Raw genomic sequence first — 72,089 nt, forward strand, 5'->3', positions numbered from 1 at the left:
TACACTTTAAAAATACAAAATACATATGATGATCAATCAGTGTTTAAGTATATGAGTATTGAATTGTACATGCTGGATCTGCTTTCTGTAGAAATTGGATCATTGCAGACATGCATAAGTAAGATAAGATAAGATATTCCTTTATTAATCCCCTTAATGACGTGATGGGGCTTTCCCAGCACAAAGAAATCTATTACTCTCTCTCAGTTGCAGTAACGACTAGAAAGGGAGGAGTTCATCTTTATGTGTTATGCGTTGATTGGCTGGTGGAGTAGACAGGAGCCAGGAATGTGGCAAACATGACGTAATAGGGGCTTTCCACAGCCACAAGTAATCTGTTACTTCTCCAGTACAAGTAACGACTAGAAAGGGAGGAGTTCATCTTTACTGAGTGTGTTTATGTGTTGTGTGTTGATTGGATGGTAGAAATGACATCACTGTATTGACCAATAATAAAGAGGTATTGATATGACGCTACGGACCTGTGTATAAAAAGGTCAGCTCGCTGGATCCCAGTGGGATTTTCAGCTTGTCAGATTTTCCATTTTTTACTTCAGACACCATTCTTAGAGGCTATGCTATGCTAGAGAAGAGATGTTTTTTGTTTTATACTCACTTTTACTGAATTGGACATTTCCAATGCAGTTTCTTTTGTAACTTGCTTTTTCTAATTAAAACAACCTTTTTATATAATACCTATTGAATTCGTGGACTGTTTTCTATCGCAATGTATCACGACGCTGGCCTCGCCCTGCTCTCGTCTGAAGGTAACGGTATATCTATAACTGGGAGCCATGCAGATTGAATCAATTGCTGGTTACTGCTTTTCAGCTAAAGTTATATAAAGGATATATATATATATATATATATATGGCACTGTTTGTTGTTTGCGGGTTCCAGTATCTCTGTGTTCGACGGGCTCCATCGGGTTTGTGGGAAACTGAGAATCTAGTCACTGCAGGACCGGACGATCGGTACCACGGACTGATGGGCCTGTCAAATTGATAAGGGGTACTGGGGCTTGCAAATAATGAGCAAGTGTTAGTACGCTAATATTACACTATTGGCAGTAGTAAAACTTATTAAAAGAGAAGTAATATCGGGCGGCTACGTGGCGTAGTGGGCAAGGCGCTCGCCACAAAATCTGGAGACGCTGGGCTCGGCTGTTCGAGCCCAGCCCTCCACATTTGCTTTCAGTTTAGCTGGTCGTCCGTACTAATACACATTGGCCGTATTAGGGGGTGGGAAACTGATCGGTGGGGATCGGACGTTGTGGACAGCGACTCCTACAGGTCGGTTGGTGCGCCTGCGCAGTGGAATCAGGAAGTGTCGGGGGCAGCGTGAGCCTCCCACGCGTTACTCCTCGCCACTGAGAGATCGAGCTGCACAGGTGAAAAGATGCGACTGCTGTTACCTCAAGTACCGGAGGGGACTTGTGCTATGTATGACTTAGTCCACATTGCAGCCGGCTTGTGGGAGGCAAGAAACAGCGTTCGTGACAGGGGAGGGTTGAATTGGATGATACGAAATTGGGATGGGAGAAAAATATAGAAAATGGGAGAAAAAGTGGATAAAAAAAAAAGAGAAGTAATATCATCAGACTTTGTTAGATTTGTCATTGGGGCAGAAACACGGCAGAAACGCTGCAGGGATCAGAAACACGGCAGAAACGCTGCATGGATCAGAAACACGGCAGAAACGCTGCGTGGATCCATTTCATTTATTATGTATAGATCTTAGGTGTAATGGGTACAGATGTCAGTTTTTTAGCATTACAGACCATTCCTCACAAATGAGGATAGTGGTGACGGTGAAGTAATATCATCAGACTTTCAAATGAGTAGCATTACAGACCATTCCTCACAAATGAGGATAGTGGTGACGGTGATAGTGGTGACGGTGAAGTAATATCATCAGACTTTCAAATGAGTAGCATTACAGGCCCTTTCGTAAAATGATGATAACAATGATGATAATGATAATAATAATATTATTGTTATTATAGGCAATAAGAGTTCTCCCAGACATACATTTGGTTTATTACAAACAAAGAAGGCTTAACAACTCTTCTATGCTTATATTTCATATCAACTGGATATAACTAACTAGTGACTATGAAGTAAGCTTGATAGAAATAGTAATTGACCTCGCTGGGGGATATCGGGCGGCCACAGGGGTTTATCTCGAGTAGGTGATCTGAGAAGAGACATCCCATCGGCATTCAACAGTTATCTACTGCTCCGCTTCGCGGTAGGGGAGAACCAGGTAAAGAGTAAAGGAGTTCAATGGGAATTTTATAAACAACCACACATTATTATTACACTCAAAAGAAATTAACAGTGGGCCCACATTTAGCACATAAACTCCTATATAAAGCCGTCTGTAATAGTTGGGGCGCCCCTTTTACACTGCTCTCCAGTGTGCATTCAAAGCACTGTTTATCTTCACTCTTATAGAGCTCGCTCTCCACAGTGTACTGTCTACCGAACACGTTTCAACACTCCGAGCACTGCTACTTATCCAAGATAGTGGGCCCAAACCCACCATCGCTAGTCCGGGTGCTAAGATGGCCGACGGAGATCCCACGATAACAGCCAGCGGGGCGGAGTGAATGCTGGGGCAGGTGCTGTGGGCAACGGCTTGAAGAGGCTGGAGCAGCGTGCAGTGTAGGGGCGTCCTCTGCTGGGCTGAAGAGGGGAGCCGTCGCGCGTGCTAAACTGTGGGGCTCGCCTAAACACAGCTAAACTGTGGGTCGTATTGAACCCTCCTACTATGCCGCCTATATACACAGTTAACGCAAGGTAGCCAATGCCTATCACCTGGTCTTCGGCTCCGCTCGCCGGGTGAAGCCTTCACAGTGTCTCTGGCACACGAACCAAACGCTAAGCTACCGCAGATATTTATGGAATAACACGTTTGGTAGCAGAGTATATTCCTCGCACGCTCGCTTCTCTGGTGCTCCGCGTTGTTGACGTCCTTCCTAGTCTGTGTCCAACGCTGAACAGTCTTCCTCTGTGTTGCGCTCCACGTTGAACTCCCTTCTTCCTCGTCTGATCTCCTTCCTGCCCAGCCTTCCACCACCGCCCCCTGCCGCCACCTGTAGTCCTGTCCCGTTATGAAACGCCCAAGTTTAGAAGCGGAGGATCAAAGGGCAGCAAGTTAATAGTCAATATTCAGGGAGGGGTGATCAAAGAGAACCGCACGTTATTTGTCCATGTCCGGGCAGGTATGATCAAGAGCGGACAACTGGTTACAACATCCTTGTGAACACAGGGAATGCAACAGATTACGTTAGCCAATCTGAATAATAGCCAGACATATTCAGGCTGCTACATAGGTCCATTTATTTTCACAAGCTTTGATGCACTTGACACTATGGAGAATGAACTTGGGGGAGGGGCTTCGATTAGGCTGCTTTGCATTAGATCCATGAGAAAACCTGCCATGGTTCACTAAGTCTTAGGCTGATGGCCCACAAATAATGTGTTTGTGATGTTGAGAATGATGTGTGTGTACTGTGTATCATGCAATGATGGTTAATACTAGTTTGTGGAAAGCAAGATTGGCTGCCCAGTTGTGTTTATTTGAATAAGGTCATAATAGGCTTAGTTTTGAAAATAAAAATTTAAAGTTAAGTTTATGACAAGTTTATGATTTTGTCCATCATTGTCTGCCATGTCTGCCATGTTAGAGTTCATTAGACACCATGAAGTCCCCCCGGGGAAAGTAGGTTTACACGCAGTTGCATATAAAGTGTTCCTCTTCATGACAATCATTAAAACGCGTTTGATATGAGTCTTTAATTTGGTCCTCCTGATTAGAAAAACAGCCCCGGCGCTGCAGTGGCTGCTGTTGAGCTGGTGTTTTATGGAGAGAGAGAGAGAGCTAGGCTTCACAGCAGCGAGTCTCTGTGTAAAGTCTGACTTAAAGTCTGATTTAAACTCCTCGTTGCTATACACTTCACACACACACACACACACACACACACACACACACACACACACACACACACACACAAATACTTCAAACTGGGCACCAGAGCAGCGGGATCCGTCCGAATGGTTCCTGTGCAGCTCTTTACCCCTCAAGCGCGCCCGGCGTAACTAACCAGAGGATGGGATCAGCTTCAGTCGGCGTGGGTCCAGTGTATTGGTGAGCGTTTCAATCTATCTTCTACACCTAATGAAGAAGAGTGCATGTGTTTATTTATATACATGTTTCATGTTGGCAATGTGTCTCTCTGTCAGTGCTCTCTGTACTTATTTGTATTTACTTTATACTTATTTGTACAGTTTATTGATACCTGCTTTTATATTCTGTTGATTATTGCTTTTTTATTCCTTTACGCAAACGTATAAGAATCCCATTGTACTTGTAAAAAAAACTATCTGAATCTGAATCTAACGAGAAGATCGACCACAGGGGTGATTTGTCGACATGGCACTTATGTTCGATTTGTTGTATCCTATACCGACTGGTAGAATTGGTGAAAGTCTGTGATTCACTTGTTGTCACTGGGAAGTGGGAAGCTGTTCCTTCCTTCGCTCTCAGATCAGCCACAGAGCATGACAGGACGCTATGGGAGTTATACGGGTACGTACAGGGTGCGTTCCTCTGCCGCCTGTAACCCAGCAACTGATCCAGTGAATGGATGGCTTAACATCCTATTATTTGAAGAAGTGACACTGCGTTTTCTTTTTTATTGAATCAGACATACCCCGCGGAGTTGACTGTTTCCAATATCAGGCTGACTCTGAGCCTTTTAACTACTTAATCAAACTGGGTGAGGACTTCAGAATGAGCTGCTGAAATCGGTAAGTGTGAAGACAATCTGACGAGTTAATGACTGGGGAATGAGTCGAGTTCATATGCACAATTATTTGTTTATTTCTTCATGTATTTATTATTTCGCAGTCTGTGTGGTACTAAACATGCTGGTGGGCTTAGTCTATTGTCCGGGTTCGTATCCTGCCCCCCCCCCTTCTCACACACACACGCACGCACACACACACGCACACACACTCTCTCGTACACTCATAGCATCGATGTTTGGCGAGGGGATTGGGTTTCTTCATTGAGCGCTTATCCCTAGGCTATAATATCTAGCTCTAGGCACAATTATCTCGTGTTTTTATTATTTAAAACTCTTATACTGTTGTCATCTATGTTGTCATCTTTACAGGCATGGCTCATGATACGCAGAGGTCCGGTCTGCGCAGGCGCGCCAGCAGGTCTCCTCCCTCTACCTGAAGGGAGCGCACCTGGAGCAGCCTCTCAGTCCAACGAGACGGAAGTTTCACGGACGGACGGTGCTGCTGCTGCTGTTTTTGGACACGTTTTCTGGACGAGCGGTCGCTCTGGAATTCCAGAAAGAAAATCCCGGAGTTTCCTCCGAAAAAATCAAAGCAGGATGTAATTCGTTTGGACATTAACAAACAATATCCAGTGTGTTCTGCAGCCCTGGGGCTATCATGTTCCTGTGCGACTCATGGTACTGTAGGTGATCATTTTCCTCGAATAGAATGTAGCTCTAGGCTTCGAGTAAAAAAAGTTGCTTGACATGTGGAGTGGTATATAGCCTCTCTCAAAATGTGTAGCCTGGAGAGTCAGTCTCTAAACCCTGTGTTTGTATCTCCATTTGGAAAGGGAGAGTGGTGAGAATTAGCTAATTATTTGAGTGTTTGTGTGTTCAAATTCATTATAAAAAAAAATATTTAAACTGAAAAAGTGAGGTTGAGTGATGAGATGTTTGTGTGGTGACCTGCCAAGTCCTCTCTTGGCACTACTTCCTATCTACTCTGCAATCTTTTGACACTCAAAACCTCTGATCTGCAGGTTACTTCACGTGGGAAAGATTTGACTGTATATTATTCCAGGTGAAGATCAGTCTCGAAGCGGCCGCCTCCTCCTCCCCCAGAATGACGACCCTCCGCAGGGTCCTCCGGAGGCGCTTACACCCGCTGAAGCTGGCCATCGTGGCCCTCGTCTTCATCACCTTCGTGTTCTTCATCCAGCGGGAGGTGGTCAGCCAGAGCCCCCAGGAGGAGCCCTGGCTGATGGACATGGTGGTCAAGCGGGACGCCGTCCTGGGCATGGTGATGGGCGCTGTCAACAACTTCCGGGATGCCATGCCCAAGATGCAGATCCGGGCCCCCGTCCGTCAGCGGGAGAACGCAGAGGGCCTCTCCTGTTTCCCGGGTCACTACACAACCGCAGAGCGCGGGCCCGCCCTGGAGCGGCCGCGCCAGAACCTGCACGCCCCCGGCGCTTCTGGGAAGCCCTTCCACACGGACTCCCTGACCCCCGCGGAGCAGCAAGAGAAGGAGCGGGGCGAGGAGAAGCACTGCTTCAACCTGTATGCCAGCGACCGCGTCTCCCTCAGCAGAGATCTGGGTCCTGATACCAGACCTCCAGAGTATGTCCTTCCTTGACAAGTGCTTTTTTTTACCCTTTTACCCCGCAAGCTGCAGAGTTTTCTGCTCACGTTTTCAGAAATGCTTTTGTCTGTAACCGAGTTCTTTGATCAAACTCGACAAGCTTGAACAAGTGAGTGGCAGCGCCGGTGAGCGCGGTGGGGCTGATGCGGCCGTGACAGCGTCTATAGATATACGCTCGGAGCAGGCAGGGACTCTGCTGCGGCTTGGGCTGATAATGGCAAACACCTTTTAAAGCTGCTGTGAGTGGTATATTTCTGTTTGAATACTTGTTGTTAGCTCTACAATCCGACAGTCATCACTGATATAGAGTGTCTGGTCAGTAACATGGGTCTCCCAGTTCCTCCACTCTGCAGTAAACACTAATAAATATATTTTCTGGTATCCCTTCCCACTTTATCCAATGAGAGAGAACCCTAGATACATTTTTTTTCTTTCTTTTTATACTTATTTCAAGACATCTTGGGTTTACTGCAGAATGGAGGGACTGGGAGACTCATGTTACTGACCAGACACACTGTATCAGTGATGACTGTTGGAATGTAGACCAATTATTTAAACAAAAGAAAATACCACTCATAGCACCTTTTTAAGTTTCAAGATCATCTCAAACGATAGAAACGTTGATGAAGCCTGATGAGTCAGAGATTTGCTCCACCTGGTGGTGCTGAGTGTAGCTCCTCTGACTGGATGGGATCAGTTTCCGCGGATTGGCTGTGGATTGTCTTATTGGCTCAATATGCAACCAGTTGCATTGAAAAACTCCCGAAAGAGAGGGATAGAAGGAGAGAGAGACTCTATCGTTCTTTCTTTCCAGCAGACTTGCCTGACTAACCCAAACAAGTTTGCAACGTTTGCTTTGAGTTATTGGAGGAAAAAATCCACTCCAACCAGACAGAGCATTTTTCTGACTGAAACATTGTTTAAGCACGCCTGCCCAGTTAGTGGTCAGTTGGGGAAAAAAGAGAAGCCAAGTTGTGTTTGGCTAATTAAACATGTCTATCCCGTGTTGCGACTATTTTAACAGGGTAATTGACGAGACCCCCTGTCTGATGTGGTTGGTCTCTCAGAGGCCACCTGCCATACACCCGCTGTCACGACCCAAACGGACGCCCTCTGCGAAGCCCCTATGTAATAACCCACAGACTATTGTGCCACTCAGGAGGACAGTAAAGGACACTCCATCTTTGTGTCTCTTGCCTTTCCCTCTCCCCCTGTGTCTGCAGATGTATTGAGCAAAAATTCAAGCGCTGTCCCCCCTTGCCGACCACCAGCGTGATCATTGTCTTCCACAACGAGGCGTGGAGCACTCTGCTGAGGACGGTGTACAGCGTCCTGCACACCTCCCCCGCCATCCTCCTCAAGGAGATCATCCTGGTGGACGACGCCAGCGTGGACGGTAAGAAAATACTCTGGGAGGGCCAGGGGCCGATGGCGGGACCACCCTGCTTTCTGTTGGGATTCTGTGTCAGGCGGACGGGCGGGCAGCCCTTCTGCTGTGCCACGAAATGTGCCGAGCAGAGCTCCAGCTCTGTGCGCCTCGTGAAGAGTGTTATGGCAGGAAACAGCGGGCTGCTAGTGAATACTTTCCTCTTAGACCAGGAGCTAGCAGCGGGTTGTGAATACTTTCCTCTTAGACCAGGAGCTAGCAGCGGGTTGTTCATACTTTCCTCTTAGACCAGGAGCAGCGGGTTGTGCTTAGACCAGGAGCTAGCAGCGTGTTGTGCGCAGATGAGGAGCAGCGGGTTGTGCTTAGACCAGGAGCTAGCAGCGGGTTGTGCGCAGAGAATTAACCCGGCGAGTTGTAAACAGATTCCCAGGCTCAGAGGAAACCCGGCGTAAGGGAAGGGGAGAGGGGGGATTTTCATGGAATGCAATCCGTCTGACACCCTAAACTCTTGTCATTTGCTGGGAATAAGCACCCCTATTAAGACCCCCAGCGGAACAACGGCTCCCTGGGTCTGGAGCCCAGTAACCGGTCAGGCAGAGCTGGCAGCCGGCCACGCTGGGGATGAAAGCCAGACACATCCTCGCTCCTCTAGCTCGGTTCCAAGTGTTACCTTCCATGCTTTAGGGCCCCGGCTCGCTCACAGTACCAGACATACTGTCGAGGATCTTTGTGTACGACTGGGGCAGTTTGTTCAGTGTTTTGCTTTTCATGCCGTACTATTTGATCTTGAGTTCTCATAACATCTTGAGTTACCCTTTTACGAATCTTTGTATACTGTTTAAAAAACTGGTGATTTGTTCAGTGTTCGCTTATATATCGTTAGATTAGAGTTATTCCTTTCGCATGTCCTTGAGCCGTACCACAGTAAAATAATACTAAAGAATCCACCTACTCCCCTAACTTCACTACACTTAAGATGAGATATTCCTTTATTGATCCCCTTTGGAAATTCAGGCATCATACTGTAGCAGCATTGGGGAGGGGGGGAGTGGAGGGACAGGTATGGGCACGGTAATGGTAGAAAGACAAAATTACACCTGAATATAAATATAATGAGAAAAATATACGGTGTAAACAATATAATTAACTCTGAATATCTTCACAAGAGCTATCCCCTGTACCGTTCATCCTAGTACCAACCCCTAACGTCACACATCAGTCATTAAGACAAACGCCCCTCTTAACGAGTACAGCTGCACATCCTGTCTTTCCAGATGCCCTGAAGGACGAGCTGGACGAGTATCTGAAGCGCTTGCCCAACGTCCAGGTGGTGCGTCAGCGCGAGAGGAAAGGACTCATCACCGCCAGGCTTCTGGGGGCCTTGGCGGCGACTGGAGACACGCTCACTTTCCTGGACGCACACTGTAAGCCACGTTATTCACACACACTCACCTTCTTGGACGTGCACTATAAAGCCACGTTATTCACACACACTCACCTTCTTAGACGCGCACTGTAAGCGACATTATTCACACACACTCACCTTCCTGGACGCGCACTGTAAAGCCACGTTATTCACACACACTCACCTTCTTGGACGCGCACTGTAAAGCCACGTTATTCACACACACTCACCTTTCTGGACGCCCACTGTAAAGCCACGGTATTCACACACACTCACCTTCTTGGACGCGCACTGTAAAGCCACATTATTCACACACACTCACCGTCTTGGACGTGCACTGTAAAGCCACATTATTCACACACACTCACCTTCTTGGACGCGCACTGTAAAGCCACGGTATTCACACACTCACCTTCTTGGACGCGCACTGTAAAGCCACGGTATTCACACACACTCACCTTCTTGGACGCGCACTGTAAAGCCACGTTATTCACACACACACTCACCTTCTTGGACGCGCACTGTAAGCGACATTATTCACACACACTCACCTTCTTGGACGCGCACTGTAAAGCCACGGTATTCACACACACTCACCTTCTCGGACGAGCACTGTAAGCGACATTATTCACACACACTCACCTTCCTGGACGCGCAATGTAAGCCACATTATTCACACACACTCACCGTCTTGGACGTGCACTGTAAGCCACGTTATTCACACACACTTGAATACAGCCCAACCTTTCAGACACGCCTGTTAAAATACACCGTCCTCCCCAACAAACACAGTGTGGGCCTTGTTTGGGCCCGGGCAAGGCGGCCTTTGTTTTGTGACGCACTGCTGCTTATTGGAGGCAGGTCAGCTTTCTAGGCTGGGAAAAAATGTTGAGTTTAAAGGGACACTTCACCAAAAACATCACGCTGGTTTGTTTTTTGCATATAATCTCGCACACATCCCAAAACTAACGGTTTTGCACACATTCATTTCATTTGACAGTTATTGATTGACAGTTAACAGTGATGTCATCGGGGTCATTGAATCTTTGTGTTGTGTTAATTACATCTCCATGAAATGATGTAGAGTAAAAAACAGCAATACCTTGTCTTATAGGGACTGATACCTTATCATTTCATGGAGCTGTAATTAACACAACACATTGTCTTATAGGGACTGTTACCTTATCATTTCACTGAGCTGTAATTAACACAACACCTTGTCTTATAGGGACTGATGGTGTATAATTTCATTGAGCTGTAATTAATACAACACCTTGTCTTATAGGGACTGATACCATATAATTTCACTGAGCTGTAATTAATACAACACCTTGTCTTATAGGGACTGATACCATATCATTTCATTGAGCTGTAATTAACACAACACCTTGTCTTATAGGGACTGATACCTTATCATTTCACTGATCATTTCACTGAGCTGTAATTAACACAACACCTTGTCTTATAGGGACTGTTACCTTATCATTTCATTGACTGACACTATTTGTAGTCCAATATGAGTAAATGTTTCATGTATACATTCACATGTTATCCCGTGGAGAATATTGTATAGTTTCAGAGTGATCCGGGCTAATTCCTGGAAGCTGAGTTATGGAGCGCTATGCATTTTGCGAAAGTCGTTCGCGTTGCTCGCCTAGACACGATATTAGTTCCAAATCAAAGGTATATAATAGGTATTATGTTTCATCATGAAGGCATCAAAGGGGGGGGGGGGTCGTTTTGTGATGCTCTGATCGTCAGCAACAGCATACGTTTTGAATACGACATACGTTGATCGTTGCGATCGATGTGAAATCATTGTAGGATCAAAGTAGGATTGATGTCATATAGTCCTTACCTTTCCTAGGAGTTATTCCAAAATGAATATTCCAATTGTCTGATCGCGATTTTCAGTATTGATGTCCATCGGGTCCCTGACATGAAATGGCACAAAATATGCATCAAGTGTGCTGGACACGTTCCAAGGTGCTCGAATGAAGCGTTTCACTTGCCTGGGTCCAAATTCTCCGCCCGGACCATATAAAATGTCACGCACAGTGTGAAATAAGGTTTCAAAGGGTAGGCGATACTGCCACCTAGCAGGATTCGGCCGGCATTGCACTCTCTGGGTCTCAGAATGTGTTCCAATGATAACAGAGGTCCGTGAGAGTGTATAGAATATTAAAATCGAAAAAAAGAAAAACGGACCTCAAATAACGAGTATACTCGTTATTGGCGGTTAACCGCTGGTGGCCAATAACGAGTATACTCGTGATTGGCGCAGAAAGTGTTAACACTAATTCATCCCACTGTAACACTAACTCATCCATTCTACATTCACTGTAACACTAACTCATCCCACTGTAACACTAACTCATCCCACTGTAACACTAACTCATCCCACTGTAACACTAACGCATCCCACTATAACACTAACTCATCCCACTGTAACTGTGATCAACGCGAGATTTCTCCCGGGGGTAGACCTCGGTGGGGGGCACGATTTCCCAATGCACTTCCATCAACGAAAACGTCGGGAAAAGGTCAGGGCGCAATGTCGCCGATTTTGCGCGAGCTCCCGTATTCCGATCCGTGGCAAAAATATTCACGGGGTAGATGTCCTCGTGGGACACAATTTCCCAATGCATTGTCCCATGGGATTATGCCCCCCGCTGCGATATTAATTGAGGGGTGGATTCGTGGTGATGGGGAAATGAAAAAAGGTCACCAGCCAAAGTGGCTGGTAAGAGTGACGGAGTTATACACCACTGCCGAATTCTACCCGCATTTGGCGGGTGTTAATGTCAAGCCCCGACTGTAACACTAACTCATCCATTCTACATTCACTGTAACACTAACTCATCCATTCTACATTCACTGTAACACTAACTCATCCATTCTACATTCACTGTAACACTAACTCATCCATTCTACATTCACCGTAACACTAACTCATCCATTCTACATTCACCGTAACACTAACTCATCCATTCTACACTCACTCAGCACCCTCATGCACACTCACTTTAAACATTAACTCACTTTAGACACTTTTTAAACATTACACCATATTTGTATCTATTTATTCTTACAAATTTGCACTACCTCTTCTACCTCATTATTGCATTTATTTATTTTTCATTTTGTACATTTTAGTTTTGTATATTGTATATTTTTTTATAGTGTTTGGTCTTTACGCTTTAACTTTTTTTTTTATTGTATGAAGCACAATCTCAGGAGGCTCATACAGAACCAAGCATTTCACTATAATGTACATGTACCTTATGTGACAAATAAAACAAAACTTGAACTTGATTATGTGCAAAATAAATCAGCGTTGGGGCGCCCCAGTGGCGAACCACATAACGCGCTGAGTCACGGCACGGCCGACCTGGGTTCAATTCCCGAACCCGTCGTTATTTGCCGAATGTCTTCCCCCCACTCTGTCTCCCGTTCCTTCTCTCTCTCTCTCTCTACTGGACTGCCCAGTAGAAAAAAGCGATAAACGCTAAAAAATAAATCGGCGTTGTTTTTTGGTGAAGTGCCCCTGTTCCACCCCAGGTGAAAATCTGCATAAAATGTATACCTAGGTAAATGGAATATTGCTCCACTTCTACAAGGGCTATTTGCATATTCTTGGTATCTAGGAACATCTATGGACCTCAATGAATGTATTCTCAGTGTCAGAAATATTGTGTCTATTACTAGGCTTGCTTAAATTGTGATTAAACAAAGGAAAATATGAATTATGATTTTTCTTTTCATCTTTGACAGTGAAAAAAAACCATAATAATAATGACCAAACTTAAAAAAAACTGCCACTGAGCTCATTCAGTACCCTCTTGAGATCATGTGTACAAAAGATCTAAGGGAATTAATAAAGGGAAGATGATCAAAATGAAGGTTCTGTATATACAGTACTGAATTCTCCCATCCGGACCAATGCAATTTGAAATATTATTATAGAATATATGCTTATACATTACCTTTATTATAGCCAATTCGCACATTTATATATATATACATATAGTATCTTTCAAATGGCCGAGTTCAATTTGGATATAGTATCACCAGGCTTGCATAATAATAGATACTGATATTTACTGTAATCGACTGTATTATTTTATTTCCCCCACAGTGTAACCATATTGAAACTAATTTCAGATCTAATTCTTCCTACATGTTAACAATAGTGTGGAGATACTGACTGCGTTTCAATATTTGTCAAAAACGTTACCTTTTGTAGCTTATTATCGCGAATCATAACAATTATTGATATGATTCATTCAGAACGCTGAACTTTGAACCACCATAGTGGACCACAGGAAGTGTAGATTGGAGAAATTCCAACGCTGGCAGATAGCTAGCGATGTCCTCTACAAGATGGCCGCAAAAAGATTCCAATTCCCATGGTTCAACATTTCCATATCCGGTTCCGGGTCAAAAAAACGATTGCAATAAAAAACTTAAAATGATATAAATACACTTTTAACCTATTGCTAAACTATTGCCAACCTAACGTTTTACATTCTACATGTATTTGTGACATAGTAGTGATAATAATACTTGAAAACGGTTGATTTTAAAATCACAAATTATTTTGCATCTCCATAAAAATATAATAATAATTTAATAAGGTCAAAAGGGGTCGGTACCGACCCTGTCGAGTGGAACAGGTTAAAGAATTACCTTGTTTATTAAGGCTCTTGATGGGTATACTGTGGTACCGTATCATGCACTCTAAAATGCCATAGAGTGGTTGTTATTCAAAGAATGTCAATTAAGTAATAGATACATACTCATCAGGCTTCAGGGGCTGCTGTTACTGGCAGCAGGATTTACATTGGAGAGAATACTGTAGTCTTTAATAGATAATATAATATATATAATATACATCTTCTCTTTTACTGATGTTTCAACAGCAAAGCTTTCTTCATCAGCCTTGTTATTTCATTATCAAAGACTATTAAATGCCTTGACATTTAGAATTTTTATAAAATCCATCCTTAACTCATTGACTGCCATGCTGCTTCCCCATCTTTACTCAATGGCGCCAGCGTTATTGACCATTTTCGCAATGTTTGCGGACCCATCGTGTGTTCTGTATTATAGCTATGGAGACAATAGTATGGCTCATTTGACAGGCATTGTTTATAGTCCAACATTGACAAACCAGTTCATTTCTACATACTTTAGTTTGTGCGCTATTACACGCTAAACATCGCCCCTTTCCAAAATAATCCAGTCTTTTTTCATAGATCGTGAGATATGACGTGTTATATGCATTATGCCCAAACCGTTCGGGTTGCTCGCCCTGAAACCCCAAAAAAATCATGTGGTCGTCTTACCCCGAAACTGCAATCGTTACCAAAAGCATGTTTTAGGTCCGGTAAAATACGACACTGTGATCGGTACAAAAACATGTTTTAGGTTAGGTAAAATAGACATAGAATAGACCTTACCTAAGTAAATATAGTAGCACCACAGAGACTGCAGGACATTTGGTGAGTATACACCAAAGTATCAATTAAGCAATGCGAACTGAAATTTGGCCCCATAATTACTCATGCGATCCGGATATGGCGTGAAACACAAACAAAATATTCTAACCCACATAAATGGCATAATCATACTCCCTTATTCAATAACAATGCACTCCTGATTGGAAAACGACCTATAAGATTCCCTAGATGGGAAAAGCAAGGCATACATACATTAGGAGATGTTTTCAACAAACAGGGTATTTGTAGTTATGATGAAATAGAAAAAAAAAATTATCTCACCGGTTCCACATATTATTTTTACGCACAATTATTGTTATGTTTGAAGGCTCACGGTGTTCCATTAAGGATACCAATTGCACACCACAGATACCACACATTTTTCTATGAAAGGGAGACATCGAGAGGTTTTGTATCAGATTTTTATCATCAATTACTAACGGCCTCGTATGAAACCCTCCACCTAGACTCTATTTGGAGGAGGGATATACCAGACCTGGAAAAAGATTTTGATTGGCAAGAAGCATGGGCAAATGTTCGACTTGCATCAACGAACCCGGACCATCAACAAATCAATCTTAACTATATTCATAGGACATACTTGAATCCTATAAGACTGAACAGAATGGGTCTTAAACAAGACTCCAAAATGCTCCTTATGTACAAATGGGGACGAGGGGACATTTATGCACATGTACTGGGACTGCCCACCAGTTAAGATATTCTGGAAAGAAGTGACCCAGCAATTATCAAATCTCTTAATTCTGAATATACCTGTACACCCCTCTGTATTACTGCTGAATGATGTTTTTGAGTATGCAGTACCTATACAGCTAAAGAGATTGGTTTTATCTGGTATTACAGTGGCTAAAAAACTGATAGCATCACGATGGATTCAACCGGAAAAAATTTGCAGAAAGGTCTGGATTCTTACATATCTCGATGTGATTTATCTAGAAATATCTACAGCAAGAATTTTGGGTCTCAATGAATCCAAATTGACAATGTGGTTAGAAGTGGTGGAGAGAATAAAAGCTAGCATATAATGGTAGTGTCTGGTTAGGAGCGAATGATAATGGATGGATTATCCATTGGGGGGTCCAGGGTGGGGGGTGCGAGCAAGAGCATATGTGTGTAGGGGAATAGATAGCAGGTATTAGGGATATATCTTGTATAAGACATTTATCTAAACAGTGATTTAATTTGATGTGCACTGTTAACAATGCTTGTATATCTAATCGTGTGTTGTCATGTTTGTTTATGTGTTTGTTTAAAAAATAAAAAAAATAAAATACAAAAAGAATAGACCTTACCTTAGCGGCTAAGGTAAGGTCTATTCTTTTTGTATTTTTTCTTTTTTTATTATATCGTCTATTGGGCTGTGGAAATGTGTGTGTGGCTGCGAGCCTGTGTGTGCGTGCGCGCGTGTGTGTGTCTGTGTGTGGACTGCGAGCCCTCCAGATCAGCGGAGGCGAGTATTGATGTGGCATTGATCCATTGATCCAATGCCGTGCGCCTCGGTAATAATAATAAGCCGCGTTTTTTCTTCCTTCTTCCCAAGATGCACAGTTAGATAGATAGATAGATAGATAGATGCAGTGTGCTTGTTTTGCAGTGAGTGCTGCGAGCAGTGGTAATAATAATCACTTCCTATATTTGGTTCGCGTTTGGTCCGATGAAGCGAACCGAGACCGACGTTTTCAGGCGGACCAGAGTTCGCCTGTTTGGTCCGGCGGACCGAGTTCGACGCGCATTCACACAAACCCGAAAAACCAGACTATCGAATTCTGGTCCGAAAGTCTGGACCAAACAGCCCCTGTGTGAAAGCGACCTGAGAGTACCAAGTATCTCATGATGCAGCAGTTAAGGTGTTGATACCATTCAGCACCACATACAGTATCTGTGTGAAGCTGGCTTTTCATCCATGACAGCTCTGAAAACAAAATATAGGGCCAATTTGAAAGGTCACGATATTGGTGTTATTTCAATAAATTTAAACATGGCCCATTTCATGACTATTTTGTTGGGGCGAGGGGGGGGGGGGCCCAAAATATTTTGGTCCGCCAAAGGGGGGCCTGACAGAAAAAGTTTGAGAAGCACTGCCTTAGCCAGAAGGTACTCCAAAAAGAATAATCCCAGTGATCCCATCGTGATCGCAATTACTCGTGTATATGTGTAACAATAGGTATGAGGTAGGGATGTCCGATATTATCGGCCTACCGATATTATCGGCCGATATCGGCATTAAAATGTGATATCGGAAAATATCGGTATGTTTAAAAAATTTTTTTTTTTTTTTTTTTTTTACATTTCTATATCCTTTATTTACCCAGGCAAGCAAGTAAGAACAAATTCTGATTTTATTTATTGTCAAAAGTATGCATAATGTTGTGTTAATTCCACAACAAGAGATATGTAATGTTAATTACCTGAAATTATTCCGTTTTTGGGGGGGGGAAACCCTGCATATATCGGTATCGGTTGATATCGTTTGTTATCGGAAATTAAGAGTTGGACAATATCGGTATCGGTAAAAAAGCCAATATCGAGCATCCCTAGTATGAGGCGATAAAATCTCAGAGCGATTGCTCTGTCTTGATTCCCTCTGAGGGGGAGGAGTTCTTGCAGTGGCCCCACACTAAACTATCACAGTTCAAAAGGTAGGCGATACTGCCACCTGGCAGGATCCGATCGCCATTGCAATTTTAACGTAGGCAGCGGTGCAAGGGAGATACAGGGAGGTCCGCACGAGTGTTTAGAATAGGGATCAAAGGAAAAAGATCAAAGGATCTAAACCTGAGAAATCTCGGGTATGGCGCAGAAAGAGTTAAAGGGGCACTTCACCAAAAAACAATGCCGATTTATTCTGCATATAATCTCACACACATCCCAAAACTAAACCGTTTTTCACACATTCATTTAGTTTTACAGTTTATTGAGAGTAAATTTGTTTGAATATGGTCACCAGTGATGTCACCGGGGACATTGAATTCTTGTGTTGTGTTAATTACAGCTCAATTAAATGATAAGGTTCCTATAAGACAAGGTATCGCTATTTTCTCTTCTACGTCATTGTAATTAACACGGCACAAATATTCAATGTCCTCCGATGACTCAAAATAAATCAACATTGGTTTTTGGTGAAGTGCCCCTTTAACAGGCACTTATGACGTTGTGAGGAAAAGTTGCTACATTTCTCCAATCACCCTAAAAAAATTTGTTTTGAGGCTCACTGTATTTGAGGCTCACTGTATTTGAGGCTCACCGTGACTAACGGAAGCGCTGCGGGTTCCAACAGGTGAATGCTTCCACGGCTGGCTGGAGCCTCTGCTGGCCAGGATAGCGGAGAACTACACGGCGGTGGTGAGTCCCGACATCACCACCATCGACCTCAACACCTTCGAGTTCATGAAGCCCTCACCGTACGGACAGAACCACAACCGGGGGAACTTCGACTGGGGCCTCTCGTTCGGCTGGGAGAGCCTGCCTGACCAGGAGAAACGCCGGAGGAAGGACGAGACCTACCCCATCAAGTAAGACCCTGACGTCTCTGTGTGGATATATAATCGTATAATCCTTTTATATACCTGCTTATACACCTGCATATAACCCATATAACTCTGTATGATAGCATGTACAATAATTCTGTATATACCGTATACATATATTACCATGTATTTATATATATATATTTGCACTCTGGTTGGATGCCAAACTTCTTTTAATCAAATCTACTCTTTCTCTACAGAACGCCCACATTTGCTGGTGGGCTCTTCTCAATCTCCAAAGACTATTTCTATCATATTGGAAGCTATGATGAAGAAATGGAAATTTGGGGTGGAGAGAATATTGAAATGTCTTTCAGGGTGAGTCGGCATAATTGGCATAGTCGTCGTAATCGTCATAATCATCATAATCTTCATAATCTCAAAGTCATCATAATCATCATAGTCGTCATAATCATCATAGTCGTTAAGTCGTCAGTTGAGTAACATTGATGTCTTTTGTGTTTGTAAAACCTTCCCAACCTTGTCTTTGTCACATCAAAATACTAGAGCTGACCTGAATGCTTTACGAGGCTTGAATCAATCAAGATTCTAATTCTTTGTTTCGTTTTTTTACCAGTCTGAAATAAATGGCTAATAGAAATAATCATCCAACATTAATTTAGAAAATGAGTTCTCAGACGAGGACATTTAGTCATGAGAATTCTACCCCATAGCTCTCATTTACCCACTGCATTAAGTATTAGCTGATAATAGGGTTGTTAAGTCGTTGTGACGTATCGACCTTCCAATAAACAGTTCCCGTGGCCAGGCTTCCTGCGTTGGCTGAGGCTCTGGTCTTTTCAACATGCCTCAGTGCTGAGTCCCTTGTTGTTCCTGGAGTGTTTGGCCATGGACAAGAATATACGTCGGACTAGGGCTGGGCGATATGGCCACATTTTTTATCACAATAACATTTTTCATATCACTTGATACCGATAATTATCTCGATATACATGAAATAATTATTTCTGTCAAGTTTAAAGGCTATTTTTGCTGCTGAATGAAAGCTGAAGAAACCAGAAGGTTAATTGTGGTTCAGAATATTCTTTATTGTCAGAACATGACAAACTAGGCCTACTTGCCAAACCGCAAAGCTGAGGTAAAACATGAACACAAACTGTATAACAATACAACTTTTATAACTGGCATTAATAATAAAAAAAATGTAATAAAAAAAAATATATATATAATTTTTTTTCTTTTTTTCATATTTACCGGTATATCCACGAAAAATATATCATGATAATTATCGTTATTGTTTTATCGCCCAGCCCTACGTCATACTTAACAACCGAATTCCCACCAAAGCTTCAAATCCCCCCCCAGAAAATAGCATCCAGGACGACCCTACAGTGTGATTAATGGTTTGTCTTTTTGCGCCTTTTGCACACGTGTGTCTCGCCTCCCCTTTCCGTGCAGGTGTGGCAATGTGGGGGTCAGCTGGAGATCATTCCCTGTTCCATCGTGGGTCACGTGTTCCGGACCAAGAGCCCACACACCTTCCCCAAGGGCACACAGGTGATCGCCCGCAACCAGGTCCGCCTCGCCGAGGTCTGGATGGACGACTACAAGGAGATCTTCTACCGACGGAACCAACAGGCCGCCCAGATGTCCAAAGACGTAGGTGCTGCTTCTAATCTGCCCCCAGGCCCCACTGAGGCTTTTGAGAAACTTTTTGGTCAAGAACCATTTCAAGATATAAGATATAAGATATTCCTTTATTGATCTCCTTGGGGAAATCCATGCGCCATAGCAGCATGGGGGAGGGGAGGTACAGGTATGGGCAGGGTAATAGTAGAAAGACATAAATATAGGCAATACAATTTTATCTGAATATAGAAATATGAGAAGAATAAACCCTGAATATAAAAATAAAGAACAGCTTTAGAACAACCAAATCTAACATCCACACTTCTAGGTTACAAAAATGTTTTTTGTTTTTTTAGGATGTGGTTTTTGTAACATTTCAGCTGCGGGTGGGGGCGTGTTCAGTGAGCAGTTCCCAAAGTGTTATCCTTCCTGTCATCGTGTCATGTAGGTCAGTGTTTCTCAAACTCAGGTCCAAGGGGGCCGTGCTGGTGCCAGTCTCTGGGATGTTACTGAGCGGCCCCTGGGCTAGTTAGCTGCTGTTGAAATATACTTTCCCTGCGAACATTAACTTACATTTAGTACTGTACTGTAGCTGATGCTTTTATCCAAAGCAACTTAAAAAATGTGTACATTAAGTCAGCAGGAGGGGTACATCTCTGGCAGTCAGTGCCATTGTTTATCAAACAGTGTTGAACTTGAGTGCTACACTCTGAGTGCATAGTAGGATAGACATATTAGTATGATGGGTACAGTAGTAGTATAGTGATAGTAGCGTATTTGCATAGTAGATAGTAGTATAGACATATTAGCATGATGGGTAGTAGTATAGGGATAGTAGCGTATTACATAGTAGATAGTATAGACATAATTATTAGCATGATGGGTAGTAGTATAATAGCTCATCACATTCCTATGATGAGCATTCTACAGTCACTAAGTTGTGGAAACTACTATAATAAAAACAAAACACAAGGCACAAGGCCATAGAATACCCACCCACCATCCATATACGGAGAGAGAGAGGCTCCATAAAAAAAGAAAGAAAAGATCATTGTTTTTGTTTAACAGTAGCCGTTTTCTCTGGAATGTTTTCCCCCACTTCCACCACACACGGTCCTACGGTGTTTAGACTGTAGACCACTCGTTATCCCTTCCTCAGACAAGTTTGGGCAACCTCACGCAGGGCCGTCTGCCGGGCTACGCACAGTCTGAACTCCCGTCTGAACACGAGTCGAAACAACACCGGTGCAGAGCAGGACAAGCGGAGCGGGTTGGGATTCCCGGCGAGATCCGCGCAAACGAAAAGTAAATCTTTTCTTTTTGGGAGACGACCTGGGAGAAATAACATTATGGACTTGAAAAGCCCTCAGCTTGAGGCTATTAGAGGTTGAAAGCCAGTCGACTGACAGGAGGAGAACCCCCCCCCCCCCCCCCCCCCCCCCCCAGGGATGTGTACTCTAGTAAATGACACAGGCTGCCTGCACTTCCACAACGCAGGCTCTCATCTAAGGGGGTCATAAACAGTCCCCCTGGGGCCATACCTTAGAGAGCGCTCGGCCAGCAGGCCTCTCCTTCCGCCTTCAAACGGACTCTCCTGTCTCAGAGCGCTTCAAGGAATCCGCTATAGTAGTTATCGGTGTGCGCCGGTGTTAACAGCATCCTCCTCATTATAGTAAGTGCTCTCATTACTGCCGAGACTTGGTTGTGCTTCAGCCCCCAGAATGTGCTTCGCCGAGAGCTGTAAAAAGGTGGTTGAAAAAACCATTGGCTGTTCTTAATTTGTGTCAAAAGGGGAAAAAGAAACGTTGTAATTTACGGATTCGGGGTGTAGTAATTGCGCTCGGGACAATGAAGTAATTATATTAATAACTGCAAGTGTGGAAAGTGAGACGTTTTCCAAAATGGAATATTACTTCCCCCCCCCCCCCCCACAAGCTATTTCTGGTCTCTTGTCTTTGTTTTAAGAGGTGGACGGAGATGTGTTTTTGTACGTGCAAATAGCCGCTTAAATCCCGAGGAGAGTGGAAAGGCGTCGTTTAGACGGCACGGCGCAGAAGCCCATCGCCACCCGTCGCCATGCGGCCGCATGGTGTGTGGTGGCTCCACAGGAAGTGGTAACGGAGTCCCCTCTGCTCGCGGCTCAAAGACCGGCCGGTGTTCCTAGTGACGGGGGTGGGTTCCCCCTGTTTTTAAAGGTCCGACCCGTCATCCAAACCTAATCCGACAGGGTAGCCCCACAGAGGAAATAGGGGAAAAAGGCAATAGAGATGTATTTTCATTTTATAGTTGACGCACACTATACAACAGATGTGATTTTCTTTCTTTGTATAATGTTTTAATTGTATTTGCTTTCCATTTGGGCTGTAAATGGTTGGTTCACACCGGTAATGTTTGTACACATTGGAGTAAAATAATGTGTTCAGAAAAGTCCCAAAAAGTAAATTTTCCATCTACTGTACAAATCGACCATCTTCAGAATTAGATTAGATTAGGCGGCTGGGTGGCGTAGCGGAGATTGCGCTCGTCACCAATGGTGAAAAGATGCGACAGGCTGCCTCCTTGTGTACCGGAGGGGACACGTGATGCAAGGCTTCTATCCTCACTACAACCGACCAGTGGGGGGCATAGTCTAGCAACATTCAAGACGGGAGGGGAGAATTGGCAATACGAAATTGGGATGGGAGAAAAATAGAAAATGAGGAGAAAAAATGGATAAAAAAAAAAGAATAAGATTAAAATGTATTGGCGTCATACAGCACAAGTACAATACAACGTAAATAAGTTTGGCATCCAACCAGAGAGCAAATGTAACGGTAAAGTGCAACAGTAATATACAATGTAAAGGTGATTAAACTGGATATAACATAAATTAGTACTACTGCGTAATAGTGCTCATTACTCATTAGGTGTATGTACAGAGTTGTAGTATTAATATGTACAGTGTGAATACAGGTATAAAGACACTGATAGTAAGTCATACTGGCCAGCAGCGTAACTAGTAAGGGATATGTACAGATATAGATATAGTATCTACAGATATGTAAAAAGCATTATATGCAGATATGTACAGACAGATGTGGATAGATATTTATATGGTAAGAATATATACGGTATACACAGCATTATTGTACATGCATATGCATACACCATACAGAGTTACTATGATTACAGTGTAGGACAGTTGTATACAGTGAAAGCAGTAGGTACTGTAGGTGTACATTGAGTATAGGCTACAGAGTTCAGATTTTGTACAGTATGGGTAACAGAGGCTGAGCCTAGGGTGTAGGCAATGGAGTTCAGAGTTCAGTGTTTATATGGTACATGAATATAACCCTCCATTTATTCAGATATAGATGGATTACTTTATTGCTATTTCAACACATGGTTGATTGGGATTTGTCTCGGTGCAATGCTCATTTCAGCATAAAACAGTGGGGGAAACATACAGTAGAAAAAATATACAAGAATATAGGGCTGGGCGATATAACGATAACGATAAATATCGCGATATATTTTAATAATCGATATCGAATATCGAAATTAAAAAAAAAACGTTTTTTTTTTTTTTTTTTTTTTTTTTTTTTTTTTAAATTTTTTTTTTTTTTACCTGCAACAGGGCAGTTTTAAAACCAGAGACAGTGGACAGACTTGTCTTTCTTGCCTGCAACTTAAAGTAATGGCTTTGCTTGTCCAAATGACAATACTGACCAAATTCAGATTTCTTTTTCTCTTGTCCATTTATTTTGTTTGCTTTCTAATTTAAAATACATTTTGAAACCGTCTGTACACAGTAGGCTATGTGTGCTAGCAGAACTAGACTCCAGTCACGAGTCACAGTGCACATGTTTGTCCACCAAAAAAGCGCCAAAAGATAGAAAATAAACTAGCAGAGCCAGAACTGTTCAACTCCTCTGGAGCCACAGCCAGCAGAGAAGCCGGTTTACTTTAGCTTTTAAACCAGCTGCAGCCTGAGAACTGGAGTGTGAGGGGATGTAACACTAAAGATGGCAGCAATGACAAAGAATTGCTGCAAAATAAACATACATCTGTTGTTAAAAAAAAAAAAAAAAAAAAAAAAATTACATTTTTTTTTATACTTATAACAATTCGATAATTATCGATATCGAGAAATAAAATAAAATTATCATATCGTTATCGCGATATGATTTTTTTCCATATCGCCCAGCCCTACAAGAATACATACAATGCAATCCCTGAAGTAGAAGAAATATTTCACAAACATTTCATATGACCCATGAGTTCCTAAAAATGCAACAGTGCTGCTACAGTGCATAAAAGAGCTCAGTAGATAGTTTATTGATCCCCTTGGCGAAATGCAGTAGCTCTCATCAGTCAACAATGCCGTTAACAAACATTAAAATAGACAAACGTAAAATGGACACACAAGAAAAGAGTCAAATGAGTTAAAAGGTTAAGAAAGGAGCAAAGCAACGAGGTGGACAAACAATAAAGTCAGAACTTTAGTAAAAAAAAATAAAAAATTGCAACAGTAAAAACAGATCAACAAATGAAGATAAACGAGCACCATCGCACAGTGTAAAAAAAATAATATTTGCAACGATTTCAGTGAAAGAACTCCCGGACGGTGGCTTTTCTAACCCGGCTGCCTGCGCTCCTCTCCACACAGAGGGCCTTCGGAGACGTCTCGCGACGCGTGGACCTCCGGGAGAGGCTGCAGTGCCAGAGCTTCTCCTGGTATTTGAAGAACGTCTACCCAGAGGTCTTCATGCCTGATCTAAACCCGCTCCAGTTTGGCTCGGTGAGACCCCCGCATACCCCACCCTCCTCCTCCTCCTCCTACCACTACCACCACCAAGCCCCTCCTTTCTCTCCTCGGGCCCAAACCGCAGCGTGTACCGTCTGGGCCGCTGTGGGTTTCCACTTAGTGTCTCCCTGAGGGTTCTGAGGAGAGTCTCAGACCTCTGGAAGCATGAGGCGAGACTGGAGGATGTTTGAACAGCTTGTTCTTCGTGTTGCTGAAATGCTGCCCCTTTTTCCTCTACCCGCCCCCCCCCCCCCCCCCCCCCCTTCCCTGCAGGTGAAAAACGTTGGTAAAGACGCATGCCTGGATGCCGGAGAGAACAACGAGGGCGGGAAGCCGCTCATCATGTACCCCTGTCACGGCCTGGGGGGAAACCAGGTCAGCTCAGCTGGGAGGCTCCTCAGGGTTTACTGTCATAGTTTCTGACGTTTTAAAGGTCCCCTCCATTCAAGAAGATTACAGTTAACTGCTCTTGGAGCCATGACTTTGACTATACAGTATGTTATTAACTCCTCTTGGAGCCATGACTTTGACTATACAGTATGTTATTAACTCCTCTTGGAGCCATGACTTTGACTATACAGTATGTTATTAACTCCTCTTGGAGCCATGACTTTGACAATACAGTATGTTATTAACTCCTCTTAGAGGCATGCCTTTGACTATACAGATTGTTATTAACTCCTCTTGGAGAAATGGCTTTGACAATACAGATTATTAACTCTAGGAGACATGACTTTGACTATACAGATTGTTATTAACTCCTCTTGGAGGCATGACTTTGACTATAGAGATTGTTATTAACTCCTTTTGGAGACATGGCTTTGAAAATACAGATTATTAACTCTAGGAGACATGACTTTGACTATACAGATTGTTATTAACTCCTCTTGGAGGCATGACTTGGACTATAGAGATTGTTATTAACTCCTTTTGGAGACATGGCTTTGAAAATACAGATTATTAACTCTTGGAGGCATGACTTTGACAGATTGTATACAGATTGTTATTTGTCACCAGAGCACCATTTTCACATTCCTCCACTGGAGGGGAGGAGCTTCTCTGTACTTCCTCAAAATCTGAGCTGACTGTGTGACGCAACTAATCCTGCAAACTCATCATGGTCGCTGTTTGGTTAAGTCTGACACCACGTGTGACGTGTATTCATGTCCTGAACCAAGCGCTAGGCTTCAGAAAGCAGGAGATACTAGGAGCATACACCTCTTCAGACAGCAGGAGATACTAGGAGCTCATACCTCTTCAGACAGCAGGAGATACTAGCAGCTCATACCTCTTCAGACAGCAGCGCAGGAGATACTAGGAGCTCATACCTCTTCAGACAGCAGGAGATACTAGGAGCTCATACCTCTTCAGACAGCAGGAGATACTAGGAGCACATACCTCTTCCGACAGCAGGAGATACTAGGAGCTCATACCTCTTCAGACAGCAGGAGATACTAGGAGCACATACCTCTTCAGACAGCAGGAGATACTAGGAGCTAGTGGTGTAACGGTACGTGTATTCGTCCCGCGAATTTACGGAACGGCCGTCACGGTGCGGTACGTGCAGCCATATGAAGGATACGCCTCGGAGCCGTCCCTCGTGCGGCACAGAGGAGCCTTCCCTCGCGCGGCTCAGAGGAGCCTTCCCTCGCGCGGCTCAGAGGAGCCTTCCCTCTTTACAGCGCAAACGCACCAGTCGCACATGCAGGCACTCGCGAGGTCCGTGCGAGAACAGCGCGCGTGGCCGGGCACACCAAGGCACATTTACATTGGAACAGCTGCAGGGTCATTACAATTTTACAGTTTTCTTTCGTTTTCCTGTTCGCCCAATAATGTTAACCAAATGAAACCAATGGAAAGAAACGCACCAACAAACACACCAACATTCTCCCCCGCCGGACTCGAGTAGGGTAAATCTGCAGTGCCGCAGCCCCATACATTGCCGGACTCACAGGCACAGCTGATCAAATAAAAAAAATAAACATACGTTTCCTATAGAAAATTATTCTATTTAATAATTATCATAAATATAAAATAATAAAAAAAAAATTATTATAATTATAAATATTTTCTTTTCTGTTTTACCGAACTCATACCGAACCGTGACCCCAATACCGAGGTACGTACCGAACCGTGGCTTCTGTGTACCGTTACACCCCTACTAGGAGCACATACCTCTCAGACAGCAGGAGATACTAGGAGCACATACCTCTTCAGACAGCAGGAGATACTAGGAGCACATACCCCAAACAGTTTGTTATGAATCGGATCTATTAAAGCGACAAGGGACTCAGCCCTGAGGCAGGTTGAAAAGACCAGAGCCTCAGCCAACGCAGGAAGCTTGAAACGGTTTATTGGAAGGTCGATACGTCACGGCTTAACAACCGAATAGCCCAGCTGGCCGCACTGTCATCCAGGAAATGCTAATGCTAACCGCTAACATGAGCTGCTGATGTGAAACTGGTATTATGAGTGGATGCAGGCAGGGGCAGGGTTTCCCCTCAGACATGTTAGGCCTGGTGGGGAGCCCAGTCTGGTGGGGAGCCCAGTCTGTAGGTGGGCGCCGCCAAATTCTTCTCGTATTTTTGGTCGGGGGGCCGGTAACCAAGTTGTCTTTTTTTCCGACAGGGCTCGACATTAAGTCTGACTGGAGATTTTAAAATATGTCTTTTTTTCCAACACATTTTTCTTTTTCCAAACTACAGTATAGACCTTTTCAGAAGTACTGTGTTGCCAGGGGAACGGCTCTGGCCGCGGTTTAATTCCTGTTAGCGACCGTATCAATGGAGGACAACTCTTGGAGGCCGGTGGATGTTCTAAAAATAATGTTCTTTATTCATACAATTAAAACCAGCACGTTTTTGCAACACGCCTTGGTTTTAATTGTATTAATGAGACTGTGATGACGGATGACACTGTGATGACTGATGACACTGTGATGACGGATGAGACTGTGATGACGGATGAGACTGTGATGACGGATGACACTGATGACGGATGAGACTGATGACGGATGAGACTGTGATGACGGATGAGACTGTGATGACAGATGAGACTGTGATGACAGATGATACTGTGTTGACCGATGAGACTGTGATGACGGATGAGACTGTGATGACAGATGAGACTGATGACAGATGGGACTGTGATGACAGATGAGACTGTGATGACAGATGAGACTGTGATGACAGACTGTGATGCCAGATGAGACTGGTGATGACAGATGAGACTGTGTTGACAGATGAGACTGTTGACAGATGAGACTGTTGACAGATGAGACTGATGACGGATCAATGAGACTGTGTTGACGGATGAGACTGTGATGACGGATGACACTGTGATGACGGATGAGACTGATGACAGATGAGACTGTGATGACATCACATAGCAGTGCCTGCTCGGTTGCCAATAAAAGCTCAGACAGACCAGTACAGTAACCGGTTATCCAAACTGCTCAGCCTCCTTGAAAGATCCATCATCACCAATAACCACACCTTCACCTACCACCAGGGGCGTAGCTGTAGATTCTGGGCCCCATGAAAGAATGTATTAGTGGGCCCCCAAAGAATGTGAGCGCTCGTAAGTGTAATTTTTTTTTTGCCATTTATTGATGAAAACGCATAATATGGTTTTTACCTATACATTCAGATCAGCAGTTCAGCACCTGCACTGTTGGTGGGTGAGCCTAGTAAAGGATGTCGCATTGTGTTCATCTTCAATGAATGGACCAATGCAATAGTCTACCAAAGAACCTTGAGTCGCACTAGGCTGGGAACATCCCTGGGTCAAGAAATAGTAAACTGGACTGGACGAACAACATCGAGGCCCTACAGGAAGGGACAGAGCAGACTGTTCTTCCTGAGAAGGCTCAGGTCTTTTAATGTCTGCAGCAAACTGCTGCAGATGTTCTACCAGTCTGTGGTTGCTGGTGCCCTCTTCTTCACTGTGGTATGCTGGGGGGCAACACCAACACACACAAAATAAACAAACTGGTCAAAAAAGCAAGCTCTGTGGTGGGAGCGGACCTGGACAGTTTGAATCACATTTTTTTTCGCTTTTTTTTCCTACCTTAAACAGATCTTTTTCAAGTTCCAAGTTTTAATACTCTTATCAACATGCGAGTCAACAAATGCTTGCTTTATGCAGCCATTTAACACAAAAGGATGACCCTCATGCATTGCAAATTTGCATCAAATTCAAAACAGAGTGATGCACAAAATAACTTAAAAGAAAATAATAATTTAAAACAATGAATAAAGTGTGCATGAAATAATAGGGGAAAGAAAACGTTAGGAACTTGTTACATTCACCCACACAAGGGCTGGGTAATCAACCCCCCCCCCTCTCTCTCTCACACACACTCTCCCAGCTCTTTCTCTCTTGCCCCTTCCTCATCTCTCTCACCCCCCCTCTCTCTATATATCTCTCTCACACACACACACACACACACACACACACACACACACACACACACACACACACACACACACACACACACACACACACACTTCAGAAACAAACATAGTATCAATGAGAGCATCAATCATACACCTGAGTGATGTCTAGTAAAAAAATTATTATTTTTATTTTTTTTGGGGGCCCCCCCCAATGCTGGGCCCTTGGAATCATCCTAAACTACCCCCCCCCCCCCAGCTACGCCCCTGCCTACCACACCCGTGAAGATGAACAGTTCATATGAAGGAACAAGAACTCATGATACTACTAACCACTGGGTATAACATATTATAAATTAGTACTACTGAGTAATAGTGCTAATCAGATGTATGTACAGAGTTGTAGTATTAATATGTACAGTGATACAGGTATAAAGTCGCTATGGTAGTAAGTCATACTGGCCAACAGCGTAACTAGTAAGAGTAGGTAAGGGATATGTACAGATATAGATATAGAATCTAGTATCTACAGATATGTAAAAAGGATTATATGCAGACTACAGATGGATATATATATATATACAGCATTATTGTACATGCTATCATGCAGAGTTGTATGAATTATGTATGCAGGTGTATGGTATAAGTAGGTATATAGAAGGATTATTTTTTTTATATTTACAACCTGGTTATCTCTACTTTGTAAAAGTTAAGCCATCAGTTCAATGATACATTCCTACTTTTTTTTATTTGATTAACATTACATTTGAGTTAATATAGTTCTGCGTTAGTTCCTAGCTACTTGTTGCCTTCCTTGTGCCCCTAAACTAAAGTGTAACTATCAAGGTTTGCAACTTCCGGTTTGACGACGGTATGTGACAGTCGCATTTGTCACAAGCTCCGCTCAGGTTTTTGTTAATTTCGCTTAAAACCTACTTTATACAACACTAATGTGTTTAAACCTCGACGTATATATTAACTAAGACCTTCAACTAACTATATCAACAGGGAAACGCAGTATGCCAGCAAAGAAAGATAACACAAAAAGCCGCGAAGCAGATACTCCAACGGTAGACGGTGCGGTGACACACTCCACAGTGAAGGGAAAGGCAGACGCTATTGAGAATAAAAAGCCTGACAATCGCATGGATTCCAACATTCCTACGACCTCATCCGAGACAGTCATGGAGAGTACTTCACCCGACTTCAAAACGCTGACAGCTATGATAAAGATCTTAACCGACAAGGTTAATGATATAGCTAGAGCTGTGGAGAGAGCCGAGGCTAATGCTATCGCATTTAAGGTAGCTATAGAGGCTAAACTTGAAGACATCAAGACACAGGTTGTAGTACAATCCGATCGCATAACGGCGGTTGCAAATACTGGGATCGAATACTCACGGAAACAAAAGGAGAAGAATAAGGAACTATTTGAGACTATCGCCGAAGTATCGAAGGAAATGCAAATGGGAAACAAACAGCTTTGGCAGATGATCCATGACAACAAGGAGGAAAACTTGATCAAACTGCTCGAAATAGAATGTCACGCCCGCAGATTTAACCTCCGTATAGTGGGTTTGGATGAATCAGTCAACTGCACAGATGACAAGTTTGCTGCAGTGCTAGTCGAAATCCTAGGTTCTGAAATCCTACCTACAGAACCGATAGTGGACAAACGCTACAGAATTAGCACCGTAAACTACAACAACAACAAAAGAGTGATCATTGCTAGTCTACGGGAAACTGCAACAAGAGACACGATTATCAGGGAATCACGCAAGAAATGGGGAAAACTGATGTACAAAGGGAAAAAAGTGTGGTTCTATGAGGACATGTGCAAAGAAGCCATAACTCTGCAGGCCCGCTACAAGGATGTAGTACACCGGCTATATGAGAAAGGTCTCCACCCCGTCTTACGGTATCCAGCTATTCTTTCCATAGTGGAGGGAGAAGGAAAGAGATTCGTGCTACGTTCGCTTGAGGCGGCAGAAGATTACATGAAGAATATAAAAAGTGGATGACAAGATTCATCTTTCAGGGATAACTCTACAATTGCATGGACATCAAAAACGGCATCATACAAGCTTTTGACAACATTGAGGAATAAGTAATTTGATATAAAACGCTAAACACCATATATATATATAGATTCATGGTAATATGCAGGTCATGATTTGATAGACTATTTTGGAACATTCTAGAATTTTCTATTCTCTTTTTTTACTTGAAGGCTATGAGTCATAATGGAATATTCTGGAATACACTGGACTGTTATTGTTCTATGGCACGAGGAATGTACTGGAACATTATAACAACAATCTGCAAGTCATGAGTGGCTGACAGCACTCTGGAATACAATGCCTTTTTCAATGATGGCCCCGGGAAATAACAACGATATGAGACTTGGTCATGAAATAGATGTGAAGAACAACGACCACCATAGCAGATTAATGATCACTCATGACGGGGGACGATCTGCATACAAGTATTTAAAAATCTCCTTGTCGTTTAGATGTGTAAACATGCAAAGTTATTTAAAAAAAGAAATTTAAGTAGATATTCCCGGATTATATGGGTTTCGATATCTAATTCTAAACATCATTATTTCTTATTCTTTATTTCTTTATTCTGAAATGTTCTAACCAATAAATGTTAGTAGAAGGTTTATAAAAAGAAAAAGAAAAAAAATAGGTTTAAATGAGTATACTAATTGAGGTATATTTTTCATTTTGTTTAATTACATTAACGGGAGAGAGGCTTGGTCACAGGTGACATTCTATTAAATTAGAATTAAAAGTATAGATTCTATGGTATACATAGGAAAGCTTAGGATAAATTGCTCATTCTGGGCTGACCGGAGGTGCAGGAAAGGAAGAAGTTGTACGCGAAGGAGGTATCAAATAGGTACCTTGTACGACTCTGTAAGGGAGGGGGGATCAGGGGTTTATTTGTATATATGTATGTTTTTATGCTCGGCTCTCAACGGGACCTCAACAGTGGGATGTAAATCCATTGTGAATTCGCACTCCAAAAGTATTACCAACAAATACAAATCAATATGTATAGATTATGGCTAGTTTGAATATAATGATCTGGAACACTGGGGGAATAAATAATCAACATAAACGCAAAAGCGTGCTCACATTGATGAAAAACAAACAGGTTGATGTGGCTCTCTTAAGCGAAACGCACATTTTAGTGGGAGACAAAGCTACGTTAGCAGACAACACATACCATAACATTAGTCACTCTTCCTTTGGAACGAGAACCCGTGGAGTTGCTATAGTCGTGAAACGGAAATTGAATATTGAATTGAAGGGAGTATGGTCTGATGCAGATGGTCGGATAACCATAGCTAAGATTATACACAAGAATAGGAAAATAGCGTTGGTAGCGGTATATGCCCCAAATCTATACGAAACTAATTTCTACACTGCACTCACTCGAAAAATTTTAGACCTTCCAAAATACTCATTTATAATTGGTGCGGATTTTAATGCCATTTGGGATCTTGGGTTGGATAAATCTTATCCCAACTTTTCCAACGAACAAAAAAATTCATCTAATGCGTTAAAGGATTGGTCGAAGAATACAGGTGTAAATGATCTATGGCGATCACTCAACCCCACGACCCGGAAGTACTCTTGTCGATCAGCAAGACATAAAACACTTTCCAGAATAGATTATGTTTTCGCAACCCCAAGACTATTTGATAACTATGAAGTGGAGATGGTACCCAATGCATTATCAGATCACTGTTATTTACTCCTAAAAGGATCATTTGGTATACTATCATCCCGAGCCCCAAGATGGCGATTTAACACGACACTGCTGAATAACAAGGAATTCATTACACAACTCAAAGAAGCTCTTTCAGTATTCCTACTAGAGAATGTGAAATCGGTGCCGGACCCTAGAATATTATGGATGTCGGTAAAGTGAATGATCAAGGATTTCACTGATAGCTTTTCCTCCAAAATACGCAAGAATCGATGCTCAAAACTGGCGGAACTAGAAACGCTTTACTCTACGTTATTTACTTCTTTACAATACAACGAGGACACAAAGTTAATTTACTAAAAATAGAGATTAACGCCATTTATAAACAACAATCTGAAGTACAAATACGTAGCACAAGACAACAGCATTACTCTCAAGGTTCCAAACCAAGTCACCTACTAGCTATGCGATTAAGAGTTAACGCAAAATTTGCAGATATAACTACCATTAAAGCACAACAAGGACTTGTAACAGACACCAAAAAAATAAACGCAACATTCAAAGAGTTCTACTCCAACTTGTATAAATCAGAAACTACCTTCGATCAAAACAAAATGGACACATATCTTAATCAAATTAACCTCCCCAAACTTTCAGAGGATGACGCTAAACAGTTAGGTGTTTCTATCACACTAGAGGAACTCAGGAAGGCCATATCCGAAATGCAAAGTGGTAGGGCTCCTGGAAGAGACGGTATCCCACCAGAAATGTACCTCTCATGCTGGGACATAATTGGACCCCTATTACTTAATATGATTTTATACTCAGTCAAGGAGGGGAACTTTCATAAGAACGACAATATTGCACTCATAACAGTCCTCCTTAAAAAAGACAAAGACCCCACAGAGTGCGGTAGTTATAGACCCTTGAGCCTCCTCGGAACCGATATCAAACTGTTCTCTAAGGTATTAGCCATCAGACTTCAAAAGCATATGACGTCTTTAGTTCATCCGGATCAAACTGGCTTCATAAGAAACCGCTTGATCACTGACAACACAAGACGACTACTATACGTACTAGATGCCAGCAAGGACGACACCACACCTAAGGCGATGCTGTCCCTGGATGCAATGAAAGCTTTTGATAGGTTGGAATGGTCGTATCTATGGGCAGTATTAGAAAGGATGGGGTTAGGAAAAGGATTCATTGATATAATTAAAGTATTATACAAAGACCCATCGGCCATGATTACAACAGGTATAATCACCTCCGAAATCTTTCCGGTATCACGCTCTTCTAGACAGGGTTGCCCTCTTAGTCCCGGACTATTCGATTTATCACTAGAACCTTTAGCACAATATATAAGACAATCCCAACTCATAGAACCAATCGTAATTAAGGGCACACAACACAAAATTAGTTTATATGCGGACGACGTAATACTGTTCATGCAAAACCCTAACGCCACAATGCCTCATCTTCTCAAGTTGATTGATGACTTTGGCGACCTATCGGGATTTAAGATAAATTGGCCAAAGTCGGCTTTCCTTCCACTGAACGCCCCTGCAAAAAATACACGTCTTCCAGAAGAAATACCAATGGTTAAACACTTTAGATGTTTGGGAGTTGAAGTATTCCCTACCATAAGCCAAACGGTGAAACACAATTACATAGAAATCCAAAATAAAATCAAATACGACTTTGACAGGTGGTCAAAACTTAAAAACTCAGTACAGGCACGGGTTTCAATAGTTAAGATGGATGTCTTACCTAGAATCAACTTCATCAACTCAATGCTACCGTTACCCCCTCCAGATGGTTACTGGAAAAAATTACACTCTTCCGCATACACATTTATTTGGAATAACAAACCACCACGCATAAAAAGATCCACCGCACAGAGAAACAAAGCCGACGGAGGTATGGCATTTCCAAAAATGTTCCACTATTTTAAGGCGTACACTTTAAGACCACTGACAACCTGGTTTGAACCCCAAGCATCAGTATCCTGGAGAAATTTAGAAGTAAATATAGTAGCACCACATAGACTGCAGGACATAGTATACACCAAAGTATCAATTAAGCAATGCGAACTGAAATTTGGCCCCATAATTACTCATGCGATCCGGATATGGCGTGAAACACACAAAAAATATTCTAACCCACATAAATGGCATAATCATACTCCCTTATTCAATAACAATGCACTCCTGATTGGAAAATGACCTATAAGATTCCCTAGATGGGAAAAGCAAGGCATACATACATTAGGAGATGTTTTCAACAAACAGGGTATTTGTAGTTATGATGAAATACACAAAAAAATGTATCTCACCGGCTCCACATATTATTTTTACGCACAGTTATTGTTATGTTTGAAGGCTCACGGTGTTCCATTAAGGATACCAATTGTACACCACAGATACCACAAATTATTCTATGAAAGAGAGACATCGAGAGGTTTTGTATCAGATTTTTATCATCAATTATTAATGTCCTCGTATGAAACCCTCCACCTAGACTCAGTCTGGAGGAGGGATATACCAGACCTCGAAAAAGATTTTGATTGGCAAGAAGCCTGGGCAAATGTTCGACTTGCATCAAGGAACCCGGACCATCAACAAATCAATCTTAACTATATTCATAGGACATACTTGACTCCTATAAGACTGAACAGAATGGGTCTTAAACAAGACTCCAAATGCTCCTTATGTACAAATGGGGACGAGGGGACATTTATGCACATGTACTGGGACTGCCCACTAGTTAAGATATTCTGGAAAGAAGTGACCCAGCAATTATCAAATCTCTTAACTCTGAATATACCTGTACACCCCTCTGTATTACTGCTGAATGATGTTTTTGAGTGTGCAGTATCTATACAGCTAAAGAGATTGGTTTTATCTGGTATCACTGGCTAAAAAGCTGATAGCATCACGATGGTTTCAACCGGAAAAAATGTGCCGGAAGGTCTGGATTCTTACATATCTCGATGTGATTTATCTAGAAATATCTACAGCAAGAATTTTGGGTCTCAATGAATCCAAAATGACAATGTGGTTAGAAGTGGTGGAGAGAATAAAAGCTAGCATATAATGGTAGTGTCTGGTTAGGAGCGAATGATAATGGATGGATTATCCATTGGGGGGTCCACGGGGGGGAGGGGGCCGTGCGAGCAAGAGCATATGTGTGTAGGGTAATAGATAGCAGGTATTAGGGTTATCTTGTATAAGACATTTAACTAAATGGTGATTTCATTGGATGTGCACTGTTAATTAATGCTTGTATATCTAATCTTGTGTTGTCATGTTTGTTTATGTGTTTGTTTAAAAAATAATAAAAAAATGAAATACAAAAAAAATAATCAAGGTTTGCCAGGTTGGACGTTGTTGATGTCTTGACTTCCTGCCTCTCGCCCCGCAGTATTTTGAGCACTCCACTCATCAGGAGATCAGACACAACATCCAGAAGGAGCTGTGTCTCCACGGGACAGAGGCGTCACTGAAGCTGGAGGACTGCCAGTATAAAGGCATGAACACAGTCGTGGGACCGGAGCAGAAGTGGGAGTTACAAGAAGTGAGTACAGACCTTTCTGGAAGCTTTTCTTTTAATTATTCAGTCTTATTACATGGCGTTTTCACAATCGCAGAAATGCTTGCTTGTGATTGGTCAATAGCGCGCGTCAGAGGTCCGTTATCACACGATAACGGACCTCTGCCAAGCAATAATGACCGCTGTGCGCAGCTGTTCGCAATCAAGCCCACTACAACACTGTATCAGTGCTGCTCAGCATATGCACAGCTGCACTCAGTCATCAGTGCAATCAGACCACAGACCTGCCGACTGCCGATAATAATAATCACTTTATTTGGGCTGACAGAGCCACAGAACAACTGCGTTTGCATTTGATCTCGTCTTGTCGATGGTGTACAATGAATTAGGTATATTTGTTAGTAAGTTAGCCATGTAATAAGCGGGATAATGTATAGCTATACTCGATCATTGTCGCAAAATAATTGACCTTCACTGACGTTTAAAACACCTCGGCGCTGCGCCTCGGTATTTTAAACTCTGTCGGTCAATTATTTTGCGACAATGACCTCGTAGCTATACATTATCCCTTACTTATATGTACCCTTCAATTTGGGCTTGAAAATAGAAAGATATAATCTTCCTTCTCGGGAAGATGAAGACGCTTTAGTAGGGCTTTCTGGCGGCCGAGGTGCTGTGTTTGTTTGTTCTTAATCTCTCTCGATGGAGATCTCGATGGTGCAGGAGCTTCTGGGGGCAGCATGTGCAGTAGGGTTGCCGCGGTGATGTGAAATTTTCCCACAACTAATAAACTCATGACAACACTGGTGTTACCTGCGTGCACGCCATATATTTAACAAAATGACGCTCAATATCTGTACAGCGCTTGCTTTGATCTTTAATGTTATGCGGCTACATTGATCCACTGTCTGTCCGTCTACGTCTGTTTTTAATAAATTTCCAATCACTAGTATCCATTTGTTGGACAGACATAGAAAGGTTCTAATTAAAAAATAAACCAACGGACAGTAATACCTTCCATACATTTTCTATCTGTTCATTGACTGATCAATGTAGCTGCAGCCTTATTTAGCGCATTGCGCAAACTGGTCCTCAGCTCCTCTCCAGTCGAGCTGCTGGTCTGGACTGGTCCTCAGCTCCTCTCCAGTCGAGCTGCTGGTCTGGACTGGCCCTCAGCTCCTCTCCAGTCGAGTTGCTGGTCTGGACTGGTCCTCAGCTCCTCTCCAGTCGAGCTGCTGGTCTGGACTGGTCCTCAGCTCCTCTCCAGTCGAGTTGCTGGTCTGGACTGGTCATCAGCTCCTCTCCAGTCGAGCTGCTGGGGGGTTTAATCTGAAATATTTCCAAATCCTCTGCCATCGTTGCCATCGTTGTGTAACCTGTCGTCTCTAGAGCCTCCTTTCTCTCAAAGTTAAATCTACTCTCAGTGAAAGTGAAACTTAAGCTACTCTGTACTGCGACTCCGCTGCACAGAGACCTATAAAGTAGCTCTGCTGTCCATGCAGACACGTTCAGTTTATAATGTTGTCTGACTTAAGTAAATGGGTTAAAAATTGTAAAAATAATAGTGGGCAAGTACAGTACTCTGTGGAGCCTGAACACAGAGGAACCCCGGTATTACCGACTACCACAGCAGGCCTAGTACATATCTGACAAACGACGTCCTAGCCTAGGTTTTCGGTACAGTGGGGGAAAGTTTGGCTTTCCATGTTCCACTCGGGGGTGATATAGTGTGCAGTTACTGTTAAGTAGGGCTCTCAACGAATATTCTATATTTAAATTAATAATCGACTTCTTAAAAAATAAACGTACATCTGATTGTTGTGAAAAAAAACAGCCCCCCGTGGACCCTGAGAAAGACAATGCATGTGTGTGTGTATTCCTGTGTGTGCCGCCCTATGTTGTTGCATGCCGAATAAAGACGTCTCTAAAGAGGTCCTGCATTATTATTATTATTATTATTATTATTATTATTATTATTATTATTATTATTATTATTATTATTATTATTATTATTATTATTATTATTATTATTATTATTATTATTTATTATGCTAACGCTATTTTGGGAGTTCTAGTGTCAAGAATGGACTAGTAGCCTACTTTTCAGTTTTTAGCACTTTATTGTAAATCATCCCTCAGGGTAAAACTTTATTGAAGCGTCATGCAGATCCCTAATGGTTTCATTACTATTTCCCGTTTCATGCCAAGGAAAAGATATCGCTTCATGTTTATCACACCTTGTTCGGAGGTGTGTTGCTGTGTATGAATGTCTGTTCTATTATGCCATAAACTTTCATTAATTTGATCTCCGAGAGACCCTTCTCACTGAGAGCGAGAGGGTGCGCGCGCATGTGTGGGTGCGTGTGTGTGTGTTAGTGTGTGTGGGGGGGGGGGGGGGGGGGGGCAGTAGGTCTTCTAGCTCTGGCTTGTCATTTGCATTCACCATACTATGAGGCTATGCTAAACTAAACTACTAATCTCTCAGTGGTGTGTGTGGGCTGAACGAACAACATCCGGCCCTTTGCGCAAGTTATATTTTGGGAAGGGGGTGAACTTGGAGTTTTGAATTAAGTTCCACACGCAAAAAAAAACCTCTGCATGTGCGTTCCGATAGTGGTTAAAGTAACGTATTCGTTCGGTACACAGCGTGTACATTTACATTTAGTCATTTATCTGACTCTTTTATCCAAAGCGACTTACAAGTTCTGTACAACAAGTCATCAGGAAGGGCACAACTCTTATCAGCTATCAGAGTAACATTGTTCATCAAAGTGTTGAGTGCTACAGTGTAGGTTAGTTTATTAGGACAAGTGCATGACAGTAAGGTTAGTTAGGGTTTATATTAGTGCTGTCAGGCGATTAAAATTTTTAATCTAATTAATTACAGGTTTTGTAATTAATTAATCTAATTAATCGCATTTTAATCGCATATTTATATTTCATATTCATATAAATATTTAAAATTCAAGGACATTACATTATTGTGGCAGGTGACTGATCAATTAAATACACCAAGAAGAATGCTTTAGAAATCAATTTTATTAAATAAATAAAATAAATAAAATGAAAACATACCTCTCAATAAGGTAACATTTGTTGCTGATACAGCTAACAGTTTACACTAAGCTACAGTATCCTCAAATCAGGGTCTACTGCAGGGTCTACTGCAGGATCTAGTGCAGGGTCTACTACAGGGTCTACTGTATGCATGACATCTATTCCTCAGCTTGTTTACATTGTCTGAGTGTAAGGCTGCCCTCTTCTTTTGGACTATGTGACCTGCAAGTGAAGAATGCTTTAGAAATCAATTCTATTAAATTGAATAAATAAATAAAATGAATGAAAACATACCTCTCAATAAGGTAACATTTGTTGCCGATACAGCCAATAACAGTTTACACTAAGCTACAGTATCCTCAAAAATCAGGGTCTAGTGCAGGGTTTACTACAGGGTCTACTGTATGCATGACATCTATTCCTTGAGCCAATTGCTAAGACAAACAAGCTTCAGCTTGTTTACATTGTCTGTGTGTAAGGCTGCCCTCTTCTTTTGGACTATGTGACCTGCAAGTGAAGAATGCTTTAGAAATCAATTTTATTAAATTGAATAAAATAAAATGAATGAAAACATACCTCTCAATAAGGTAACATTTGTTGCTGATACAGCCAATAACAGTTTACACTAAGCTACAGTATCCTCAAAAATCAAAACAGCCCACAGCAAGCTACAGTGTCTGGGGGCATGACTACAGGGTCTAGTACAGTGTCTACTACAGTGTCTGGGGGCATGACTACAGGGTCTAGTACAGTGTCTACTACAGTGTCTGGGGGCATGACTACAGGGTCTAGTACAGTGTCTACTACAGTGTCTGGGGGCATGACTACAGGGTCTACTACAGTGTCTGGGGGCATGACTACAGGGTCTAGTACAGTGTCTGGGGGCATGACTACAGGGTCTAGTACAGTGTCTGGGGGCATGACTACAGGGTCTAGTACAGTGTCTGGGGGCATGACTACAGGGTCTACTACAGTGTCTGGGGGCATGACTACAGGGTCTAGTACAGTGTCTGGGGGCATGACTACAGGGTCTACTACAGTGTCTGGGGGCATGACTACAGGGTCTACTACAGTGTCTGGGGGCATGACTACAGGGTCTAGTACAGTGTCTGGGGGCATGGTCTACTACAGTGTCTGGGGGCATGACTACAGGGTCTGGGGGCATGACTACAGGGTCTAGTACAGTGTCTGGGGGCATGACTACAGGGTCTAGTACAGTGTCTGGGGGCATGGTCTACTACAGTGTCTGGGGGCATGACTACAGGGTCTACTACAGTGTCTGGGGGCATGACTACAGGGTCTACTACAGTGTCTGGGGGCATGACTACAGGGTCTACTACAGTTTCTGGGGGCATGACTACAGGGTCTACTACAGGGTCTGGGGCATGACTGCAGGGTCTAGTGCAGGGTCTAGTGCAGGGTCTACTGTATGCATGACAAATCTATTCCTTGAGCCAATTGCTAAGACAAACAAGCTTGTTTACATTGTCTGAGAGTAAGGCTGCCCTCTTCTTTTGGACTATGTGACCTGCAAGTGAAAATAGCCTCTCACATGGCACAGATGTGGCAGGAGTAGCCAGATATTTGCGAGCAAGAGGAGACAGCTGTCCATAGGCTTTTGCGTGAGCTGCCCACCACTCCAGTGGACAGTCATTCATTCCGATGCTGGGCTCAGCTTTGTAGAGGTCTAATTGTCCTGACAGTACCCTGACTTCATCTGAATCAGAGTCTGAAGACAGCAGGAGGAGGGTCCTCTTCGCTGGTGGCTCGTCCTCTGTGGCTTGTGGAGCAGCTTTGTCTGCTTCTGGTCCTGGCAGCATCTCTTTAAGCCAGGTCCACACCTAATAAGAGGGACAATTAATTAGTTGCATAGGACTTTTCATGACAGCCTAAGGACTTAACACTGGTCTTCTCATTCACACACACACCTCATCCCTCTCGTCCTTTGGTACGCTCTTCAAGTCCTTGAATCGCGGGTCGAGGGCTGTAGCCAGCTTCAGCCATCTGTTGTTGAGGGTCGCTTTGCGTGCGTCCAGGTCCTTCGTGAAGCTGGCCTTGAACTTTACCATGTAGCCCGGATCCTCCTCGTTGAGGTCCATGATGCGGTTTAGGTGGCAGAGTGCGGGGAGCACCACAGAGCATGAGACGTAGGTTTCCCCTCCAAGGAGCTCAGTCACATACCTGCAGTGAAACAAGAGAGCGAGAGAGAAAGAGGTGAAGGTGTGTGTATGAGAGGGAGATAGGTGTGTGTATGGGGGAGAGAGGGGGGGTGAGGTGTGTGTATGGGAGAGAGATAGGTGTGTGTATGGGGGAGAGAGGGGGGGGGGTGAGGTGTGTGTATGGGAGAGAGAGGGGTGAGGTGTGTGTATGGGGGAGAGAGGGGGGGGGTGAGGTGTGTGTATGGGAGAGAGATATGTGTGTGTATGGGGGAGAGAGGGGGGGGTGAGGTGTGTGTATGGGAGAGATAGGTGTGTGTATGGGGGAGAGAGGGGGGGGTGAGGTGTGTGTATGGGAGAGAGATAGGTGTGTGTATGGGGGAGAGAGGGGGGGTGAGGTGTGTGTATGGGAGAGATAGGTGTGTGTATGGGGGAGAGAGGGGGGGGTGAGGTGTGTGTATGGGAGAGAGATAGGTGTGTGTATGGGGGAGAGAGGGGGGTGAGGTGTGTGTATGGGAGAGAGAGAGTGGGGTGTGAGGTGTGTGTATGGGGGAGAGAGAGAGAGGAGGGGGGTGTATGGGGGGAGAGAGAGAGGGAGAGACACTTACCTGCAGGGCTCAAGTACAAGCTCCAGCTTCTTCAGTTTGTCACACTCTGTGGGGGTCAGCATGGACAGCTTGTGGTTCTGTTGGGCCAAAGTGGCAGTCACAGCCTCCTGGTTCCTCAGGTACCGTGAGATCATGGCCAGTGTCGAATTCCACCTTCCAATTCAATAAAATAACTATTAGTCCCACTGGGGGTTGTTAATGCAGCATGATGCAATTGTACAGAACACAAAGAAATAAACACACACACACACTAAATTTACCCTAAGCATACAACAGGTAGTTAAACAGTCTCACCTTGTGGATACATCTTGTATCATGGGCTCTTTTGCTTGTCCGAGGGCAGTCTGCTGCTGCTGCAGTTCTTCTGTACTGGCAGGGCTGTGCTTGAAGTGGCCTACAATCTTGCGGCACTTTGCCAGGGTGGTGTCAAGGCTTCTGTCCTCAAGGGAGACTGTGATGGTTCTTTGCAGCACGTGTGCAGCACATGGCATGTGCTGGAACGTCATATAGCGCGCTGCTGCTATCATATTACGGGCGGAATCAGTCCCAATAGATGTGACTTTATCTTTTATATTCCACTCCTCTATTACTGTGTTGAACTGTTCAGCACACGCATCGGCGAAATGGCGGCCCACAGTTTTGGTCACCGTTAATGCAAATGATTGCAGTTTCCACTCAGTATCGATCAAGTGCACTGTGACACCCAAATAATTATGATTGCCCACCGACGTCCAGTGATCACCCGTTAGGGCCATTGGGCCAGCCCGTGCCAACACTTCTTCCCTCGCCTCCCTCTCTGTGTCATACATGTTGTGGATCCTTTTCATCACTGTAGCTCTCGAGGGTAGCTTGTAATTTGGGTCAGACGACGCTATTCGAAATGACTCCGCTAAACCCTTATCTTCCACTATAGCTATTGGCCTACAAGATTTTGCTATCCACTTCGCGACGCTGTTGGTTAGTTTGTCTGTGGTGGATTTACTCAACCGTTTGCCTAACGGTAATTCTCCAAGAGTGGTTTGACGAAGCGTGCGAGTTGCTCTGGAGCTAACGTTAGCTACACTGGAGCTGCTCGAACAACTTGCCTGGACATGTTTAGCGTTCATGTGATACGTTAGACTAGAGCAGCTTCGGTGATACGCAAATTCTTTTTGACATAAGCTACATATTACAATGGTCTTGTTTACTGTCCCATCTATATTCTTTTTGAAATTGAACTTGCCGTTCATAGGTCCCAGGAGTATCGCCTCGGGTGATGCTGACATCTTGTTCCAGCTGAGCTAATTCCTTTGTGTGTTTGTTTTGTTTGATAGACGACGCATGTGTGAAGTGACGATCAAGTAGGCTACGGGTCATTCAATGGGCCAAGTTTAATACGCCCAACTCAAGCGTGGATTTCAAAATAAAAGCGCACCGATTTGCCACTTGTCTAAAGTAAATATAGGTCGGCTGTAATTAATTTTGCGTCAATTTTCATAACGCGATAATTTGCTGTGTAATTAATTAATCTAATTAACGCGATAAACTGACAGCCCTAGTTTATATATATATAATTTTCTTTTTCTCCAGATAATGTGTGTACTGAACGAAAGATCCCTTACTGAAATTGTTTGGTACGAATACATGTACCGTTACACCCCTAGTTAATAATTAAATATTCATGAACAAATCATTAGTACCTTTTACAATTAGTTGACAAAACAGTTGACAGTATTATGAATGAGGCCTCTTTCAAATGATGTGTAAATGTGTGGCTGAATAATTTACAAGTAATTTACAAGTGCTTTTACATCCCCTGAATCTAAAGTGTAAACAATTCATCATACATACTTAAGCTTGTCTAACACATCACTTTCAGATGACTCTTATCTGGTACCAAGGCTCTATACAGGAACACAAAGCTTTTACAAGCAGTTTAGTATCCCCCTGATCTAAAGTGTAAACAATTCATCACCAGATAATGTACTACATATAATTTGTAGGTCTTCCTTACCCGTTACAAATAATGATCTATATATGTATATATTTATTTATATATTTTAATGGCTTGAGCCTATATCTGTACTTGTTGTTTGTTTGTTGTTGTTGTTGTTGCATATTTTAAATAAACTTCAATCAAACTTCAATCAATCTATATATGCAAGTAAGTTATTTACAAAAGTTTAGGCAGCCTTCTAATTGTACGTTTTAACTTTTCATGTACCAAGGAGTAGCAAACCATTTGAACTGTTCCTCGCCATGACATGAATTACCTTTCATGTGCGAATCCTCTTGTAGAATATTACTGGAAAACGATCTACAGTCAAATGATCCTCAAAGGAACACACCAACATTTTGGGAAATGTTAGCCTTCAGGGGAGAGGTGTTAGTTGGACAATGCCTAGGCTAACCGGCCTTTTTGCATATCTGTAGATACTACAGTATATCTATATCTGTACATATCCCTTACCTACTAGTTACGCTGCTGGCCAGTATGACTTACTACCATAGTGTCTTTATACCTGTATCACTGTACCTACAACTATGTACATACATCTGATTAGCACTATTACTCAGTAGTACTCATTTATATATTTTATACCCACTTTAATCACCTGTACATTGTATATTACTATTGCACTTTACTGTTACATTTGCACTCTGGTTGGATGCCAAACTTATTTTTTGTTGTGCTGTATGATGACATTACATTTGAATCTAATCTATGAGTGACAAAAGATGTATTGCAACAGTGGAGTAACAAAAACATTAATCTTGCAACATTACATTTAAAAAAAAGCATACAACCTGATATACCCAGACGTGATCAGCATCAGTGTTCTCAAAAAACGATCTCCACAGCTGTTTTTCACGACAACTGTTTAAAAGTTACTTTTCAACAATTAACACTGAATATTCCTGCATTCCTACGCAAACAAGCTGACGGTGCGTCACAATAGACATTGGAACACGGTGCGTCGAGTGCCTGCTGCCCAGCGTAAGGTTTTATTGTACCAAGAAGTCAAATGAAATAAAATAAAATGTATTTGTAAAGTTAATGTCCCCATGGGCTGAACAAGTCTTCTTTAAACAAGTCAAGAAGAAACATCACAATAAATAAATCAAGAACAAAAAACACATAATTAAATCCAAAACAACACTCTCAGACATACCCCAGCGAAGGTAAGGGAAAAACTCACTAAAAACCTAGCAATAGGAAAAAAGCACAGGCAATGTGGAGGAGAGAAACCTTAGAAGGGTCGTTCAAGGGGGGGGGGGGGGGGGATCCCCCTTCTTTGATGTCGGTGATAGCTATGGATGATGGGAGGAGAATTTATGGAGAATAAAACAGGCGAAATAGTTGGTATGTATGTACATAGTTACGTGTAATAAAACACATATGTACATGCAATAGCAACTGGGGTACATAAGGACATTTTTTAAAGATTGAAATAGAATAGAGTTAATTGTTTAAAGTGTGTTTCATTACCCTGAGCCTCTCCCACTGGCTCTCGGCAGCACCAGACCTTCTGGAAATGTTTTGCTCTTTTTGTTTTGGGATCTTTTTCGACATTGTGACGCATAGTGTAATTTCTTCCTGCTTTAGGAAAAACCCAGAACAATGACAACCAGCACTCTTTACTGTCTCTTAATTATGGGGAGAAGCTTTCCATGTTTTTTCAAACGCTCAACCTCTTGACAAAGAGTACAGGGTCATTGCTTTTATTTTTCCTAAGCAGGAAGAAATTATACTGTGTCATAATCACACGGATCCCAGAGAGAAGAGAAAAGAGTGGTGTTCTCTCGATGCTGCTGTGTTCCGATCTCTTGTGATGGAAGGGCTGCTTTTGTTTAGCAATGCAGGAATATTGGGTGGTAATAGTTGAAGGCTTTTGAACAGTTGGTTGTCATGAACAGAGATTGTTTATGAGAACATTGATGCTGATCAAAAGAGGGCATTTCATGTCTGGGTATAATCAGATTGTATGCTTTGAAAATTGTTGCAACATGAGTGTTTTGGTTACTGCATTGTTACAATAAATCTTTGTCATTTTTAAGTCACTTGTAATATTCTACTAAGAGTAGGTAAGGGATATGTACAGATATAGATATAGTATCTACAGATATATAAAAATGATTATATGCAGGTATGTACAGACGGGTGTGGATATAAATTATATGGTAAGAATAAATATATACATACAGCATTAGTACATATACAGAGTTATATGCAGGTGTATACATAGCATTAAGCATCATTTGACTGTAGATAGTTTTCCAGTGTAATATTCTACAACAGGCTTCGCACATGAAAGGTCATTCATATCTTTACATGTTGTGGCGAGGAACAGTTCAAATGCTATGCTACTCCTTGCCTTGGTACATTAAAACTTAAGAGTAGAAGGCTGCCTAAATGTTCGTAAATAACTTACTTACATATATATAGATCATTTTGAACATTTGTACAAATTATATGTAGCACATTATCTAGTAATGAATTGTTTACACTTTAGATCAGGGGGATACTAAACGGTTTGTAAAAGCTTTGTGTTCATGTATAGACCCTGATGTAAACAAGACTAAAGTCTTTCTCTGGTCTGCATCCCCTTAACAATTGTATGTATTGAGCTGTACTGTACTGTACCCATTCTGCAATCTGTTAATAAACTTTTCAATCAATCAAGCCTTGGTAACCGATGAGTCATCGGAAAGTGATGGGTTAGACATATATGTATGATGATTTGTTTACACTTTAGATTCAGCGGATGCTAAATAATTAGAAAATTACTTAGAAATGATTCAGTAATACATTTACACATAATTTATATATCAACAAATCAGTAGATAGAAATGTACTAATGATTTGTTCATGAATGTTTCATAGTTAACTAAACATTATAGATTACTTACATATTTGTGATATGTTAACATAGTATTAACTAATAATTTAGTTCATGATATGTTCATCATTAACTAATGTCTTATAAATGACTTACTAATGATCATTATTATGTTACTGATTATTATTTATACAGCTTGGTACTGATGTATTCTACGGAAGCCCTAAGCGGCATTTTATTTACTCCATTTTCCTGTGATAACGAGTTAATTTAATTTGTTTTCTCGTGATAACGGGATAATTTTCTCGATCTCGAGAAAACGAAACGATAGGCCAGTACAGTGTTTCCCAAACTCTGGGTCACAACCCAAAATGGGTCGTGGACCCGTTTCTATTGGGTCGCCAATTAATTTTTATTTTTATTTTTTTAAGCTGTAGATGTGTTGATTCAGTTTGGCACCACATACTTATGTGAATCTGGGTTTTCTACTCTAGCATACCTGAAAAACAAATACAGAAACAGACTAAATGCTCAGCATGACCTCATAATAGCACTTTCAAAAACCAAACCCAAAATAGATCTGCTGGTTGAAAACTTCAACCAGCCACATATCTCTCATTAGATTTCATTGTGCCATAGATGAAATATTATACCCCTTCTAGCATGTCAGGTCAGTAGAATTTTTAAATAAGTCAGTACAAGTTAATCAGAATGTTGCTCAATGTTGGGGTTTAAGGTCGAGGGACGGAGGGAGGGGGTAAGAAATGGAGAGTTGAAAAAGGGGTGAGAAATAGAAAGGAGAGTAGAACATGTTTCTTTTTAAAAGTGTCACAAAATTGTATGTACATATGTTATGAGGTGGTGAGCAACTTAACATTACACTCTGATTATTGCTGTGATGTACTTTTATAATTAAATAAATAAATTTCATATACATTTGAAATTCATGGTTTGTTGTGTTCTTTATCAGTAGTTTATAAATATGTTTTTTTTTTTTTTTTAATTATCTTTCCCCCCCTTCTTTTTCCGTTTTTTCTTCCATCCCAATGTTAGTTGTCATGCCAATTCCCAATCCCCTTCCTGGTCGTTGCGCACTCTACCCCCTACCGTCGGTCTGGGAGGGCGGAGACTATCACATGCTTCCTCCGACACATGTGTACCCAGTCCACCGCTTCTTTTCACCTGGCAGCGCGGAGTCTCACTGGGGGAGTGTAATGTGTGGAAGGTCACACTACCTCTCCCAGATCCTTCCCTTGCTGTGCAGGCGCCCCGACCGAACTGTAGGAGTCGCTGTTTACAACGACCAGGACATACCCTCGCCGGGTTTCCCACCCGCTAACACTGCCAATTGTGTTAGTATGGACGGTCGGCCAACCCGGAAGCACCACAGCTGGATTCGATCCCACTGTCTCTGTGGTGGTAGACAGACGCTTAGTCCGCTGCACTACCCGGCCGCCCTATAAATGTATGTTATGGCAATTCATGATGTATTTTTGTAAGTTTGGGTCCCGGGGAAACACCAAATTTCTCTTTTGGGTCTCGAGCTGAAAAAGTTTGGGAACCCCTGGTCTAGTATATTAGTTCACTGCATGAAACATCATTCAGTGTCAGAGGAGCACGTAGCCCCTTTCGTGACTGTGATGCGGTGCAGGGGCTGTAGGTGTAGGGGCTAAAGGAGCAGGAGGATATTGATCACGTCACATTCACATATCTCTTCAATCAAGGCCTGACACAGGCTGAAATAGCTTTATGCCTTGCTGTCACAGATAATATATATATACACATTAGTGTGCGTCATCTAAGAAGACGGTTAGCAAAGGCTTCAGCTTTACCGGCGGCGCAATTAAAGTGAGCTCTCAAAGAGCACCTGGCTACGGGAGGCTGCAACTTGAAACTGGCCCCCGTATGTCCAAACCCCTCCCACCCCCTCCAAATGTACAGAAAACATTTGAAAACAGACTGTTTTCTCGAGATAACGAGATAAATGAATCCGTTATCACGAGAAAATGGACTTCGTTATGTCGATAACGAGATAATAAGTCGTTATCACGAGAAAACGGACTTTGTTTTCTCGTGATATCGAGAAAATTATCCCGTTATCACGAGAAAACTAATTAAATTAACTCGTTATCACGGGAAAACGGAGTAAATAAAATGTATGAATGTACGGCCTCTTAGGGCTTCCGTAGTATTCTGCTTTATTTACATTTACATGTAGTCATTTAGCTGACGCTTTTATCCAAAGTGACTTACAAATTGTGAATAACAAGTCAGCAGGAAGGGTACAACTCTGGCAGCTAAGGGTCAGTGGCATTGTTCATCAAACAGTGTTGAAGTTGAATGTTACACTGTGAGTGCATAGTAGTATAGACATACTAGCATGATAGGTAGTAGTATAAATATAGTAGCATAGTAGTAGTAAGGTACATAATAGTTTATTATTCTGTTTTTTATTATTTTATTATTATTTGTGTTTACTTGTGATGATTCAGTGATCAAGGGATTCCCCATAACTACTACTACTACTATTACAACTACTGTTACAACTACTATTACTACTGCTGCTATTACTACTACTACTACTATTACTGCTACTATTACTACTATTAATACTACTACTACTACTACTACTACTACTACTACTACTACTACTACTACTACTACTACTACTACCACCACTACTACTCAGCGTCTTTGAGTTCTTTAAAAGCGCTATATAAATAAAATGAATTATTATTATTACTACCACCACCATTGCTACTATATTTTGTGTCTTCTCTGTAGAACCAGCTGTTCTACGTCCCGGGTTGGAACATGTGTCTGAGTGCCCGTCATGAGCACCCGTCTCTGGCCGCCTGCAACCCGTCAGACAGGTACCAGCACTGGGTCTTCATCTGAGCACAAGGCGCTCTGTACCAGCGGCTGTACCGTCTGCATGTGTGAGCAGACGAGGACAATGACTGTAAAGCAATTAACTTTTTTACCTTTTTTTTTTTTAAAGATTTATAATCACTTTGAGTTTTAATTTATTTTTATACCTAGAAGAACAGAACTGCTGCTGGAAAGTTTGGACTTTTTTTTCTTTTTTTTTAAAGAAAATACTGCGTGCTACCGCCGGGAGGAAGCATTCACTATTTTTTTTTAATTATTTTTTCTGTTTGCCTGCATTTGTGTTACAGCTGCTGTGAGTGGTATATTTCTTAAGTTAAGTTTAAATAGCTCTACATAGCTCTACACGTAGACCACTTATCTTAACAACAAAACGCCACTTCCAGCAGCTTTTAGAACACGCCAAGCCCTTTCTCCATGACGAGACTGTGAACTAACTTTCTTGACAAGTGCCTCTTTCTTTGTGTTCTGACGTGTTGTCCCTGCTCTCTGTAATCAGCACAACTGACTGATGCAATATTCATTTTATCTCTTGTTGAATAGGTTTTGTTGCCAACACTGAATAATTTATGATTTATAAATAAGAGGAATTTACAAACATGCTCAATATTTTACATTGGATGCAAGCTGCACATGGGAAACGTCCAAGATATTGCACACCACCAAAGATGCAGAAATGGACTGCTTGAAGCGTGCGTGCGTGTGTGTTGGTGTGTGTGTGTTGGTGTGTGGTGTGTGTGTGTGAGAGAGAGAGAAAAGTCCACTACTTTTTATATAATTCATAACAGGCGACTTATTTCTTGATTCATGCTGTTGCCTCTCCAGTGCCTTGGATATACATGTTGCCACTAGGGGGCGGGAGAGTCCCTCGGTGGCATTCTCTGGCAGAGGAAGCCAGGTTAGGTTCTTCAGCTGAGATTGAGAACTACAGTGATGCTTGTGATGATGTGCAGGTAATAATCACACCGTCTCGTGTCCAGGTGTCCCATCAGTAGATTTGTTGTACAAAGCTGAGACAAGTCATTGTTAAAACAAGACTTTTTTATTTGTATTTTTCTTATTTTTGTAAGGTGACCTACGTTTTTATTTTGTGCTTAAAATGTGTATTTGAAAAATCGAGGTTGACAGAAATGGTTTATGATATAGTAATTATCATCTTTTTGAAAGGCTGTCGAGTGTCGAGTTATTTTTCCCAGCTTTTGACGTTTCAAACTGTATACTTTGGTATCAAGAGGAAAGGGCGTTTTTTTCTTTAAAAAATATAAATATATAAATGTATATAATGTAACATCTCTAGCATGAGTTATGGGTGGGGAGGTACAGAGCAGTCCGTCGGGGCGGTGGAACATCTGTTGTTGTTTTGTCTCTGATCGTCCATTGAGATGATGAAATGGAACCATGACTTGGCGTTTAAACTGCAGTCTTCCAGCTCTGATTTCAGGCCGTTTGCATCCACGTCCGGCCAAACCGTGTAGGAATTATAGCCGTTTTTATACATAGTTCCCTCCATTTTAGGAGACTTAAAGTAACTGGAGGGATTAACATAAACTTAAATAACGTCATATTTAACATTTGGTTGCAAACCCTTTCATCTGTCTACAGTCTGTGCTGTGATCTGATTCTGTCTTGCTTGCGTAACAAAGCAGAAACCAATACCCCTCAATACATGGGATTCTACAGTGGACTCGGAATACTCAAATACTATGGGACTTACAGAACTTGTAAGTCGCTTTTGGATAAAAGCGTCCGCTAAATGACCGCTCGACTCTTGAGTGTTAATTTGTCCAGTGCCTGAGGCCTCAAAGAACATATAAATCATCACCCCTCTCTGTCACTATAGGAACATATAAATCATCACCCCTCTGTCACTATAAGAACATATAAATCATCACCCCCCTCTCTCACTATAAGAACATATAAATCATCACCCCTCTGTCACTATAAGAACATATACGTCATCACCCTCCTCTCACTATAAGAACATAAATCCTCACCCCTCTGTCACTATAAGAACATATACGTCATCACCCCTCTTGTCACTATAAGAACATATAAATCATCACCCCTCTCTGTCACTATAATAACATATAAATCATCACCCTCCTCTCACTATAAGAACATATAAATCCTCACCCCTCTGTCACTATAAGAACATACGTCATCACCCTCCTCTCACTATAAGAACATAAATCCTCACCCCTCTGTCACTATAAGAACATACGTCATCACCCTCCTCTCACTATAAGAACATATAAATCATCACCCCTCTGTCACTATAAGAACATATAAATCATCACCCCTCTGTCACTATAAGAACATATAAATCATCACCCCTCTGTCACTATAAGAACATACCGTAATTCCTCTAATAGTAACCGGTATTCAATTAAAAACCGGGTCTCTATTAATGACCGGCTGCGCTATTGAGCTAAGCAATTATAAGCCGGCCTCCTAATACAAGCCGGGTATATTTTGTTATTGTTGTTATATGCTGGCCTGGCTGTGCAGTAAATACCATATAATGGTATGGTGTTAATGTTTACCAAGAGAGTAAGCCTACCTCAGAATTGTATAAAACGAAGTTATTATTATTATACCAGTATTGTGATTGCACTATTTTACTTTATTTTACTTTTTTTGACCACCTGTAATTGCACTGTTTACTACCGTATTTCATACAGTACTTGGTTTCAATAAATGAACCCAGTACATTTTACTGGGTTCAAACTGACACAAAATGTTGATTTATTCATTATGATCCGTTTGAAAATTAGAAATATAGGCCTCTCTCTTATACATGCCTCCTCCTAATACAAGCCTGGTATCCGCTACAGTTGAAACAAATACAAGCCGGGGTTACTATTAGAGGAATTACGGTATAAATCATCACCCCTCTCTGTCACTATAAGAACATATAAATCATCACCCCTCTCTGTCACTATAAGAACATATAAATCATCACCCTCTCTCTCACTATAAGAACATATAAATCTTCACCGCCTCTGTCACTATAAGAACATATAAATCTTCACCTCCTCTGTCACTATAAGAACATATAAATCATCACCTCTCTGTCACTATAAGAACATATAAATCATCACCCCCCTCTGTCACTAAGTGAAAGTACAGATAGGTTTGATTTCAGTGACTTTTTCTTGTTGGATTTCTCCATTGACTTTCATAGTAAGATTGTATATAAAAGGTCACAGAAATTGCACCTTCTGTAGATCACTAATGGTGACAGGATGGTAGGCAAATTGCGTTGCACTGCATCGATTGCAAAGGATTTGCAACCAAATATCAAATATGACAACTTTATTTTATTACTTTTGGTCCCCTCAAATATTAGATTGGATTCAAATATAGTCATTGTCATCATACAGCACAGGTACAGTACAACGAAAATAACAGGTACCGTACAACGAAAATAAGTATTACAGTAATATTACAATAAGTAACGGTAATATACAATGTACAGGTGATTAAACTGGGTATAAAATATATAAAAAAGCACTACTGAGTAATATTAATAACAAGAGTTATTGTGATAAGAAACTATTATTGGGTTCATATGGATGTAAACACCTTCAAATGAAAACTGAATGTCTGCCCTCTATCATAGAGATTGATCCATTTCAAACCCAATGTTCTGCAGTACAGAGACGCAACAACAACAACGTTGCATTGTCCCAGAGACGTGATTTGTTGATCAAATATTTATTATTATTATTTTTTTAGGAAAGTGTCATACATACAAATGCATCGAAAATTACAATATGTTGCATACAGTAGGAGACAGGCATTGACTGACTGACTATGGCATATTACCGAGAATTATGTCTGGATGTGTGATAAATGGATGTCATGTGTTTGTTTGCATACAAATTAATAACAGTCTAGTGTTTTCATTCTACGAGAGTGCCTTAAATATGTATTATGGGCTAATTAAATCTTTTAGAGCTGAATAAACGTTGTTGTGTCGTTCCCTTTGTGCTCTGCAGAGGTTATCTCCCGGGCCGAGTGTTGTGTTTCTGGCCGCTTGTGTCTGTCTATACGCAGCTAATCTCTTCTTTTTTTGTGCCTTTCTATCTTTTCTCCGGTCCCTCAATTGAGTCGTTCTGCCAATTCCCTTCTGGTCGTTGCACTGTCCTACTGTCGCTCTAAGGAGGGTGTAGACTACCACATGCTGCCCTACTGTCAGTCTGGGGAGACTACCGTAGTACCACATGCTGCCCTACTGTCGATCTGGCAGGGTGTAGACTACCACATGATGCCCTCCTGTCGGTCTGGGGAGGGTGTAGACAACCACATGTCTCCTCTGTCGGTCTGGGGAGGGTGTAGACGACCACATGCTGCCCTACTGTCGGTCTGGGGAGGGTGTAGACTACCACATGCTGCCCTACTGTCGGTCTGGGGAAGGTATAGACTACCAGCGCTGCCCTACTGTCGGTCTGGGGAGGGTGTAGAGTGTAGACTACTGAAAAAAGTAGAACGCGCTCGCCTCACTAGACTTGACACTGGGTGCTGTAACCTCTAATATCATACATAAAAATAGGGAAACAATGTCCAGGCACGCACTCCAGGTTTTTCCAAATTTATTGGCAGCCTGCAATCATGACGTTTCGGTGTGAACACACCTTCTTCAGAATGGCTTCCATGAAGCATGAAGGGTAAGTGACCCTAGTATATACAAGACAAACAGGAAGTGACAACACAGGAAGTGACAACACATTCCCACAAGAGATCTGCAAAAAAGTACAAAATACCTGTGGTGATATTGACCTTGAATTCCATAACTAATATGTGTGAATAATTAGAAAACCATAACATTATGCCTTGTATACTTTTTAGCAGCAGAGTGGACTGCAGGGCTAAAAGAGGAACGATACTAGAGACAGTTGCATCAGATAACAGCAGGAACTATTTAACTGGGAGTTATTTCAACCCCCTCTAGCAACACTAGAACAAAGAAACTGAAAAGTCACACCCAAATGATAGCAGATGTCGGCACCGACAGCAGAGACCAGATAACTGGCTCTGATAAGTATAAGACAGGATTAAAGATCATTAATCAATAAAGACATGGTTCAAAGTTAAATGAAAAAGCATGATACTTGATTGGCTTTGATTAGATAAAGAAACCAATAAAAACATCTATATAGATATTTAGAATTAAGAATCCTGGTATAGTTATCACAGTTATATGATCTGGTCAATGATGGTACACAAAGGAATGTTTATTCAGTCAGAGGAGATTTGAGCAGCCAAGGAGGGGGGTCATCAAAAGCGCCCTCCTCTGTACTCATCAAAGGAACCACACCGACGGGGGGCCATCGGCGGCCCCCTCTGTTTACTGAAGGAAGACCCACACAGGAGATCGAGGAGGTGGGGGCAGCCAGCCCCCACAGAAGAAACCAGGGGGAGGGGCGGACCGCCCTTCCAGAAGAACCAACCGGATTGGACCAAACGTATTATTAAAATGGGCTACTATTGGTGGGAAATTATAGTATATAAGAGCGAACATAGAATTAATTCAGGAGCCCAGACCGCCCCCAGGTCTGTGGCTCCCCGCTCCCCCACCCAGAGAATGCTGTTGGCTGATTTTCATGTAAGTAAGCTGGATGGTCCCATGGTTGGTTAGACTAGAAGGTAACTTATCTTAGAAACCAGGCTTACTCATATGAAAAGGGGCTTACAGTAAATTCTCTATTTTCATTGATGTTGACAATGACTGTTGTATGTACATGTTGGGGTTTTGAGATGCAAACCTTGTTGATGCTTTGTACAAAACAGACATGTTAATGTATTCTGATAATCCTTGTATGTGAAAAGCAACCTTTTTATTCACTCTGGGCCGCCGAGACAAATAAATCCCATTAGTTTGAATTCGAACTCTCCTGTCTGGACTGCACGTTTATTCCTTGCTGGCTATATTGGAAGTCAGATGAGGAGACCAAATTCTATCACTTATGACCCTTCCTTCCTCCTTCCAGTTAGCGATCTCATTGTACTGTACAATAACCTTAGATATTGATAGGATTATACGACAGAAATGGTGCCTGTCTGACCCGCCCTGTTGTGCCCCCCCTGAAGATGTGCGGTGAGGTTTGTGTGGCTGGCTGCTCAGAGCCACGGCCCTGCTTGCACGTTGGGGACATCCAGGAAAAGAGCCGGGGGTTGATGCGTTTCATTAAGGGGTTTGCAGTGCAGGGTTTTGCTGTCTGGATGGAGGACCAGGGGAAGGATGGAGGCTGGTTGTGTAAGCCGTTAGTTGGGGCCCTGGGTGAATATAGCCTTTGCGTACAGGAATGGTGGAGCGGTGATTAGGTTAGACTGTCCAACGGTAAAGGGATCGCGCTTGTTGTGCAGTGAATATACAATCATGAGCTTTTGATGTATTGTGTGGTTATTTAGACACAGGAGGCCGTTCCCGGCCTGTTCGCTTGAGGTTTATGGCAATAAGTACGGGCAGCGTATTTGGTGCCAGGCCCTTGCGGACAGGGGGATAGTACTTTTTTTTATTTTTGTTGAAAGTAATAGCTTACGGGGATCCAAAGCACATAGGTTAGGGATAGGAAAGTTACTTGAAGGCGAAGGCGAGGAGCGGTAGGACGTGGATTATAGTTACAGAAATGCAGGAAGTGGGACTGTGAGGTGACTATGGACAGTGATGGACAATGCAGAGTAGTCAGATCTTAAAGAGAAGATTATAGGGTGAGGTAAAGCGTGTGATAAAACAGAGTACAGGGAACATGAGCCCTGATACCACAGAGAGAACAGAGTACAGGGAACATGAGCCCTGATACCACAGAGAGGATGGGACAGTTGGGGTGCGTAACGCGCAGTGTATCGTATTGATTGGTTCGATCTGCCAGCGGGGACGTTTTTAGTACGCCTCTCGCGAATTGAAGTACTGGGCTGCACTAGACGAAATGGTTTTTGATCGGGGCCACATTAGTCTTGTGTCAAGAAGGCCCGGTAGGATGCATCCTGGTTTATAGACACCAAAGTCTTTTTTTACCGGAAAAGTGCATGATGAGTTGAGATATTTTTTTCGTGTCTGAGCAGTGGTTGAATTATGTGTGTACGTTTGCTGGGTGACGCAGGATCTCCGCTCGTGGTCGTCTCTCAAACGACGGCAAGCGGGGATCTGAACCATCGGCAAACGATGCGTCATTACTACTCTGGTCCAACACTAGTGATGGGTCGGTCATGAGCGACTCGTTCATAAGAGCCGATTCATTGCCGTGAGCGTGAGTCGAATCGCTCACGTCTGGCAATGAGTCTGTTCACGCCCCCCCCCCCGGCACGCACACAGACGCACACAATGAACTCAACGGATATCGTCGATCGGGGGCTCAACTAGAGTCTGACACGTTTCTATGAGAAACTGAATGAATAGTAGTACTACCTATTGACAGGCATTGACACAGACAACTGAATGAATAGCATAACTTATTTGGTTGTATAGGAGTCGAGTGGCGCTAATGAGTGTCTTTTGTTAAACAACAGTAGCCTATGAATAGGCTATGCTAACGTAACGTGATGCAAATATGCAATTGATCACCCTCGTCCTAGAACTGCTTTAAAGTGGTCTTTTATTTATAGGTGCATAACACTCTGGATTGATTGATTGATTGAAAAGTTTATTAAGCGATTTGCAGTGTCAAATTTCCCTCGGGATAATAAAGGTATTTATATTCTATTCTAAACAATCAAGCGTTACATTCTTTACATTATTTGGCAGTGGTTATTTAGGCTGCATTTTAAAGCTCACATATCTGAATTAGACATCGGGTTAAGTGTTTATGTGTTTACCGTTTTTGTAAGTTGACTGGTTTGCACACCAATAATACAGTGCAAAATAAATAAAATAAAATAAATACCTCTGACACCATGGAATTGTCAAACTTTGTGAATGTTGTAAATGTTTATTATAGTTCTTTGAATGTAAGTCGAGTAGAGTTAGCAGTGGCTACAACTACAAATATTATTTTATGTGACATGGGTAGAACGGGAGATCATTTAGAATGGAAAGATGACACAAATTAAAAGTATTAAGATGATGTCACTGAATGTTAATGGAATGAATAATCCAATCAAAAGGAGTAAGGTGATGACGAAGCTTAGAAAAGAGGAGGCACAGGTTATTTTTCTACAAGAAACTCATCTAATACAACAAGAACATGAAAAACTGAAGAGATTTGGATACGAGAATATGTTTTATAGTTCTTTTAAACAGAACCTTAGGAGAGGAGTAGCTATATTGATTAAGAATGCAGTGAAGTTTGAATTGATTAAAGAAGTGAGAGATAAAGAGGGGAGATATGTAATGGCCAAGGGGGAAATGGAAGGCCAAATGGTAACATTAATGAATATATATGCACCCCCAGACAGTGAGAAATACCTATTTGAAACAATCTTTGATATTATAGCAATGGAAGGGGAAGGCGTTTTAATCTGTACAGGAGACTTCAACGTAGTATTGAATTACGACATGGACACGACAAGCACAAAGAGATGGAGAACACACATTAGCAAATATATGAAAATACAAATGACAGAATTAGGAATCACGGATATATGGAGAGAAACACACACACTAGACAGGGAATACACACATTATTCACATCCACACAACATATTCAAGGATAGATTACTTCCTCATGACAACAGGGGACAGATACAGAGTAGAAGATTGTAGAATAGGGGTAACAGACATATCAGATCACAGCGCAACATATCTGACAGTAAATCTGAAAAGTAGACGGAGAAACACAGTCTGGAGACTGAACGTAGGGCTATTGAATAACAAAGGCTTAGTAGACGAAGTAAAAGAAGACATAATAAGATACAGAGAGGAAAATGATAACTGAGAGGTAGATCCAAACATTCTATGGGATGCAATGAAGGTAGTAATACGAGGAAAATTGATAGCAAAGGCAGCACTACTCAAGAGGGCCAGAATAGAGACATACCAGAACTTAGTAAAGAAACTGAAAGAATTAGAGAAAAAACACCAAAACTCAAAGAACCAAGAGACACTTAGGGAAGTAAAAGACGTTAGAGAAAAGATAAACAAAGAATTACTGACAGAAATTGAGAAAAAGGCTAGATATGTGAAACAGACATACTATGAAGGAGGAACGAGAGCGACCAGACTCTTAGCTAGACGAATCAGAATACAACAGAAACTAAATACAATACACACAATAAGAGACACAAACACAAACAGGTTACTAAGAGAACCAGCTGAAATAGAGAAGACTTTTGTAGAATACTATAAGACACTATACACACAACCAAAAGCGGCAGGAGAAGAAGAGATAGAGACATTCTTAGAAAAATTAGATTTACCATCGATAGGAAAGGAACAGAACAAAATATTAAATGCAGAGATAACAGAACAGGAAGTGGGAAATGCGATCAGTAAAGCAAAGAACAATAAGTCACCAGGTAGCAACGGATTCCCTTCGGAATTTTACAAAACATTTAGACAGGAACTGAGGCCCATATTAGAGGCAGCATTTAGACACACAATGAAAAAAGGAACAATGCCACCCTCATGGAAAGAAGCCATAATTACTACGATTCCAAAGGAAGGGAAGGATAAGGAACTATGTAGTAGCTTCAGACCAGTGTCCATACTTAATGTAGATTACAAGATGTATACATCGATAATAGCCAAAAGATTTGAGACATTTATGCCAGATATTATAGACGAAGACCAGACCGGATTCATTAAAGGAAGAAAAACACAGGACAACATAAGAAAGACAGTGCAGATAGTAGAGGAGATACAAAAAGAAGGAGGAAGTGCAGTACTAGTTAGCCTGGATGCAGAAAAAGCATTTGACAGTGTAAGCTGGATATTCCTATATAAAGTATTAGAGAAATTTGGACTAGACAAAAACGCGATGAAAACAATTAGGGCATTATATCAAGAACCAACGGCAAGGATTAAAGTAAATGGCAACCTGACGGACCGGATCAAACTAGAGAGGGCTACAAGACAGGGCTGTTGTCTTTCGCCGACGCTCTTCGATATATTCATCGAACCACTGGCTCAACTAATTAGACAGACCGAGGACATCAAAGGGGTGGAGATAAGGGGAACAGAACATAAATTAGGACTGTTCGCAGATGATGTGATAGTATATATGAGACAACCAGACACAAGCTTCCCGACACTGATGGACTTACTGACAGAATATGGATATTACTCAGGATATAGACTTAACGTAACAAAGACACAGACCTTAACATTGAACTACACCCCAACGACAGAGATCAAAGACAAATACAAGATTAAATGGGATATGGACAGGATCAGATACCTAGGAGTGAATATTACAAGAGAGGTGGAGGGACTATACGATGCAAACTATACACAGATTAATCAGAAAATCAAACAAGACCTAGAAAGATGGACAGTAATGCCTCTAGACTTTAGCTCAAGGATCGAAATTATAAAGATGAATATATTACCAAGGTTACTATACCTATTTCAGGCTCTACCTATATTAATACCACAAAGCCAGTTCAGGGAATGGAATAAACAGATATCAAAATTCATATGGGGGGGGAAAAGGCCAAGGATAAGATATGTGACTCTACAATTACAAAAGGAGGAATGGCAATACCTAGTTTAGAAGATTACTACTACGCAGCACAGCTGATAATAGTAACATGTTGGTGCAACGAGAACTATGAAGCCAAATGGAAAGACATAGAAACAAAAAATGAGGGACTCAAAGTGCAGGCACTAATAGGAGACAGGGAGCTATACAGAAGAAAGGAACAACTAATAGACCCAATTACCAAATTCACTATAAATATATGGAACAAGATAGTAAAGAAATACAAGCTAGAAAAAGAAACCAAGATACTGAGATGGATAACGCACGACAACAAATTTAAACCAGGGAAAGAAGATCATGGGTTCAAAAGATGGGAGAGGGGGGGCATAACAGCAATATGTACAATAACAGAAGGAGGGGAGATCCAGACTCTACAAAAATTGAAAGAAAGATTCGGACTAGAGAATAACGACCACTTTAGATATTTACAGATTAGGGACTACTACAACAAGGAAATAAAACTAGACAAAGACAAAGATCAGAATGGGATAATTAAGATAATGGTAAAAGCATACGAAGGAAGGAAGGGGGGGGGGGATATCAGCACTATATCGGGCAATAATGGACAGCAAGGACATCACAACCAAATATATAAAGGAAAAGTGGGAGAAGGAATTAGAAACGGAGATAACAGAAGAAGAATGGTATAACATATGTAAGATACAACACACAACCACAGGGTCAAGGATATGGAGGGAGTTTGGGTGGAAAAACATAATTCGATTTTTTATAACACCAGAAATACAGGGCAACTATACACCAACACAGAAACCATGCTGGAGAAAATGTGGACAGGAAATAGCAAACCACACACACATATTCTGGGGATGTCAGATAATAAAGAACTATTAGGAAGAGATAGGAGGGATAATAAATGAAATAGTAGGATATGAAATACCCCAGACAGGACAAGTATTGTATTTAGGGAACTTAACACAGGAAGGAATGCAGGGGAAAGATATATACTTGATTAAGATATTACTAGTAGCAGCCAAGAAAGCACTGACGAAAATGTGGTATAGAGTAGAAGCACCGACGAGGGAACAATGGACAGATAGTGGGTGGGATACAGGAAATGGAGAGAATCACATATAGGCTGAGGCTACAAGACGAGAAGTTTGAATCAAAATGGGAGAAGTGGGAAGAGTATAGGAAAAAAAGAAACGACATCACAGGAAAGTGAAAAAGGAGACAAGAAGAAAAAACGAAACGAAAATAAACTATGAAGGTACCAAAGAACCCATGTCACTTTTTTTGTATTTTTTTTTGTTGTATTCTTTTGTATTTATTTATTGTTTCTCTCTATTCTTTGTTTTTGTTTAGCTGTGTTTTTTTCCTTTTCCCCTTTAGTGAATTTATTTTAGGTCAACTTGTCATTCGATTTCGATATAAATTTTTCTAATATCAGCTATATCTTTTAGTTCTTATCTATCGAATTCTATTGTACTGTCGTTTATAATTTTGACCGCCAATTGTATTATTGTATGTGGATGTTTTGTTTGTAAAGCAAAAAACTGGAAATAAAAATGTAAGTATAAAAAAAAAAAATACAGTGCAATAATAGAATAGTAGAATAGATAGTAAAATTATGCAATAGAATGGCCAGAGTAAAATAGTGCTACAGTACAATCAACAGCGGGGTGTATTAGAAGGCTATGGTGAAGAGGTACGTTTTTAGCTTATTTCTGAAAATATTAAGAGATCTAGCTTCCCTAATGTCCATAGGTAGTGTGTTCCATAACTTTGGTGCATAGTTAGCAATGGCTGCATCCCTGATTTTCTTTAGACTGTGGCTTGGAACCTTCAATAGTAGATGATCGCAATGTTTATACTTTGTATATAAGGAGGAGGACCTTGAAATCAATTCTAAATGTTACAGATGATTACTGATGTAAACAGGGGGATCCTGATGTAAACAAGACAAACGTCTTTCTCTGGTCTGCATCCCCTTAACAATTGTATGTAATTGTATGTATAACATCGGCAATTTTTTTTTGCGCTCACGCTTTATAGTTTGGATTAGGCAGCTGGCTACAGCTGGCACTGATCCGTGAACCGTGAGTTGAATCAGTGAATCGGTTCATTGCAGTGAGCGTGTATCGAATCACTCACTCACTGAAATGATCCGTTTGGCACATCACTATCCAACACTGCTCAGGTCACGGAATCAGATGGATATATAAGGAGGGCGTCAATATGATTATGTGCGTTACGGGTCGCGAGATAATTGACGTGGGGAAATAGGCGAAGGGGGGCCTACCGAAGCTACACGTAGGCTTTTGAAAATATCGTACCAGGCTAGCCGGTCACCGCTTCAAATCGACGGGGGGAGGGGATTTTCTCTGGGGGATATCAGCTGAACTAAATATAAATCGATCCGTGATTAATGGTTGGTGAAGAGGATGCTGATGTTGTTTGTTAACCAGTGAGATGGTTGATTACAAAAAACAATAGCCGGCGGAAATCCGAATTGTGTACTAGAATTGCATGAATTGTGTACTAGTGCTCTTAAGCGCGGTGAAAAAGAGTGCGGCGAAACTATTGAAAGAAGTAATGTAACATGCGGTAGATACAATGTGCAAGCACTGGAGAGTCGTATTGGGAGTTGGGGCTAACTAGCTTAGCTCTGTGGAAGAGCCGCGGTAAATCTAGGGACGTTAAGGCGGCGAGGTGAGAGTTTGACGAAACACTGTGGAAGGAATTGTTGTTAAGAAGCGAATCGAGTGGTTCGTGGATGTGATTATGGCCGTATTAATGGTTATATTTAATGCGGTATTCGGACAACGATGTTGTTATGGAGAAGCAGTCGCAGGTTGATGACGTCATATTGTGGGACCTAGGAAGGGGAGCATGAGGCTGGCTAGGCTGTTAGCTTGCGTGCGGCTGTTTTGTGAGTTTGCGGGCGACATGTGTGATGATTAGAGTTTTGAATATGATGGTTAGGAAGTATTAGAGGATGCGGTGGATGTCGTGGCATTGTATTAGGACGAAACGGAGTGTTTTGTGATAATAGTTGTACGTTGTCGCGGTATACATCGGTTGCTGTGCGTTTGCGCTTCTGCGCATGCGCGTTACAACGCGGATCGCTGTTTTTTCATTTTCATTCGCTCTGAGGATGAATACCAGGTGAGGGAATATTTGGCATTGTGTTAAAATGTTTGTATTTGTATATTGATATTGTATGTTTGTGTAACAAGGGGAAGAGGTGTGAGATGTATGATGATTAGATTATGGGAGGAGGTCACGGGTTACTTAGACTGCACACAATGCAGTGAGTGGATCAGTGATGAATGGATAGGAACATGTTAGGCACAAGGGTATATTTTTAACCAAGGGGGGATTGAGTGATTGATTGATTAAAAACAGTACAGCTAAATACATACAATTGTTAAGGGGATGCAGACCAGAGACAGGGTCCCCCCGTTTTCAATTCATCATAACATTTATGACATACATGATATACAGATAGACAGTAGTTTGGGAGTAGCAATGGGCTGAATTTGGTAGACTGCTCTACACTGAAAATGACATATTGCTTGCATTGTATTTAATGGATACATCTACATTAGAATCATATGTCACATATGTGCCGAGTTAACGTTCCCAGAATGACCGGTTTACAGTTTTTTAGTCTTGGCATATGGGAACTAACCACTAATGATGTCTTACTACACGAGTGATGCCTATATTTGTGATATGCGAGGCGTGTTGTTATGTAATGATGTGATTTATATTTGTCTAGAGTACAATTATTTTGAGTCTGTTTATGCTTGTGTACTTTGTTAGATCTTTAATGCCATTGGTTTACATAGGCTGTGGTTTTATATTAAGATTGATTGCAAGTCCTTGAGTCACAGCAGGATAATTTAATGATGGGGACTTGTGTATAGGCTGTTTTTTAATGGTTATGATTGTGTTTACAGTAGTTGAAATGATTGTTTTTATTCCATAGTTATCTGTACTTAGGACACTGTCTGTGACTAGGTGGAATTGCAAATAGGTGCTATTTAACCTCTGGGGGGAGGGTGATTAACCTTCCCCTGGAAGCAGTAGGAATGTGTGTTTTATTCAAACCTAGGGGGTGGCTTGCCTCTGGGGGGATGATGAGATGTTTTGATTAACTTTTTAATGATTTACAGGGGGCCTATATTCAAGGAGTGAGGAGATAGGGTCTTTGTGTCAAAAGCCTTTATGCTCAGGCTTGCACCAGGTGCCAGTGGGCAGAGAGACAGAAGTTGAGGAGGTTATATTGCCCAGGGGGGTAGGAATGCTTTGAGACAGGTCGCGGGAATCCACGGGGGATGCTAAAACCTGTTGTTTATGATCGCTGTTACACTCACGAGAGGGACCTAGAATATCTTTACAGCAGGAAGTTGATAACGTTATATGCCCGAGGGGGGTCAAGCGGGGCAGCTGTAGCTTACAGTGGCTGTTTTTACGACAGGATGACGGAGCAGGCCTGGTCAGATTAGATGCACCAGGAGGGAGGTCACAGCTGGTGAAGATAGGGGGGAAGGGTCAGAATGTGATAACAGATGACAGCTATTTTTACAACAGGGGCACAGGACGTGGTTTTAAGGGGTCAATACAGGATCAAAGGCAGCATGAGGGAGACAGGAAGATAAGGTGCTAATTCGGGATATCATGAGGGAGACGGGAGGTGACAGGAGGATGAGACGGGGCTAATTCAGGAAACAGCTGGAGGGCGAGCGATAAAAATCAATAAGATGATCATTCAATTGGTTTATGACTTTTGAATGGTGACTATTTGGTGAGGGAATAATTTGAAACTGTCTGTGCACTGGACGGCATGGATGGTTCTAAATTTAAGATGGGTCCAGTCCATCTTTGAAGTGAGGGTAGGAGTGCAGAAATAAGGGTAGATTGTGTTTAGCCTGAAGACAGCTGAGAGCAGGAAGGAAGGGAAACTAACGTTGTCTGTGGACCTGAGTGATGATTAATGAGTTAAATGTGTGTGTTGAGTGAGAGAGTTTTGATGTATGAGTGAAACAAGCGTGAATGGCTTTGTCTTTGAGTGTTTACCTAGAAATGTGAGGATGAGCTGAGTGGCGTGTGAGTGCGTGTCTGAGTGTCTTTTGATTTCAGTGGGTGCTTGAGGCTGTGAGATATTGAATGAAAGAGTGTATTTTCTTTCTTTTTTTAAGCTGTGTTTTAGTTTTGATACACTGCTTTCATTCAAGTTTATTTCTTTTGAATGTCTTAGAAGTTGACAGCCACTGTTGTGTGTGGATGGGCGATTGGATTTAGATCATATCATTTTATTTTCTATTTTTTAAATCTGTACTTTTCTGGACTGAATGTGTTTGTATGGAGCCTGTGGAGCTGTCAAGTCACAAGGACATGTTTGGAACAGTTGTGTGATGATGATGAGTGTGAAACGAGTGCATGTGGGTCATCAGGAGTGAAAAGGTTGTGTGCATGTGAAGTATGAAGCTTGTTTTTTTATATTCCTTTAATGTTTTCTTGGTATGCATGGAGCATTCACAAGTGGTCTGCCACGTGTGTAAAAGGAGGATGTGTTTGGTTTATTTTGGGTTTTTCTTTCCTTAAAAAAAAAAAAAAAAACGTTAATTTTAATGTTTGGTGCTTGTTATTTTTATTGCTTTGCTGTTTTAGGTATGAATGGTGATTTCACATATGGAGATGCAGAATATGTGGTTGAAGGATGTGTTTATTGGGATATTTTGTTAATTATTTGTCTTTTGTTTTTGTTTCTCATCTGCTTTTCATGGTCTGGGTGAGAGGGGAGAGCTGGTGAAAGGAGTAATGACGTCAGGACAGGATGACAGCAAAAGATAAGTGGTTCCATCACATTTGCATATGAGTTATCATTGGCTTCTCTTAAAAGTATTTGACATATTGTGTAAAAGGATTTGCTTTGTGTTTTTTTCCCTCACAGATTCAGTCGAGGGGGGAATGCGGAACAAAACATGTAGAGGAGTCATAAATGTTGGGTATGAATACATTTCATTAGATTACGACACAGTGGAGTGAACCTGTTCAGTTATTTCCTGTGGGAAATTATTAGGTTGTGGAAAGAGGTCGCTTGTGGATGCTAGCCCCTCCTTCATCATAGCCCCGAGAACAGAGGCCAAAACAGACGCAAGTTTGGGAAGCGTCCAGACTGAGAGAGCCGTCTGTAAATCCGAGGAAGGACAGTCATAGGTCAAAATATGACTGGATCACGGGCCTACAACAGTTGCTACGGCTGAGGCTGGCTAGCATGGGGGGGAGGCAAGGCCGGTCTGGAACTGTGCAGGAAAGGTGAGCAAGGGCCTCTGTGGAATGTGGAATTTGGTTGGTGTGGAGGACGGGAGGTAACTGAACGGTAGCAACTGATGGTCTCTGTTTGTGCACATGTGATTTGGTAGAAGGCGCAGGCAGAGGGCGGATAGATTAACACAGGGCGCAGGGTAGGAGCATACACATAGTTTATGGCCAAAGTGAGGAGGTGGTGAAATTTTTTTCTCCTTGAGGTGGTTCTCCGCCTTCCCTGCCCGACTGGTGCTGTGATGACGAGGTGGTAAGGTTATATGACCATGATATGGTCATAAGGGGGGTGGATAGATGAGAAGACCAATTGATGGATTATGCAGATGTGATTGTGCTGTTTTAGGAAAGAAAGGAATTAGCAGGAGAAGAAAAAATGAATGTAAAGTGAAAATATTGTGATACTAATGTATGTTTTCTCTCAACCAGATCATCTAAAAGAGTGTGGAAACAAATGTTCATATAGATTAAGGAAATTGGGTTTTAAAGTTGTGATTTATTATATTTTAATGTGTAATTTGTAGATTAAAAGAAATTGTTTTATTGTTTTCAACAAGCCCAAAAGTTGTTGTTTAAAAGGTGGGCCTCTGGCTAATGAGCCTTGAGGAGCAAAAACTCATTGATGATATGTACCAAAGAATAATGAAAAAAATATGTGAGAAAAAAGAAAAATTGAGAACATTTTGAAAAATTATGATTTTGGTAATTATGTTGTATGGTTAGTATGTGTTGGAGCCAAAATGCGCTTCTGTTTATTTAGTTTTATTTTAACTCACGGTGCAGAGGTTTGGCATTATCAGTCACCATGGCAACCACCACAGGGGGTGGTTACCCATATATACTGATCAGTGGGTGACGAGCCCCAGGTGCGCAAGGGGAATAGCCATACAGTTTTTGACCGTGTCTTGTCGTGTTCGTGTTGATGTGCCGTATAGGTCGGCGTTCAGTGTAATTAGGAAAAGAGTTTTTTGTATTATATTATTTGGTTGATAATGGTCAATAAAAGGATTGGCATATCGAAAATGATACGAGCACTCTGGACATTGAATTCTTCAAGCACGCGTCTAACTCAAGCCAGCCCACTTGCCCCTCGCAGTAGGCTTATAGGTAAAGGAGTCTACAGTATGTATAGAAAATCAAGTCAATATACTGTATATGACAATAATGATTGCCAAAGTGAGGACTGTGGTGATATTGACCTTGAATTCCATAACTAATATGTGTGAATAATTAGAAAACCATAACATTATGCCTTGTATACTTTTTAGCAGCAGAGTGGACTGCAGGGCTAAAAGAGGAACGATACTAGAGACAGTTGCATCAGATAACAGCAGGAACTATTTAACTGGGAGTTATTTCAACCCCCTCTAGCAACACTAGAACAAAGAAACTGAAAAGTCACACCCAAATGATAGCAGATGTCAGCACCGACAGCAGAGACCAGATAACTGGCTCTGATAAGTATAAGACAGGATTAAAGATCATTAATCAATAAAGACATGGTTCAAAGTTAAATGAAAAAGCATGATACTTGATTGGCTTTGATTAGATAAAGAAACCAATAAAAACATCTATATAGATATTTAGAATTAAGAATCCTGGTATAGTTATCACAGTTATATGATCTGGTCAATAATGGTACACAGGAATGTTTATTCAGTCAGAGGAGATTTGAGCAGCCAAGTAGGGGGGTCATCAAAAGCGCCCTCCTCTGTACTCATCAAAGGAACCACACCGACAGGGGGCCATCGGCGGCCCCCTCTGTTTACTGAAGGAAGACCCACACAGGAGATCGAGGAGGTGGGGGCAGCCAGCCCCCACAGAAGAAACCAGGGGGAGGGGCGGACCGCCCTTCCAGAAGAACCAACCGGATTGGATCAAACGTATTATTAAAATGGGCTACTATTGGTGGGAAATTATAGTATATAAGAGCGAACATAGAATTAATTCAGGAGCCCAGACCGCCCCCAGGTCTGTGGCTTCCCGCTCCCCCACCCAGAGAATGCTGTTGGCTGATTTTCATGCAAGTAAGCTGAATGGTCCCATGGTTGGTTAGACTAGAAGGTAACTTATCTTAGAAACCAGGCTTACTCATATGAAAAGGGGCTTACAGTAAATTCTCTATTTTCATTGATGTTGACAATGACTGTTGTATGTACATGTTGGGGTTTTGAGATGCAAACCTTGTTGATGCTTTGTACAAAACAGACATGTTAATGTATTCTGATAATCCTTGTATGTGAAAAGCAACCTTTTTATTCACTCTGGGCCGCAGAGACAAATAAATCCCATGAGTTTGAATTCGACCTCTCCTGTCTGGACTGCACGTTTATTCCTTGCTGGCTATATTGTAAGTCAGATGAGGAGACCAAATTCTATCACTTGTGACCCTTCCTTCCTCCTTCCAGTTAGCGATCTCATTGTACTGTACAATAACCTTAGATATTGATAGGATTATACGACATACCACTTACAAGCACAACCTTTTCAGAATATGTAAATCAAAAAGAAGCGTGTAAATCAAAAAGAAACATGTAAATCACAGAGATATATCTATATATATTTTTTATACAGAGTAGGCCTACATCTTAAACTCATGACCCATATAAGCCATCTTTCAATTATAAATATAAAGAATAATAAATGAAAATAAATAATAAACAATCGAATGAAAATAAATAATCAAATGAAACCGGTCAAAACATTTTCCTCATTGAGGCCTCTAGGCTCTAAACAATCCAGATGATGAATATAAAAGCATTCCCTTTGTAGCAAGAGCCTGTCTCTGTCACCGCCTCTTGGTGGTCTCAAGACCTTCTCTATACCCATGTATTTTAAGCCAGAAATATCATGTCCTAACTTATTAAAGTGCCTTGCAACTGAAGACTTCTCGTAATTTCTTCTTATAGAACATTTGTGCTCAGAAATTCGATTTTTAAAACGTCTTCTTGTTTTTCCAACATAGTAAAGGTTTCAAGGACATTTAAGCAAGTAAACTACAAAATCAGAATTACAGGTAATCCGGCCTCTAACAGCGATACTCCTACCTGTACTTGGTTGTAAATAAAATTTCTCTTTAATCATGCCATGACATTGGGTACAAGACAAACATGGAAAATTGCCATTTGGAATATTAGCCATAAAATGGGTAAATTTTTTGGGAAAATCTGTTTTAACTAACTGGTCCCTTAAGTTAGGTTGCCGTTTATAGAAGTATTTGGGTGGTTCCTGGAACACACCTCTGATCTTAGGATCCGACTTTAAAATGTACCAGTATTTGTTCACAATATCACGCATATCTCTAGAAATAGGGCTGAAGGTGGACACCAATGCTACTGAGTTGCTTTTTACTTTGTCTTTATGTGTAAAAAGGGATTGTCTGTTTAGTTTTATTAAGAGAATTCTCAATAAGGGCCTCACTATATCCTCTAGATCAGGGGTGGGCAATTATTTTTCCCAGGGGGCCGAATGAGCAACTGAAAATATGTTGGGGGGCCGGGCCAAAATTCCAAACTCAATTATGCATAATATACATTTTATTTCTATATAAAAAGCAGTAAATGGCATTGTTTTGACCCCTGGTAAGAGTGTATGTTATTATTTGGCAATTAAAAGGTGAGGTTAGCTTTCAAAAATATAATTTATTCAAATATAATTTATTTCCAAAATGCTAAACAAAATGTGAAACATTAATAACAAAGGGCATTTTGAGTTTCATATACTATTGAAACAAGGATTTTCTTAGCTTTCTAAAGACATCACATCATCTTATAGCAAAAATAAACAAGACATGTCACTGAACTGTGTAAAGAAAAGTGTCCCAGTTTTGTAGCCTTTTTTACTTTACATGCCTATATTAAACATTTAATGTTTTCAGAACTGTGAAAAAAAAGAAAAAAAAATATCAAGTGTCCCATTTCACTTGTTATATTTCCACATTTTAGTGTTCTTCAGTTATTTTTTTTTTCATTCAGTGTGAGAAATCCAGTCTCTGTTGAGCTTTAACAAGTCCATCAAAGTCAGGTTGCATGTCTGAGGTGGAGATGCGAAGCACAGCTGCCAGATGTTCATCAGTGAGAGAGGATCTGTACCTGGACTTGGTAAACGTCATGACTGAGAATGTCTGTTCACATATGTAGGTGGATCCAAAGAGAACCAACATCTTCTGAGCATGTATCCTAAGCGTATACTATATTAACTGCTACCGGGCTGCCCATAGCTAGGCCTCTTTTCTGTAAAAATATTGATCCTGAAAACGAAAATAATTCTTAACACTATGATCGCCGGGAACAAGTTTTCACGTCATTCCGAGCCATGCTCATTCTGCCGAAGACGCCGTAACTCGTCTTTGATGTCAATATTTCAAAAATCTGTCATCGAAATCATATTTCCTTTCCGGAGCCCTGAGACACACTGCTGATCTCCTCTCAACTCTCTAGCGGTTCAAGAGCGCCATCTGGTGGCCGATCGGCAGATCGCCAACCGGATATTAACCTTTGAACTGGTAGTACTCATCCAAATGTGGTCCGGCCACTCGCTATAGCTCCCGCGACTCCATCTTGAAACACTGGATAATAGATTGCTCGCCCTAACTCAATAAACAACGTTATTTGGACGTATATACTATTATACAACCTGGAAATGGATCGGGCATTTCTACATCCCATAATAGAAAAAAATCTGTTCCACGCTCATCTGCCAGCGGCGCGAGGAAGCCACGGTAAGATTCAGCGTTATTTTCTAACGTATTCTATACTAACTGATCTGATGAACATATGACCCACTGTGGATGAATCATCTAACGCTGCCCACGGAATTATAAACGATCCCCCGCCCATCCGGTCATCATCAGATGATGCGTAGAAACGTCTAGAACCACGTCCAGTTGAAACTTTTTATCTCGCACAGATTCCTACCAAACTGTATTTGATCATCAATATAATGCATTTAGGGCTATAAATCACGTTCTGAAGAAAGCTGCAGAAAACGATAAAAACATACTTATACTTTAGACCATATTTTAGTATGAATATGTGAATGAAAAAGTTTAACGTTGCTACACCCTGAACAATACATATAGGACATTGAATGGGCCATAATAATGGCAATGTAGCAATAGAATTTAAAAAGTTTTAGCCCTGCAAAGAAGGGGAACTTCTCCATAGACAAATAGAGCTGGCGACGGATGGTAAATTATGAATTTAACCCATGGCGATTAAAGTGTTAAGGACTTCCTGAGTCAATGATATTAATGCCTCAGTAGAGGGATGTAGCTCTATTCTCTGATCCAAATAATATCTACATGCAC

At 41.7% G+C, this 72,089-nt stretch overlaps 1 protein-coding gene across 1 annotated transcript; it reads left to right on the plus strand.

Moving 5' to 3' along the window:
- The first annotated feature begins 5,320 nt into the window (after positions 1-5,320).
- On the plus strand, positions 5,321-53,807 carry galnt3 (UDP-N-acetyl-alpha-D-galactosamine:polypeptide N-acetylgalactosaminyltransferase 3 (GalNAc-T3)). Its single transcript, XM_084309859.1, has 11 exons — positions 5,321-5,491; positions 5,836-6,415; positions 7,661-7,833; positions 9,099-9,248; positions 18,029-18,263; positions 18,479-18,596; positions 19,698-19,898; positions 24,517-24,648; positions 24,928-25,029; positions 36,192-36,344; positions 49,746-53,807. The coding sequence occupies exons 2-11, from the start codon at positions 5,919-5,921 to the stop codon at positions 49,857-49,859; spliced, it is 1,875 nt and encodes a 624-aa protein (XP_084165985.1). The 5' UTR covers positions 5,321-5,491; positions 5,836-5,918; the 3' UTR covers positions 49,860-53,807.
- Positions 53,808-72,089: the final 18,282 nt, after the last annotated feature.

This window comes from Notolepis coatsorum, assembly GCF_963971535.1.
Source record: "Notolepis coatsorum genome assembly, chromosome: 3".
Classification (NCBI taxonomy): Eukaryota; Metazoa; Chordata; class Actinopteri; order Aulopiformes; family Paralepididae; genus Notolepis; species Notolepis coatsorum.

Excerpts from the sequence above, each read along its gene's own strand:
- galnt3 (XM_084309859.1), top strand. The coding sequence starts at position 5,919 with ATGACGACCCTCCGCAGGGTCCTCCGGAGGCGCTTACACCCGCTGAAG. Across the intron at positions 18,264-18,478 it reads GACGAGACCTACCCCATCAA|AACGCCCACATTTGCTGGTG; the intron begins GTAAGACCCTGA and ends CTTTCTCTACAG. Across the intron at positions 36,345-49,745 it reads AGAAGTGGGAGTTACAAGAA|AACCAGCTGTTCTACGTCCC; the intron begins GTGAGTACAGAC and ends TCTTCTCTGTAG.